Source organism: Tachypleus tridentatus, chromosome 8, assembly GCF_004210375.1.
Source record: "Tachypleus tridentatus isolate NWPU-2018 chromosome 8, ASM421037v1, whole genome shotgun sequence".
In the NCBI taxonomy this organism is placed as follows: domain Eukaryota; kingdom Metazoa; phylum Arthropoda; class Merostomata; order Xiphosura; family Limulidae; genus Tachypleus; species Tachypleus tridentatus.
In genome coordinates this window covers 151449646-151521734 of record NC_134832.1, presented here as the reverse complement: position 1 = coordinate 151521734, position 72089 = coordinate 151449646, and the positions used below count along the sequence as shown (strand labels likewise).

The 72089-nt window shown below is 34.6% G+C and overlaps 1 protein-coding gene across 7 annotated transcripts; it reads right to left on the bottom strand.

Moving 5' to 3' along the window:
* Positions 1 to 47431: 47431 nt before the first annotated feature.
* Positions 47432 to 71014, bottom strand: LOC143223748 (uncharacterized). Of its 7 annotated transcripts, none has more exons than XM_076452126.1 (5): positions 70950 to 71014; positions 70329 to 70402; positions 65429 to 65608; positions 55141 to 55357; positions 47432 to 53567 (listed from the first exon to the last, which is right to left on the bottom strand). In XM_076452126.1, the coding sequence occupies exons 2-5, from the start codon at positions 70395 to 70397 to the stop codon at positions 52240 to 52242; spliced, it is 1794 nt and encodes a 597-aa protein (XP_076308241.1). In that variant the 5' UTR covers positions 70398 to 70402; positions 70950 to 71014; the 3' UTR covers positions 47432 to 52239. The 7 variants fall into 7 exon arrangements, with proteins under 7 accessions (XP_076308241.1, XP_076308245.1, XP_076308243.1 ...); XM_076452130.1 differs by lacking the exon at positions 70950 to 71014 and adding an exon at positions 70907 to 70925; XM_076452128.1 differs by lacking the exon at positions 70950 to 71014 and adding an exon at positions 70508 to 70694.
* Positions 71015 to 72089: the final 1075 nt, after the last annotated feature.

Here is a 72089-nt window from a genome sequence, read left to right as displayed (position 1 = left end):
GGGGATGTGAACCCGCGACCCTCAGATTACGAGTCGCATGCCTTAACACGCTTGGCTTTGCCGTGCCTCTTTGTTCAGTGTCCTGTTTGAAAGGATGAAGACATAGCCAGTCATTGTCTTGATTATACATGATTTATTTTATAAACATGCACGAAACATTTCTCGAACGTTTTGCAAATATTGTCCCTAATTTTCAACACGATTCTTTAGAAAAATACTAATAAAAATTAATTTTAAAAATAATTGCTACTATTTTCTCGAAACATTCTTCACTAATTTATATGCATATTTCAATTAATAACAGCTTATATTATTAAATACCTAGAACACTGGCGATTCTTCTTTTAAATTACAAATAAAATATTTATATTTCAGTTCTCGATAAACTGGTGCACGTTGGACGCATTTTAAAATTAAATATAACACTCAACAGCGTCGTAATCCGAATGTCGCGGGTTCGAATCCCCGCCACACCAAACATGCTCGCCCTTTCAGCCGTGGAGGCGTTATAATGTCACCGTCAGTCCCACTATTCGTTCGCGAAAGAGTAGCTCAAGAGCTGGCTGTGGGTGGTGATGACTAGCTGCCTTCCCTCTAGTCTTACACTGCAAAATCAGGGACTACTAGGGCTGATAGCCCTCGTGTAGCTTTGCGCGAAATTCAAAACCAAAAACACTTTTGTCATTTCACGTATTATTTCAATAAGGAAGTCTGCATTAAGTTTGTTTGTAAGCAAAATAGGTTGACTACAGTGCATTGTCGACAACACTCAAGAATTGCCAGAGGGCACTGTTGGCTAGATGCCTACGGCACTTGTCTTGTAACCCAAAATTGGGGACAGCTACGTATAGATAATTCTTTGTGTGGTTTCGCGTCAAATAAATTATTAAGCAAACAGAAAAAAAAGTATTAAAACTAGGTAATAAATATAAATATAAACAGAGTAATAAAATAAAACAGCTCAGTATCAAATAGAAAATAAAAATTCTAGTTGTTTCTTTAATCACAGGACTTAGACACTGAGTAAACTTTGTACTGAAAGAGACAGAAAATAGAAACCACTTATGTTGGTTTTTGAATATCTACGTATGTGACGGTAAGTACAGAGAAGAACAGATTACTTTTATGAACCAACACAATTCACTGGTGTATTTTTCAGTGTTATCGCCGACACTATTCACGTATGGCGAAAAGAATTTTAATAGATATAAATAAATCTCGTACAAACGTATCCATTAACAACCAAACAGCCCGGCAGAGCCAAGTGGGTTAAGGCGTTCGACTCGTTAGCTGAGGGCCGCGGGTTCGCATCCCTGTCGCGCCAAATATGCTCGTCCTTTCAGCCGTGGGGGCGTTATATAATGTGGCGATCAATCCCACTATTCGTTGGTAAAAGAGTAGCCCAAGAGTTGGCGGTGGGTGGTGATGACTAGTTGCCTTCCCTCTTGTCTTACGCTGCTTAATTAGGGTCGGCTAACGCAGATAGCCCTCGTCTAGCTTTGCGCGAAATTCAAAACAACCAAACCAAACTACTCAACAGCGCTTTACTTCTACAATTTCGTACTGGTAGGATAAACTTTATGGCGCAGACCAAACATTCAACTAAAATCTACTCTGACTTGAGTTTTTTTTTTTTTAACGATGATTAATCTCTTTAAATCATTTTGTTTCTATTACAAAATTTAGGCCTATTAGTTTCCAATGTTTCGCCAGATTTCGGTGTTTTAACCTTAACTTTTACATTGTATCTACACATATAAAAAGCATTTTTATTGTCCGGTTCTGGTTTTTAACGAAAATTATCTTGTCCATCGAGCCGCTATGGCTAAATTAAGTGGAATATTTTTTTAAAAATCCATCCGCAATTAATTTGTTTTTATAACTGTTTTTAGGCCTATTTTAAAAGCTTGTAAATTTTAAAATACTACACTGCTTATACAAATACAGTTTTATGGAATATTTTACTGTAGTTCAGCAAACAAGTGGGGATTTGTTATTGTTTTTCTTAACCTCGCCAAAACACCCCCAGACCAGGTTATTATTGATTTTGGTGAAGAAAGTTGTGTACCTTCATAATCTCAAATGATGCTCAGCTGTCTTATAGATGCCGTTTCGTGACATTCGAAATAGTGCCTAAGATGACCGCCACAGACAAGAAACTGTATATATATAAAGTCGTCAGATTTAGCTTGATTGTTTATGCTATATCTCTCTTCCAATGTCTTTATGGTCTTAAAATCTATCTTGAGAGGTTAAAAAGCTCATTGATTGAACCTCAGATGATATATATATATTATAATAATAACTACAATAATATTTACTGCAGCTGGTTAGTGGGTAGAGACGAATTAATATAATATTTTGCTCTTTTTCAGATGTAATTATATACCAAGTAACCTAATAAACTGAAGCATACTGTAAGGGACGGCTGTTATTTGAAGCTTTTTAACACGTGAACCAAGAAAGTTGATGATGGTTTGTCACTGGTTCGAGCAAGTCGTATCTGTTCCATAATGAGATTAGTGATAAAGACGTAGCTACTGTATTTTAAGATTATATGGCCTCCAGTAACAGAGACTGTGTACCAACATACTGTTCTAAGTATAAAGTCAAGCAGTTCTTTCAGTCAAATATTCAGCCAGGGAACCACATTGAGTAGCAATGTAAGCCAGGGAACCAAATTGAGTAGCAATGTGAGCCAAGGAACCACATTGAGTAGCAATGTGAGTGAGGGAACCACATTGAGAAGCAATGTGTGCCAGGGAACCACATTGAGTAGCAATGTGAGTGAGGGAACCACATTGAGTAACAATGTGTGCCAGGGAACCACAGTGAGTAGCAATGTGAGCCAGGGAACCATATTGAGTATCAATGTGAGCCAGGGAACCACATTGAGTAGCATTGTGAGCCAGGGAACCACATTGAGTAGCAATGTGAGCCAGGGAACCACCTTAAGTAACAATGTATGTTAATTTTATTTTCCAACTCAAATATATATCTTATAGAAAAGAGTGAAATGTAACGAAGGGTCTTAAAATCCAAATTGTGGGCGTCACGTCACCCGTTGTCCCTTTGTAAATCCTAGGTTAAAGGTTCATAAAAGAAGCTATACTAACTATTCGTAACAAACTGAAAGATAAATAGGCACAATAAGTAGAACCACGTGTTTGTGAGACATTTATTCACCCTCATGCTCCGGATATCCGTCACCACGTGAATTGCAAGCCAACATTTATGGCCCTAGAGCAGCCGAGTGTGCACATACTTCCAAGGAAGCAGAAGATAACGATACAGCATGTAATGAAATCATTGGCATTATAGAATCAAACACAGACCACATGTGATCTTCAGTAGAAATAAATGGACTCCACACAGAGAAATATGATGTAAATTTACAAGTTTAATCAGTATTTAGATCAAGAACTTCCCAATTTGTCAGATTAGAGAAGGAAACTGAATTTCATTATGCCATTGCAAATTCAGTAGCCTAAGCAGATAGTCCACGAATGATTAGCAGTTGAGGAGAATACATCAAGTTATATCATCAAATTGACGAAATTGTTGCTAGTGGTCAGTGCAGTGAGACACTCTTACTGCTACATATTAGTCCAAAGCTAGACGATATTTTGCATATTTAATTGTAAACATGATTACCAGTTCAGTTATACAACGAAGGTACAACTATACAAACTACAAGACTTCTTAGTGGGTGTTCTTATGATGAAATGTTGCATCGCCCGACATGTTGAAAAAGATAGCGCTAGTTACGGACTTTTTGATGCCAATAATGGACTGATTCAAATTGCAATTGATGATTATAGTGCTAATATTTCATCACTGAATCGTTTACAATCCATATATACATTGGCCATGTTAGTGCGACAGTGTACTTCGAGTTTCAACATCAGCTTAACTCAGACTGTCTATCTTAAATCAGCAAAAGTGAATTGAGCTAATCTATTGACTTGTCAGTATCCATTAAACAATATAATGGTCCTAAGCATTCTGATATGCCTGAATTCCCTCCCCCCTACAAAAGTAAATAAACGTGGCAGCATATCCAGGCATCAGACTGTTAGGTCGTACGTTACTAGGGTGTTGGATGTGGAGTTTTTGAAGTCAGTTCTGAGCAATGATAATGTATGTGAATATGGTGGGTATCTTAAAAAGGTAACCCGTGGTCAAAATCACACGGTAAGACCAGCCACTACCACGAGATTTGAAGCCCCCAACCCAACAACAGTGAAAACCATAATAGCTGAGGCTCAGCAACTAAGTTCGACTTGTGGACGGCACTTTCTAGTTATAACAGCAGATCAGCAGGCTTACAGAGTCACAACTGATAACGTGTGGGCTTCACCAAAAATGTTCGACAACATCTACATTATGGTACAATGATCATTAGTGGATATGATTGCAAGCTCATGATAGACAGTGACCTCAAGTAAAATCTTTAAACCTGCCTTTTATGGTGCAGAGAAGTTGTTATCTGGGAAAAAGTACCCACAAAATATGAGGGCATTTACTACTCCGTAAATGAATCGCTGGTGTTAATACTTATAAGTAGCTGGACATAGTGCTGACAGATGTGCCCAATAGAAGTAACACAGCCATGTGGTTTGTTTGTTTGTTTGTTTGTTTTGAATTTCGCACAAAGCTACTCGAGGGCTATCTGTGCTAGCCGTCCCTAATTTAGCAGTGTAAGACTAGAGGGAAGGCAGCTAGTCATCACCACCCACCGCCAACTCTTGGGCTACTCTTTTACCAACGAATAGTGGGATTGACCGTCACATTATAACGCCCCCACGGCTGAAAGGGCGAGCATGTTTGGCGCGACCGGGATGCGAACCCGCGACCCTCAGATTACGAGTCACACGCCTTAACACGCTTGGTCATGCCGGACCCAGCCAAGTGGATACACTGCTTTGTGTGCCACACTCTCATGACGATAGCCTTCATTCGCGCAGAATGAGAATCTGGCTAGTTACTAGAGTTACTGGCTATGAGTCAAATGTTGCTGTCTTTCTTTGCTTTTGATCATGTAAATCACTCCCATCAGAAATACAGCCTCTTTTCTGAAGAGTGGGCATACAATGAGACGTGCTCCTGGTACATCCACTTGCACGTGGTCTGAAATGTTTATAGAACAAACATTCAGGTACTATGGATATAATCAAGATCATTTGACTGGCATTACTTTGAACGATATCTGCATATCTGCAGCCAAGTTATCCGTGACATAACATATATGTGATGATATGGCTTAGCACTCGACCGATAACAATAAGAAATCAAAGGCGTGTATCGATGCTGACTCCTTTGACAGGTTGTTTGGTTGATTTAGTGTTTTATGGCACAAAAAAGCTAGGCAATCTGACAGAAAGAAGTTACGAGAAAAGCTAGAGCAGGGCATTAATCCATTGGACCTAACAGGTCACAAACACGCACACACCCATTTTGTTGAACATTGTAAATAGAAAATTGGCTGATGCAATATTTAATGTCCAAAATGTTGCATACTTTGATACGGTCTGTATGGAAACTTTTAATAACCTCAGGGATTTCATTATATGGTAAACAATACTATTGTAACCATAACTACAAATAGCTACACTGAGAGTGGCTGCAATGTTTGACATCAAAATCATATTCAACAGAACTCTTGGGATAATGAGCTCAGGGGGTTTTGTCCTGTACGATTTGCTCTCACATCTCTGTTTTTAGATTATGACAACATACGACCAGCCTCTTTAAAATCAAAACTAAACAACTTTCATGAAATTAAACAGTTGTCTCAAACTTTGAGGGCTTGATGGTTGTGTAATACTCGGGGCTATCCATACTTCTTTGATTTGTTAAATGTGGTAGCAACATATGTACTTTCTAGACTGAGAAGCAGTGATGTGCATTTCGTCTACAACAGGTACTTTGATTACATCCCAAAATGATGTACTCGTGAATAAAGAACATTTATCACTGGTGACCGCCATTATCTTACTGTGCTAGCTGTGCCCTCACCACAATCTGTCTCTCTTACTACTAGTAACAACAAAGTGAAAATTATTTATGTCATCTGTACCAGGTTGCCAATACACTTTCAGGAGCATCACTTAATAATCGACTTGTCATCACTAGTTCTGATACCATTCTTGATAAATTGGACATGAGAGTACACATCAAAAGAACTGACATGGATATCAAGCATGAGGAGGCAGATTGCCAGCGAAAGCCGCAACACCATTTATGTTGTATGTGATGACGCAGATGTTTTTGTGCTGTTGTAGCATTTCTACCCAAACCTGAACATTGCCATTAAAATACTTATAGTACCAACAACTTATTGGAAGAACGTCACTAATACTGATGCCACACTAAAGAAGCATGAGGATATTGTGCAACAAGTACTCCCCAACATGTGCTAACTGACTGTGACAATGTAAACTCAGTTTATGATGTTGGTAAAGTAACGGTAGTGAAGACATTCCTGAAAAATGGTGTGTCAAGACCAATAGGAAATCAGTAGATAAATGTGGAGACTATGATAAAAGGACTACTGAGATCATCACAGCCTGAAACGAAAGTAAATGTGGTGGAACCATGTCTGTTGCAAGGTTCAGTATCTGGCAGTATAAGACAGGATGTAGATAGTCAAAGTGTTTAAAACTACCATCGCTTCCATCTACATCAGAAACTTTTGAGTTGCATGTGAGATCTGCACATTACCAAACACACTTATGGTGACCAGAATTACTGTCAGAACCACCTCCATAAAATCCAACAGAGTACGAATGGAAAGCAGATAATTCTACCAAAACCCTCGTGCCCGTTAGATTGCCTGCTAACCTCCTGTTTTTACCAGTTATAGTCTTGAGGCTATTGTGTTACTCGAGTTCGAGCCAAAGCTGCTGTTTTGTAAAAGCTGCAGAACAATTACAACACACTGTAAAAACATAATTAATAAACATACCACAGTGGCTGCTGTAACAGACAGCAACGATGAGAAAAACTTAGACAGAGATGATAATGAATAGGAAATAAGACCAGTCATTGAACATTGATAGATAATGATGATAAAAGATATGGTATTTTGTGCTACACTTGTCAGCATTCTAAACTTAGAGAATTTTTGTCTAAGTTAGACTAATGTGGTATGGTTTTATGATTAGACTGGTTAATAAAATAAAGCACGATGCACAAAAACATTGACTGCACTGTGTCAAGTGTGATGTAAGCACATTGTTATTTCAATAATATCATGTTGAATTGTAATATTATCCCTCTAAGTAGATTTCATGACAATTAAATAATTGAAAAATAATTATTCTGAAAGAAAATCGAGCTAAAACTAACTAGTATAGGTGGTTTCTTGTACATGGTGGCCATCTTGTATATCTCGAAATGATCAAAGATACTAACTGGGTTTCATTCGGATTCTACACTACTTCCATTCTCAAAATCAATAATATCTTGGTCTATGCGTTTTGGTTTGTTTTACAAAGTGCTCTGTCTTTGACATACAAATAAATTTCATTTTCAAATAATATCATCATCTACAAATCTGTTTTTGGGAATTTATTCACTTATAGGATGTCTATTATACTTTATCAGTTGTCAGTTCCATCACACTCTTGGCTGAAGAGAGGATGGAACTCTATGATAGCCTATCAGCTCCTAGGGCTGGGATAAAGATGTCTCTTAACTTCAAGTTTAACTGATGAGTTCTAGTGTTGAACGAAAAGCTGGAACAGAAGCAACTACTAGAAAACAAAAGATAAACCCCACATATTATTTAATAATATCTGATTTCAAGCCAGGTATGCAAGAGGAATGTGGAAAACAATATTTCTATATATTAAAATCTAATATGGCCTGATGGTTATAGAACCAGTCGAGCAACGTGAGTTCGCCGGATAAAAACCTGGGGCCGAATATACCGGTCCTTTCAGCCATGTAGGAATCATTATCTAAAGTCAATCCCGCTAATCTTTGCCAAAGAATAGTCTACGAATTAGCGGTGAATGTTGTTAGACGTAATTCCAAATCCAAGATGGATAGCCTCAACACGTTTGATATAAACTTTTCCTGCTTTTAGTGACTATAAGTTGCTGTTTTCTTATAAATATAAACGTTTTTGGCATTTTAAGTTATCTGTATATATAGCAAAGGTAATACGTGTTACACTATTTAATGAAATAAACATTTTGTATTTGTAAAACTAAAAACTGGGAAAAAGTTGCAAGGCGAAAAATCATTAAGTATTATTATATTTTGAAGGTAAAGATAGCTTCATTAATTTTTGTTTAATTTTGCAAAAAAAAATGTGTATTTCAACCTCTATTAAATATATCAGAATTATGTTGTTGAAATAATCATAAAGATATAAAATAGGAATTTAGCACAATAAACAATTGAAACAAATATATTTTCAAGAAATATTCGTAATGTTATGAATTGTATTTCCACTGTTTTAAATTAGATAATTGCTAAAAGGCGATTGATGTTAAGAGTACATACAAAGTTCACAATGATTTTAAGAATCTGGGAGTTTTGACTAATATATAGGCATGGTTTTAGAGTACAGTATTTATAACTACGAGTAAACAGCTAGTTGAGAAAAGTTGCCAGTGCATGAATTTGATGACGAAGAACACACTTTGAAATACTAAACTTTGAAAAGAGCTTTCATGGGTATTGAAAAACTTTATTACAACTTTAACGTAGTAACAAATACACAGTGTTTTCACAAAACCTTTTCAAATTGTCTTACATTTCTTGCTGTAATAAACTTGTAATAAATTTTTGTTACTCATTCAAACTGTATTCAAACTTTATTGTGGATGAATGGTTGCGTTCCTGATAAGCGATACATCCGGATGCAAGGTAATTAATTAGCAAATTACTGAACATTTGAAATTAAGCAAGGGAGTTTCCGTTAAATATTAACAGTGAATTTAGGCTTACAGTAGTTTCTGTTGAAAGATTTTTCATTCGAAGCTAGGCCTATAGGCGAAAATGATTGTGGAAGACGCTAAAGAGAAAATTAATTTGTTGTTGTTAAATAGAATTGTATTCATATAAAAATGTATTATTCTTGCTAAATATTCCAAAAGAACTACGCCATTTATACATATTTTTGAATGAATAATTGGGCTTCACATTTATTTTCAATACCATTGTTGGTTAACAACGTTTTTGTACAGATGTTTTCAAAAATAATGATGCAATTCGTCGATTGTTGACTTAAGTATGCCTGTTTGAAACATAAAATAAAAAAGAATAACATTGTGATTTATGTTTTTGTTTATTAAATTTCTTTCGGTATTTCTTTATAACTGTTACTACATTGTTCACTAATCAACTGATAATTTCATGTGATAAATTGTTACTACATTTTATCATATATTAACGCTGCTTTATGCTTACAAATTATTTTTGATAACTTTAATTATTGACGCTACTACAACCTCATAGAAACCAGTAAGTAAACTTCAAATATCCAGCTTTAAAGATGTTAACTTTTGAAACTATAGTTAAACCAATAAAATCCATAAAATGATACTAAATGAAGACAACTTCTATTTAGTTTTTGAGAGCCGAAGCCGAAAAGATGAATTGGGAATTCCCGACAAGGGTAGAGAAATACAATTTAATTTGTTTGAGATAAAGACGGTTACGCTATTCTGGTTTTGTTTGTTTTTGTTTTTGAATTTCGCACAAAGCTACTCGAGGGCTATCTGTGCTAGCCGTCCCTAATTTAGTAGTGTAAGACTATAAGGAAGGCAGCTAGTCATCACCACCTACCGCCAACTCTTGAGCTACTCTTTTACCAATGAATAGTGGGATTGACTGTACATTATAACGCCCCACGGCTGAAAGGACGAGCATATTTGGCGCGACGGGGATGCGAACCCGCGACCCTCAGATTACGAGTCGTATGTCTTAACACGCTTGGCCATGCCGGGCCCGCTTTTCTGGTATAGTAAAATTATTTAAAGAAAGGACAAAGTTAAGTTAATGATATAAATCAGTCAGAATCGTAACTATAGTTATAGGATAATAAATGTACAGGGGTGGATTACGTTTTCTGTGGGGCATCTTTTGTAGTCATACCACTGTATCTGTCATTCTTAAATTGCATACAAGCAATACTTGATGTCAGCAAACCTGAAGTCACGACTTGAGCTTGATTTGTATTTCAGAACGGCTGTTATGTTTATTTCAAGTGGATTTCTCGTCATTAAGAATTCAGCTTAATTTCTTACATTCGGGCAAAAAGCAACATCTATGATAGTTCCGTATTTTAAGATATATGTATTTTTGAAACAATGGTTTTACAATCGCCATCAATTTTGACTGTACCATATTCACAGGACCTGTTACATGAATAATACAGCGGCCTCTATTTCAGTACGATCGATTTGCGATTGAAAATGTGAAATCTAATGAGTAAGTTATTCGCGTTTAGAGGGTAATGACAAAGTAATGTTACTTAGGCCTAACTGAAATAATTTTGCACTTGTAGTTAGTTCCTTAGAGAAAAGCACAACATTAGATATTAAGTTATCAATGAATTCACCTTTAGAGGATTGTTTTCATCAGATTGTTTACTCCGAACAGTACGCTCAAGCCAGAAGACAATATTTGACACAATGTAAGGACGTCTTATACCAGAACTCAAGATAAGCCTTAGGCCTATATTGTGGTGTTATATTTACATAAGTAGCATAATTTGATAGATGCCATATATATAAATTGACAATAATGCTAGTTCTAATAAAAATAACTAAAACGTTTATACCGTTGCGTAAATCTAACGATTTAAACAGTTTATTTAGATTGCTTCAATGAAGATAACCACAGGTGGTCTGATATAGTGGGTAAACTTGTGTGTTGTCCGGGGTTTCACACATAGAAGGGCCTCCACTGATATGCCTATTAATCTGTTTCTGAGTTTTCTTATCATTATAGGCCCCATTTACTGAATTTTGCCCAGGGCTTCAGAATAACTAAGACCTACCCTGACGATAAGCATGGAATTTTAAAGAAAAATATAATTATAGTACATAAACAAATTTAGAAAAACAATTATACTCGTATGCTAGACACTTACCAAGATAACTTCAATTGAGTAATGTAAAATTAGGGCGATCTAGGCTATAATGGCCTAACTAGAAACCGCTTCTATTACCACTGAGGCCTAGTGGTAGCTTCTAACTACGTAAAGGTAAAAGGCTACTTTCCTAAAACATTTCTTACGCCTACCGTATCTCTTTCGTTTAATCTAGCGAAGTATATGTCTATCTAATTCATTTTAGTTAGTTAAGTTTACCTTGTATAAAATATACTTAACGTTATTAGGTCTTATAGCTTATCAATAGTACTACAAGTAATGTTTAACGTTCTTGCACGAGCTAAATTTAAATAAGTTTAGATTTATCTTTAGATTTACTATAAAATATGCTACTATTAATGTATGTAGCTAAAAACTGCCCTTCTGACTGTAAACCTGTCCTTTACGAACACTATATCAATGACACTTCCGTGCTGTTTCAACAGTTAAGTCACATATCCAAAGTACTTTATTATCTCAATTCTCAACATCCCAATATCAAGTTTACATTTGAACTTAAAATACATATCTCTGGGTTTTGCATTCGGGACTTCCCGTTATTTTGTTTTATAACAAAGTGTAATGACTTTTGCTTCTGGTGGTACTTAATTTTCACTAAATGTTTGGAAGCCAAGACACCATAGCGTTATAACCGATGGCTTTATAATAAGGTAGTACTCTAGTAGTTTCCAAGACCAATTAAAGTGTATAACGTTATGTCGGAATCCATTGTAAAATATGGTTTATTCATAAAGCTCAAACCTCGGTAGCTGTTCGCTTTGAATAAATTTCTTTTCCACACTCGCTTGTAAAACGCATTAGAAATAGAACATTTTTGTGTTTTTAGGCGTGTAGAAGCTTTGTTTACTTTTATCCCATAATTCAATGGTGGCAGTGTAGAGTTAATTATAGGACATTTCAGTTTAATTAGATATTTTTCTGTAACAGAAAAAAAATTAAAGCAGACTTATTCTTGTTCACATTTTTATGAGTATAATGGACAATCTACTAGATAGTATCCTTTGTTTAGGGATTAAATTGTCCTCTTCTAAGTAAGATACAATATAAACTTTATGATGCACACGTTTTAAATGAGTGTTAAAAGGTTAGATGTAAATGAAAATTCTTATATTGATTTATTATTAGTTTTCAACAAATAACTTGATACAGGAAACATGTTTCCCGCAGTAAGTTAGTTTGTTTTAAAACTCGTGTATTTATAGACAGGATATTTCAAAATAATTTGAAGAAAATAACCCAAGTTTCTTTCTTTGTTGTGCACCTTTAAATGTAGTAAAGAATGAAATAGGAATTATAGAAAATAGGATAAAATATGCCAAAGAAGAAAGGAAAACACTCAGTGGCCAAATATTTTTGAAGGTCAGTGCATTATTTTTTATTAAGCTTTCAAATTTTTGTCATAAAGTGGAACCCAGCATTTTGGGTATTTCTTGCCACGTCCTGGTGTAACTTCATAGTTTGTAACTCTGGAACTGAATCGATTTTCTCTCGGCTTTTATTTTTAGTTTTTGTCTAGAATTACGAGTTTATGTAGTTCAATCACTTTTTTGTTGAAAATTATGGTCGTGCATCACTAGTTTGTATATAAATGTCAAGACATCACATGACGATATACAGAGTTTACTTCAAGAATTTTGTTTCTTATACACTTTATATGCCTTTTGTATAGTCTCAAAAGTTGAGTGAAAAGGAAATTTTATTAAGATGGTTAAAGGATAAGGAAGCTATCCTGTCAGATCAACTGAAGAATCTTACAGAGACTAAAAAGCAGGCACTTGAAGATATGGTAAACATTTGTTATCAATGTATTATATACGGAATACTTCATATGTACTTAAAATATTTTTATTTATCAGGCAAGTAATTTTATTATTGGTTAACTAACAGAGGATCCTCGAACTATACTAATCACATTCATAAACTAACTGGAGTTATGTAAATTCATGATTAATCAAAGATTAATTTAAGACATGAAAAAATCGGCCATAAAAACTAAAAAAAAAACACAAAATGCGGAAATACAAATACAAAGGGGGCGAAGTAGTGAAGCACAACACAAAAAATGCTTATAAAAACCGAAAAGAAACCCTCAAAACCGAAAATTTGTATGTATCTTCCCACGGACACATTGAGGGACGGAGTAATGGGTAAAACATAAATAAAAACCGATAAATGAAAATTTGTATGTACCCCCAGTAGGGACCTAATGAACCTCCATACTGATTTTGGTGAAGATTTATCTATGCCTTGAGAAGTAGTTACATGGACATACAACAGATACTATTACCATATTTCTATAGATTAATCACAATTCTGCGTATTTAATAACATGAATATCAGATGTCAGTTATTGTTACGACTGTTGCCTAGATACCAATTTTGAAACGTAGTTATATATACAGTTAACGAATTTTTATCGCTCAAAACATTTTCACCCAATGAAGGACCAAAAGCAAGCGAATAAAGTTATTTTGAGTAGATGAAAGTCAATGTATAATTCTAAATTATTGTGGGTCTTAACATTTAGTAGGGGCTAGTTATTAAAGCATGATGGGTAATATCGCTTACTTTTTTATTTTCTCCTTAAAAAGACGTTTCGCTGATGGAACTGACAGTTGCAGTGATTGTTTAGAAACGATTGTAGTAGAATGAAATAATAAAGTTTTGCATCATTCGTATCTCCTTCAATTTTTAAAAATATTGTTTATAAACGTCATTATTACCCGAGCAACGGAAATAATTTACCATATTTAATATTTGTTTTTTCGCTACACAAGTACAAGACTATTATTATTATTATTAAATACTTATTCCCTAACAATGTGTTATACCAAGCGACAAATAACAACATATACTTCTCTGATGTTTTTTTGTTTTTTTTTATGACTTAAGGTCTAGAGAGAAAAATTATAGGCTAAAATGTTTTTGAAAAAATACCCAGGTTCACACCCTCGGGGATCTCTTAATACCCATGAAAAGTTTCAGATCTCCAGGTTCTTTCGGCTTGTAGCTATAATCCTGGCTGATTGCCTGAAACAAACACACAGGCTATTTTATTAGTATAGAAAACAAAAATGTACAACTTATTTGTGATTGACGTTATTCAGATGCGTTTTATCGTTGGTTAGAACCGTCTCATTGAGCAAGCGCACTTGGAAAGAAGAAATTTTTGTAAGGAAACAAAACAGTTTGCTACCGAATACGGTGCAAATGAACGTGGGAAGATGGCGCGAAAAGAAAAAGTAAAGATGCTAGAACAGGAGCAACTGGCTTTACAAAGTGGCAAGTTTCGTTCTATATATATTAAATTAATTGAATATCTCTCTCTTCAATATATATATTTTTTTAAATTTACAATTGTAGAAGACGTGATTCTCATTTATGCATCACATTAATTTGTTTACATATGTTTTTCTCTCTGTAACGTAAGAATTGGATGGATCCTACGACCGTTTACGTACTGTTCAGAGTCTACGTAAGGAAATCGCTACCTTGACCCAAGAACTATCAGATTTGAAAAAATGTCACGAAGGTTAGAGTATATGTATTATTAGAGAAATTGGTAAGAAAAAGGTCAGCAGTGTATTAAACATAACTGATGTATTTATTGCTCTGTGACCATGACTTAGTGTAGTTAATGTTGAAGACAGGGATCGTATACTAAATGAGGCGTTTTGTTTTATAAGACTGTAAACAGTCACCCATTTTTATGCCACTTTATTCTTAACTCTGCCCCCTTGTGGTACAGTAATACGTCTGTAAACATATGTCTTCTAGAAACAGGGTTTCGATACCCATGGTGGGCAGAGCATAAATCGCCCATTGTGAGGAAATTATTCACATAACTTTAATTATTACATACGAAGTAATACTTTTAGAGAGTACGAACTCATTCATATTGATGAGTTTTGAACGTCAGAAACTCGAGACTGTAATGGTTTACAAACCGTGGTGTAGGTTTCTACAATAACTATTTATGTATTTAAAAACTCATTAGTCTCCTGTTGGTACAGCGGTAAGTAAGTCCATGGATTTACAACGCTGAAATCAGGGGCTCGATTCCCGTCGGTGGACTCGGCAGATAGCCCGATGTGGCTTTGCTATAAGGGGAAAAATAAATTATTTAAAACTCAAAGCAAGTGTGTGTGTACATATTATAACCTTACGTTCACTTTTAAGCTGTGTTTTAAAGTAGATATAACGGTTTTCAAACGGGTAAGACATATAGAGGGAGTAAGAAATTATTGGCAGCCCCGAACTGTAAAACACGTATATACAAAACTCGCCATAGTTTAGGACTCACAGTTGAATTGAAGGGTCTCTAATGTTGTTTTTTTTTCACAAACTTGAAGTACTGTCCCCCGCTAGTACAGTGGCAAAGTTACGACAGAAAGTGTTCGTACTCCTGCGTCCCGAGTAGTTTTTTGCTCATAAATTAAAAAGTACCATGATTAGGCTAATAGACGTATGACGTATTATAAATATTATACTAACACACATCTACATAAATTTTTATGTAAATAAAACGACAAATAAACTGTTTATAAACAAATAACCAAAAATAGGAGGAGCAAAAAGTGTTCGTAAAGTTCAGAACGTGTGAAAAACTGATATTCCTGTAAAAATTTGTATAGTTTGGCGAATAAACTATATTATACCATTCTAGAACTAGACACTGGGTTCATAATTATTGGAATTTAGCCAGCAAAACATTTACTTCTGGCAGTTTAGTGCTGTCTCCATCATTATCTGTTTTAGTCATCATGGCGAACAGGAAACAACTGTCCAGTGATTTAAAAACCTGAATTATTGTAAAATATAAGTCTCGTGTGTCTCTTTCCGGTATTGCTACACATCTTAATGTGCCTAAATCTACTGTTCAAAGCATAATTGCCAAGTTTAAGCTTACAGGATCAACTGCTAACCTCCCTCGTTCCGGACGCCCCACCAAAATTCCAGAGAGAACCAAGAGGAAGGTTCTCACAGAAGCTAGTAGGAACTCTCGTTTAACACGTAATGACATACAGAAACTGGTAAGGGAAACTGGGGTTGAAGTAAGCACCTCTTCAGTTACGAACATGTTGCACTCTCCTGGGTTCAAAGCATGCCGTCCTCGTAGAACTCCATATTTAAAGCCTGTTCATTTAGAAGCACGATTGAGATATGCAAGAAAGCATGTAGATAAACTCTTTACCTATTGGAAGAGTGTTCTTTGATCAGACGAGACTAAAATCGAGCTTTTCGGCCACAATGATCTTCGCAATATTTTCCGTAAGAAGGGGGGAACGAAATTTTCCAAAAAACACCGTCCCTACAGTTAAACACGGAGGTAGCTCTATCATGCTATGGGGTTCCTTCAGCTCTTCTGGTGTAGGCAGCCTTCACCGCGTCAACGGAATCATGAAAAAAAGAAGAGAACATTGATATATTAGCCACTTATATCAAGAATGATGCTCGGAGCTTGCGGCTTGGGCGTAGTTGGATCTTCCAGCACGACAATGACCCTAAGCACACATCGAAATATGTGAAATCCTGGTTGCAGAGGAACCATATAAGCGTTCTAGAGTGGCCATTGCAGTCACCCGATCTCAACCCAATTGAAAACGTTTGGCATGAGTTGAAGACCAGGGTTCATCAGCGTCATCCAAAAAACTTGCAAGAGTTTGAGGCCTGTTAAGAAGAATGGAAGAAAATACCAGTTGAGTATTGTCAAACGATCATGGAGGGCTATGAGGAGAGTTTACACCAAGTAATTCACCTGAAAGACTGCACAACTGACCATTAAAGTAGACGCACGAACACTTTCTGTCCTTCCTATGTTTGGTTATTTGTTTATAAACAGTTTATTTGTTGTTTAATTTACATAAAAATTTACGTAGATATGTGTTAGTATAATATTTATAATATACTATACTTTCATTATCCTAATTGTGATACTTTTTAAGTTATAAGGAAACAACTACTCACGACGCAGGGGTACGAACACTTTCTGTCGTAACTGTATGTCTACGGATTTACAACGCCAAAATCAGGGGTTCGATTCCCCCTCGGTGAGCTCAGCAGATAGCCTGATGTGGCTTTGCTATAAGAAAATACACACACACATGAAGTACCAAAATATTTTTACAAGAAATATTTAAATATATTATGTTACATTTCAGAATAGTGTTAAACTATATATAAATTTGTCAAGTAGTCATTAAATAAATTACATATTTAAGGTAGATTCCTTATTTATGTACTGTGATTGTTGTGGCCCTCACGACGTGTCAAGATAAATTTGAGCGTCTGGCACAAGGGCGCGCTAGTTTGGTTTGACTGGTTTATGAATTTCACGCAAAGCTACAAGAGAGCTATCTGCGCTATCCGTTCCTAATTTAGCAGTGTGAGACTAGAACTAAGGTAGCTAGTCATCATCACCCACCCCAAACTCTTACGGTACTCTTTTACCAAAGAATAGTGGGATTGACTGTCACATTATAACGCCCACACGGCTGAAAGGGCGAGTATGTTTGGTGCGACGGGGGCGCGCTAGTTAACACGTCTGAAAGAAAGTGGTGGTATTTAAAGGATAATTGAAATATTAGTACTAATTTACCTAGACATCTTACCAGTCATTATAGTTTTATAGGTAAGTACCAATTATGTTGGCTTGATAAATAAGCTATCTATTTATCCTTCTTTGGTTTGTTTTAGTAACCGAATTTTAATTTTTCCTTTACGTGTTTGTTTCATTTACTTTCCGATAACAAATTGCACACATATCGGTTCCTAATTTATAAGTATAACTCTAGTTTGATTTCATGTGTAAGGTTTGTGAAGTTTAATTAATGATGCATCTTTCCTGCTCGGTGAACCACATTCTTTTTTCAGACAACTCTATCTCTTTAAAGTACATTTTTGTTCCAACGGTGTAGCTTTATGTGTTCTCTTATCAGCGTTTTTCTTACTTATTTGTAATTTAAAATAAAACTATCCAAAGTATATAAAAAAATGTAGTCTTAAATCTGTTTATTGAATGTCAAAATTTACGTATCTGTTGTACGATATTTATAACTACATGTATAATGCATGACATCACTTAAATTTCAAGTCAATACGTATTGCAACGTTAAGCGTCCCTTATGTGACGTCATTTTAGTGTCTACTGACTGACAGACAACACACTACTTGTGCGTGGGGTGAAAATAGGTGACCTCTCCAGGTGACGTTTGGCCCCCTTTCGTGGAAATAGTTGTTGTTTTGATTTAAGCACAAAGCTACACAATGGGCTATCTGTGTTCTGCCACCCGGTTTATAGCGTTATAAGACCACAGACATACTGCTGAGCTACTTCAAACCAACGCAGTTGAACCAGACTTTAAACTACGAAACCAAGAAATAAATTGTTAGTGTATGACTTACATGGAACGTATTACCTTTAAAACTTAGGAACATGTAAATGTGTAGAACAAATCTAGTGAATTTTGAAACTAATATTCTTTCAATAGTTGTGTGTGTATAATATAGTCTACTTTAGCATGTTTTCTATTATAGAAAGTTTAATATCTTAGAGACGTGAAGAATTTCATCAGTAAGCTTCTAGATTGTTATAGTTTAGTACTAGACGTTTAAAAAATCATTTTGTTTGCTATCCAATTCAGTAATAACGATTTCTATCAATAATATTTTATGTTCTCAAACTCGTGTTTCTGTGGTCGGTGAAGCGTCGTTGGTCTTACAGCGAGATACTTAAGCTTTGAATTTCGTGCAAAGCTACACAAGGGCTATCTGCGTTAGCAGTCCCTAATTTAGCTGTGTAAGACTTGATGAAAGGCAAGTAGTCATCAACAACCCACCAAAAATTATTTTTACCAAGAATAGTGGGACTGACGTCACATTATAATGCCCCAGCTGTTGAAAGGTCGAGCATGTTAGGTGACGGGTTTCTATCCCGCGACCCACAGATATGTAAGAATATAATATTAAATATACATATACGTATTCAGAGATCCCGATGTTTCATAGGTCCAATTTAAGACACTGATTGTCAGATCGTGGTCAGACTATAGATCTAATGCATCAACTCAGCCTTTCTGGTTTATAAACTGAGATATGCAGCAGTTTCCTATCCTGTTCAGGGCTCTGATTAAGCCCTATTACCATATATCCCTGTAAGTAAGCGATTGGTTGCTTTGACCATACATAAACATCGATGTTTCTAAGTTGCTATCCTCACACGCTTTAGTATATTCTTCATCAGTCAAACTTTGTTGTTTTATCTTGTACTCATTTATAGAGAAAAAGATAGAACTAAAAGCAATCGAGACGAAACTTGAAAGTGTTCTGCAAGAGAAAGAGAAAATTAATCATGTTCCAGAAACTGGAAGAGAATTTAAAAGGTAGAAACATTAAGTCATGTATAAATTATGTTTCGTCACCAAGTAACTATAAAAGTATTAAGGTCATAAAATTATGTTTTCTTACTTTCAATTTACCCCTATCCATTTTTCTATGAATCTTATTTTTTATTGTGATTCGCTTTTCGAAAGGCGAATTGAAATTAATAATGTATTTATTCCTGTAATTTTGTTTATATAATTAGATCATTTGGTCATTTCTTGGTACAAAATTATACTGTTGATTTCAGTTCAGTCAACCCGTGGTTTAGCCTTCATTAAATTACAATAGAACTGCGGTTTGTTGAAACTAAACTTCAAAACATTTCCGAAAACATATGTGTATATAAACTGTAGATGTGGCAAACTGTTAATCTTTATAAATCCAAGATGGCCGCTTAGTGCAATATTTTCTGTAAATATAGCTCTATATATATAGGGAAATATTGCTCAAATGATGGTAATAAGAACTAAAAAAACTTCAAATAGATGTTCATATTGCTGTTGTTAGAAATACTTTAGTCATGGATCTTCATATTGCTGCTGTTAGAAATACCTTAGCCACGGATGTTCATATTGCTGCTGTTAGAAATACCTTAGTCATGGATGTTCATATTGCTGCTGTTAGAAATACCTTAGTCATGGATGTTCATATTGCTGCTGTTAGAAATACCTTAGCCACGGGTGTTCATATTGCTGTTGTTAGAAATACCTTAGCCATGGATGTTCATATTGCTGCTGTTAGAAATACCTTAGTCATGGATGTTCATATTGCTGCTGTTAGAAATACCTTAGCCACGGATGTTCATATTGCTGTTGTTAGAAATACCTTAGCCATGGATGTTCATATTGCTGCTGTTAGAAATACCTTAGTCATGGATGTTCATATTGCTGCTGTTAGAAATACCTTAGCCACGGATGTTCATATTGCTGTTGTTAGAAATACCTTAGCCATGGATGTTCATATTGCTGTTGTTAGAAATACTTTAGTCATGGATGTTCATATTGCTGCTGTTAGAAATACCTTAGCCATGGATGTTCATATTGCTGCTGTTAGAAATACTTTAGTCATGGATGTTCATATTGCTGCTGTTAGAAATACTTTAGTCATGGATGTTCATATTGTTGCTGTTAGAAATACCTTAGCCACGGATGTTCATATTGCTGCTGTTAGAAATACTTTAGTCATGGATGTTCATATTGCTGTTGTTAGAAATACTTTAGTCATGGATGTTCATATTGCTGCTGTTAGAAATACCTAGCCATGGATGTTCATATTGCTGCTGTTAGAAATACCTTAGCCATGGATGTTCATATTGCTGCTGTTAGAAATACCTTAGCCATGGATGTTCATATTGCTGCTGTTAGAAATACCTTAGCCATGGATGTTCATATTGCTGCTGTTAGAAATACCTTAGCCACGGATGTTCATATTGCTGTTGTTAGAAATACCTTAGCCATGGATGTTCATATTGCTGCTGTTAGAAATACCTTAGCCACGGATGTTCATATTGCTGCTGTTAGAAATACCTTAGTCATGGATGTTCATATTGCTGCTGTTAGAAATACCTTAGCCATGGATGTTCATATTGCTGTTGTTAGAAATACTTTAGTCATGGATGTTCATATTGCTGCTGTTAGAAATAACTAGCCATGGATGTTCATATTGCTGCTGTTAGAAATACCTTAGCCATGGATGTTCATATTGCTGCTGTTAGAAATACCTTAGTCATGGATGTTCATATTGCTGCTGTTAGAAATACCTTAGTCATGGATGTTCATATTGCTGCTGTTAGAAATATCTTAGCCATGGATGTTCATATTGCTGTTGTTAGAAATACCTTAGCCACGGATGTTCATATTGCTGCTGTTAGAAATACCTTAGTCATGGATGTTCATATTGCTGCTGTTAGAAATACCTTAGCCATGGATGTTCATATTGCTGTTGTTAGAAATACCTTAGCCAATGAAATATCCAAGATTTTCTGTATTGCCACCAATTACCCCTCCAGTGTCTATTTCCAAAGCAATAATAAATGTAGGAGTCCGATTTAATTTGTTATATGTTTTTAACCATTATAATTACCGCAGGCTTACTTTCAACTTTGTGTTTACATAAATACCCTGACGGAATAACATTAATTAACATTGAATCCAGTCAGTTCTCACACAAAACACTATTCTTCCCTCTGCATTGTGTCCCGAAGCTCATCACTTATTTTGTCCGTTGGAACGAAGGGTGAATTTATGCAGCTGAAATTCCTGCAGTCGTCAAATGCAGCTGAGCATTCCAGTTCCTTCTTCTTTCACGTGTATTTTCGTGTGCCATAGTCTGTTTTATAGCTACAGATGATAACCCTCAAAAGAACCTATGGAACTAGTATCAGTATGGACAGATACACCATCAGAAATTGTCAAAACCTTACAAATACACAGATATATCGCTCAAATCAGACATTGTCAAATACATACCTAGTTCACTCAAATTTGGCATGGTAAAAATCATATAATTTTCCCCTAGATCCATTAAATCAGACACTATCAACACAACACAAATACACAGCTGAATCACTGAAATCAAACATAATTAAACCATGTTAATGTAAGCTAGATCATTCAAATCAGACATGGTCGAAGTCGTACAAACACACACCTGTATAACTAAACTCAGACATGGTCAAAACCATACAAATACATACCTAGATCAATCATATCAGTGATGGTCAGATTTATACAAATACCTAGATCACTCAAATTGGACGTGTACATCTGTTATAGTATCACAGTCATTTATTCATTTATTGGCGGGCATCGTGTAAAATGGCTGCCAACTTCTAAACTTGTAATGTTTACTGTTGTAGAGTGGGGTGTGGGGGCTCTTTACGACAAACGCCATATTTGTTATAGTTGTGTTTAGTTTTGTTCTGGATTGACTAGACTATTTTATCCAGGCCAATGAGCTTTAAAATAAACCAGTTTTCGAAACAACGTACTATTGTGACTTGAGCAAGCTAAGCAAATCAAAGTACATTGAGATAACTGATATCGTTAAAACTTTGTCTAATTTAAATGAACAGGTTGGAAGTTAGAGTGAATGGAGTGAGTTGACATATCTGTAAACAGGGATCTGACAGAAATCATGGCTTTTTAGAAACATCTATAGTGACCTGTCTGCAGTTTCTTATACATTATAACTGTCTTTCAGAGTACACTATTTCAACACATAGTTTTTAGATAGTAGATTAGGAGAAATAAAAACTATTTTAAAATATAACTTATGCAAGTCACTTGATCAGAAATTCAACATCCTATTAGGGTTAGTTTACCACATTCTTTCCCGTAGTTAAGCCTCCGAGTGGGACGTTACTTATTAGTGTTAGTTTACCACATTCTTTCCCGTAGTTAAGCCTCCGAGTGGGACGTTACTTATTAGTGTTAGTTTACCACATTCTTTCCCGTAGTTAAGCCTCCGAGTGGGACGTTACTTATTAGGGTTAGTTTACCACATTCTTTCCCGTAGTTAAGCCTCCGAGTGGGACGTTACTTATTAGGGTTAGTTTACCACATTCTTTCCCGTAGTTAAGCCTCCGAGTGGGACGTTACTTATTAGGGTTAGTTTACCACATTCTTTCCCGTAGTTAAGCCTCCGAGTGGGACGTTACTTATTAGGGTTAGTTTACCACATTCTTTCCCGTAGTTAAGCCTCCGAGTGGGACGTTACTTATTAGGGTTAGTTTACCACATTCTTTCCCTTAGTTAAGCCTCCGAGTGGGACGTTACTTATTAGGGTTAGTTTACCACATTCTTTCTCTTAGTTAAGCCTTAGTTATAATTTCTCATACCACTGAGGACTTTAACAACGAACCCCTGTAATCCTAAAGTATAATCAGTTTTTTGACAGTCATTTATGCCTGAATCATAAATATGTGGTAGAAACGTAGTAACCACGAGACAATTCAGTTTGCGATTTATATGTTCAATATTATCGTTTAAAAACAACATATATTTTTATTAGAATGGTCCGTGACCGAACTTTGAATGTATAGTTTACATGGTATTGTATAATACATCCATTTCATCTGTATTCGGAGTTTCACAATATGTCAGTCCCTACAAAGTAGAACAAACTCCTGCGTAAAGGGCCGTGTAAGTCGTAGCCACCTCTTACGTAGACGCGTATATAAAACGTTTCCTTGGTTACCTGTATATAAATAATTCTATAGGTGTAATTAAAAAGGATTGACGCGTTAGCTGACAGCGTTAGGTGTGGAACGTTGTCTTTAGGTAAAGCGCAATATACGAATACACGTGGTTGTGATATACACGTTCACTCGCGTTAGAGACTAGACGTGTGTTTTTTCTCCTACTTCAATACCAATAATAATAACGTAAGATGAATTGATAAGTTCAATGCTACTTTCTTCTTCTACATTGTTTCAACAGTTTGAGTGTATAAATAGAATTAGGACATGGGATTTATGTGTCTCAGTTACTTCTTTGTTTGTCAGGTATTGACACAATTAGTCACCTGTGGTACTGTTTGTAGATAGCGCCAGGTGTAATGGCTTGTTTTTTGCACGTGCAGTTACTTTTTTTTTTTTTTTGACATGCCGTACCTAGTACAGTATGTAAGGATAGCTTTCGACAAGAAAGGTGGTTGTAAGTTTACCTGGAGGCATTTAGGTAACATACCAAGAACCAGGTGGCACGTCTCTACCGTCTAACAACCCGAGGACTTTTATTATTCGTGGGTGAACGAACAGATGGACGTCTTTATTCTTGTCAGAAATATCTGTAAACCTCGCGAATATCAAACGTTAATTAAGAAACTCGTAGTTTAACGTGACGAAAACATTCCCATAAAATGCGAATTTCGTACAAGTTTGCCACATCCGGTCTTTATTTCTGCGTGTAGTTGTGTGCGTCGGTGTTCTTCTGATTTATTTAAATCTTAGGGGCCGTCCAAAGTTAAAATGTGTAACAAACGTTTAATTAACTTTTCTCTTTTATATATATATATACTGACCGTACTATGGGACCCATCGATTTTTCCATCTATTTAAGTTTCACCACTTTAAGTGAACTCCAAATATGAAGCCCAAAGACTCAGTTTGATTGTATCGCATCTTGACATAAGCCTCACCATAATGAATGAACTGTGGGGGGGAAGGAAGTTACAAAATCTGGAACACAACATAATAATTTTTATTAATAAAACACCAAAGCATCGTTTCGTAGAACAAACAGTTCTTCATCGTTAATAGAAAAGTTACCCTAACTATCGTATTAATAGTATTATTTTCACTGGAAACCTGACAAAAGAAATTTTGCACGAAGCGTTCATTTCACTTTCATCAATAAAGTGATTTTAATTTGTCCATTATTATTGATTATTCTACACAAGTCTAACTGTATCTCATTAAATGTATTGAACGATGCAGTTAACAGCACTTAATTATTGGCATAACAACAAGTGATGTTGAAATTATTTAGTTCAATTTACAAATGACTTTATGGGTTTATATATGTTTGCAGTAACAGTAAGTATTTTACATTTGTTAACTTGCCCAAATATTTTGACATCAGTCCTATTTCTAAATACTTCAGTATTCGTAATTTTCCTATAAACAGTGTGATATGAGTATTTCAATGGAACTAAGCCTACTTGTTTACAAATCGTTAAGACTGAGAAGAGAGATAGAGAGTTTTAAGGAAGATAGCCTGGAACCGGTGTGTGCTGCCCTTCATCAGGAACTCCGTCAGCTACAAGGTCATCATCTTCTACTGACGAATAAACTGAGCGAAGATATAACAGTGGCTGAGAAAGTGAGAAATGTTTCTTCCCTTTAAACATTTTGTACGAGTTTACACGCATCTCTTACCTATAGCAGTTTTGTCTCAGTTGTTTATCTTCGTAAATGTGTTCAGTCTTATGGATGGTGCAAATTTTATCAGGACAGTATTTTGTATAGTTAAACAAAACTCGTTCCCGTAGGTCAGTATGTCTTTCTTTTCTTTTCTCAGTTAAAAATACTTTGTTTTAAAATGAGCTAAAATAAAAACAGCCTCAAGAATGGATCTCATTTCATTTTTCTAACAGCAGTTGTGTTTTTTTAGTTATTGTCTGATATCAAATATGATTCTATTGGTCTTCATCTAACTGTAAGTATCCATCTTTCTATGAAAAGTATGAATCTCTTGGTCTTCATCTAACTGTAAGTATCCATCTTTCTATGAAAAGTATGAATCTCTTGGTCTTCATCTAACTGTAAGTATCCATCTTTCTATGAAAAGTATGAATCTCTTGGTCTTCATCTAACTGTAAGTATCCATCTTTCTATAAAAAGTATGAATCTCTTGGTCTTCATCTAACTGTAAGTATCCATATTTCTATGAAAAGTATGAATCTCTTGGTCTTCATCTAACTGTAAGTATCCATCTTTTTATGAAAAGTATGAATCTCTTGGTCTTCATCTAATTGTAAGTATACATCTTTCTATGACAAGAATGAATCTCTTTGTCTTTATCAACTATGAATATGGTTATCTTCATGTGTACATTCAAACATGTATCCATATGAACCACATAAAACTTCTTTCAAAACCCAAAGCTATTTGTAGTTGCTTGAGGTAATTCACAGATTGTTAACTACGTCTTTCTGAGGCCCGGCATGGCCAGGTGGTTTGGAGTGCTTGACTCGCAATCTGAGGGTTGCAGTTCGAATCCCCGTCCCACCAGACATGTTCATCCTTTTAGCCCTGGGTGCGTTATAATATGCAGTCAATCCCAATATTTGTCAGTAAAAGAGTAATCTGAGAGTTGGCGGTAAGTGATGATGACTAACTGCCTATCCTCTAAATTATGGACGGCTAGTGCAGATAGCCCTCGTGTAGCTTTTTGTAAAACAAACAAACATCTTTTTGTTGTTTTATATATTTTGATTACTCTTTTTACCTCTGTGTCTGTTGTATTTTCAAATTGACAGATTTTTAGAATTATTATTTGTAAAGGTCTTCCTTACAAATATTTTGTTTCCTTTTGACTGCATCACCAGCCATGTATGGTACAGCTGCTATCTTGCAGGGATATGTGTCTCCACAATCATGGTTATACCGTGCTTCAAGATCATACCTTCTTATTGCATACATGTCTGACACATCTGCAGATCCACTGGAAAGGACCTTTTTTTGACATTTAAAACTGATGTTTAGTCGCGGAAAATGCAGTTTTCTACTGATAAATATTTTATATAGATCTGTGAACTGTCTAACAAAAGGATTGTTATTACAACTGCAAGATGACCTAACAGAAGAAGAAAAAAGATTGTGACATGCTTTTGGCTTGACCCATGTGATATTTTGAAGGAGTGTGGAGGTAATAACCATCAGGTTTCATATAATTGCAGTTAGGAACCCAACAGATTGTGTATTACACACACACATTTTACAAAGAGGTGTCTGTTAAAGAAGAAATAAGGATGTTTCAAAAATGACCCATTGGATTTTAGCATTGTTTAGCAAGTAGATTTAGCTGTGGGCTCACATCCTTAAAGACAAGTTAAAACCTATTTTTTGTAAATTTCTATGTCACTTTATAAAATGTTCTTATAGGCAAAAGCGCTCTCGAATAGCTTTATCACTTGGTACCTGGAAGTGTCATAAGTTGTGAATCTTCCACTGATATGATATAAAAGACATTGGCATATCGATACTTAGTTCTTCATAATGGTGAAGTAGTAACGTCCAAAGTTGTAATATCAACGTTTAGAAGTTGCTATAGGGTTTTCTTGTTCTTGTAATGTCATTCCATTGATAAAGAAGTAGATAACAGGTACCTTCTAGATGCAGTTTATGAAAACAGCCATACACACCAATACGTCACTGGCAAGACGAGTTAAATCATCTTCTGTGTATGTACCAACATCAACACTCTCAAGGGATTTCTTCCCATACTTTTCATATAACATTCAAATTACAAATAACCTCACTAGTTCCTTCCTTCCCTTTTTTGTAACCACCTGTGGTAATGCAATTAGCACTTCTTATCTAAAGCTTGGCCCACCATTAATACTTTGATACCACTCTCGAATAACGGGAAGATGTGGTACAGCAACTTAATACCACTCTCGAATAACGGGTGGATGTGGTACAGCAACTTAATACCACTCTCGAATAACGGGTGGATGTGGTACAGCAACTTGATACCACTCTCGAATAACGGGTGGATGTGGTACAGCAACTTAATACCACTCTCGAATAACGGGTGGATGTGGTACAGCAACTTAATACCACTCTCGAATAACGGGTGGATGTGGTACAGCAACTTAATACCACTCTCGAATAACGGGTGGATGTGGTACAGCAACTTGATACCACTCTCGAATAACGGGTGGATGTGGTACAGCAACTTAATACCACTCTCGAATAACGGGTGGATGTGGTACAGCAACTTAATACCACTCTCGAATAACGGGTGGATGTGGTACAGCAACTTAATACCACTCTCGAACAACGGGTGGATGTGGTACAGCAACTTAATACCACTCTCGAATAACGGGTGGATGTGGGACAGCAACATTAGAAGTATGTTTTACAAGATTGTGGAGGGCCCGGCATGGCCTAGCGCGTAAGGCGTGCGACTCGTAATCCGAGGGTCGCGGGTTCGAGCCCGCGTCGCGCTAAACATGCTCGCCTTCCCAGCCGTGGGAGTGTATAATGCGACGGTCAATCCCACTATTCGTTGGTAAAAGAGTAGCCTAAGAGTTGGCGGTGGGTGGTGATGACTAGCTGCCTTCCCTCTAGTCTTACACTGCTAAATTAGGGACGGCTAGCACAGATAGCCCTCGAGTAGCTTTGTGCGAAATTCCCAAACAAAACAAGATTGTGGCCTTTTGATAAAGTGTCAGTGTCATAACAGAAGAGATTATTCTTTGTGAATTAACTTGTTTTTTGTTGTTGTTAATAAGTGTGTGGGTGGTTTCTTATAACAAAGCCACACCAGACTACTTGCTGTGTTCACTGGGGGAATCAAACCCCTTAATTTAGCGTTGTAAATCCGAATATTTACTGCTGTGCCAGTGGGGGACTATTACTAAGTAATACCTTTTTAAACATTTCTAAAGAGGTATCCGAAGTGGTTCTGTTCAGCATATCAGAAACATTGGTGGATATTAAATTTTAATTTTTTTTTAACTTGCTTATCTCGCTTTAGTTAAATAACAGCTTCTCTCACATATCTGTTATTTTGCTGTGAATATTTTAAATTTTCCTGTATTCAAATAATCAAAGTTTTACTTATTTTTCGTTTTGTTGTCACAGAAATATCATTTTCGTGAAAACCACGATACATGTTTTATTTTTGGTAAACTTCAAATGAACTATCAATTAATTAATTCAATCAGTTATTTTACTGAACCTACATATTTTAATAAGTTTGTTTCTCGTAGTTAAGCACAAAGCTACACGATGGTCTATCTATGCTCTGCCCACCACGGGTATCGAAACTCGATTTCTAGCATTGTAAGTCCGTAGATACACCGCTGGGCTACTGGGCTTTATAGTACTTCATAAAAAGGCCAAGCTCCCTTATTGTTTAACAACTGTAACTATTATATTTCTTCTTAACTTTTAACTTTCACAGAAATACTTGTTTGTTTGTTTTTTAATTTCGCGCAAAGCTACTCGAGGGCTATCTGCGCTAGCCGTCCCTAATTTAGCAGTGTAAGACTCGAGGGAAGGCAGTTAGTCATCACCACCCACCACCAACTCTTGGGCTACTCTTTTATAACAACGAATAGTGGGATTGACTCCATGGCTGAAAGGGCAAGCATGTTTGGTGTGATAGGGATTCGAACCCGCGACCCTCAGATTACGAGTCGAGTGCCTTAACCACCTGGTCATGCCGGGCCGAAATGCTATAGTGCCACTCAAGAAGAAAATTGTAGTCTATCTGCATAGACAGATTTTAAATTAACAATGATATCCTAACTGATCAGTAAATTTCAAATATATTTTCATTAATTTCATAGGTTCTTAGTCAAATAAACAATACATTATTATGAGTATTCTATATTTCAAATACATTAGCACTTACCTGTCATTATTAAATAATAGTACAGGTCTATGTGTGGTATCCGTGTATTGTATTTACGTATTTTATGACACACATTGTCTGTGAACAATATAAACGTTACACAATAACGAACTGAAATAAACCCAGGCATCTGATCAACAACAAAGTTTTCTTATACTCTAGTTTCTAAGTCTAAATAAATATTTGAATTATTAGAATACTATACACCGAAGTCACAGTAGTAATGTACTTTCTGTGGTGCTCAGAAAGTTGGAATGCAGGAGGCAAAGCATTGTTAAACATTCTACCATATTCTATCAAAGCACGATCGAAAGGCTTTTGTTGGAAACATGTCAGACATGGACAGGCGATAGAGGAAGCTCGACTGGTACTCTGAGGGTTGTGGGTTCGAAGCCCGTCACACGAAATATTCTCGCCCTTTCAATCATGGGGGCGTTATAAAGTGACGGCTAATCAAACAATTCGTTGGTAAAATAGTAGCCCAAGAATTGGCGGTGGATGCTTTTCCTCTAGTCTTACGCTGCTAAATTGGGAACGGGTAGCGCAGATAGCCCTCGTATGGTTTTTCCCGAAATTCAAAAACAAACATTGTTGGAAACCACTTGTCTCATCAAATATTTACAATCCATTTCTTTCAACAGTTCTCCATGGAAAGCTGGAAACTACCATATAATAATAAAACTATGAGAAAACTCCAGATTAAAAACGGAAGTTATATGTGCTTAAAATTCGAAGTTACCTTTAGTTAAGTATCACCACTGGCATTAGGACTTAAATTACTAATAAAGTAATATTCTAGTAGTGGCAGATCAGTTCTTATTAAACACGAACACAGGAGTGAAGCTGCATAGGATCAGCTGTTGATCTGTTGGTACAATTACACGCAACAGATGTTGACAATTTTACATTAGGCTATATCTTAAAAACTGTACGTTTTAACAAGTGAAATTATACAGCAAGGTACCAACAAGATGGGCACTTTGTAACTTCCGGTGATTTCGCGCGAACGAGTGAATACTCAATCCAGTTCAGTATATAGGTCAGTGAACTTATCTCGCGTGCGTAATAAATTGTTTATACCTATAAAAAATCGCTGTTTATGTTCTTTAGGAAGTTTTTCTTCTTGACCTCTGAAATATTAATTATTCATAAACGCTTGCCTCAGCAGACACCGGTGTATACTGTGATAGTTAAAAGTCCAGATATTTATAGCAAGCATTCTCGGGTAGGTTGGTGTTCTTTCTGTGTTGGTAAAACACAATCTACCTAATATCTAATTAACAGAATTGACGTCTGTCATCAACAGATAATATATAGAAGGGCACAAGATGTTTTAAAGCCTATGATAACAAATGATTAATTAAATAATAAAAACACATCGTTTCCATATTTGAAGTGAGTGTGGTACTGGTTATCCCAGTATATTTAACAGCAACATTCTGTTTCAGACAAATAAATGAAAAGATGGCTTCTGGTATTTATCTGTTAGACGCCGGGGTGTGACAATGAAAACACTGTTGCAGATATTTGTGAAAGCTATAAATAAAATTGTGTTGATTTAAATATCGTTTTAATTCACTAAGTACTTATCACTGTTAATAAAAATACTGGTTTATCTCTTTGTAACTCTCACACTTTTTGAAATTTCAATAACTCCACTTATTTATGTTTCTCATTTATGTGTAATATTACAAATATATTTAAAGGGTTTATTTTAACGAAATGAACAGTTAAGGACAGGGTGTTGTTATTTTTTTATACGCTCCAATAATCACCTAATTAGTAAATATCGGCTTGGCATAGCCATGGTAGGTTAAGGCGTTCGACTCGTAATCTGAGGGTCGCGGGTTCGAATTCCGGTCACGCCAAACATGCTCACCCTTTCAGCCGTGGGGGCGTTATAATGTGACAGTCAATTCCACTATTCGTTGGTAAAAGAGTAGCCCAAGAGTTGGCGGTGGGTGGTGATTACTAGTTGCCTTCCTTCTAGTCTTACACTGTTAAATTAGGGACGGCTAGCGGAGATAGCCCTCGAGTGGCACGAAATTCAAAACAAACGAGTAAGCATCTGGTAAATGAAATGCGACCTCTGTGTATGAAAAACGTAACTAAATTGTATTTTATATATTTTTTTATCTTTCTCGCATGACAGAACACAGAATATTATAACGTTCAAACAACCAATAGAGACCATCTTGTATGCAAGGCTGATCTTACTTAACGACATCTAGACATCAGTTATTATGAGGTTATACAATGTGCACATGTTTTCACATAAATATATTTTAATTGAATCAATTTGCTGATACGAATAAAAGACAGCAAACTCCAAATGCGGTCAAATCGTTTCTTATCTAAAATCTGATAAAAGTAAGGCGTGCCCAAAGCGTAGCATTAGTATTTTTAACTAAACGTATATGATTACGTGCAAAAACACTTTTAACCTTTAAACTGGAAAACCTGAAATACGTCTAAGAAACCGGTATAAAACGCGTGATTCCTGATACAAATGTGTTGTTTAAAAATGTCGTTGACAGTAAGGAGTCCCTTCAATCACAGAATTCTATCGTTTTTCTAGTAATTCTATTATTCGTCTTTAAATAGAAATGTGTTAATGACTGTCTCCAGTGCATGTATGGTACAGCAGCGATCCAGGTATGGGACAGATAGAAAGGGGTTGATTTGTAGAAGTGCGTGATTTACTTGTGACACAGATACCAGTTGAAAAAAAAATCTATTTTTGTAAATCATAAAAATGGAATACTGCAAAGAGTAACCTGTAAGCTATGTTATTGAGCTGCTTCTGAATGTCTTGGATGATTCTTTATCTTTTTAATTTTGTAGTTGTAATTTAACTTAAGAAAAAAGTGACTATTTATGCTTGTAACACGATGCTTTGACCAAATATGGAAAAGATCAAAGTGAAATCTGTTCCCGGTGGTACGTTTATGGACATAAAACAGTAAAATCCAAGCTTAGATTACCCGCGTTAGGAATAACATATAATCCAACATGGCTTTGGTCTTAAACAAAAAAATGTTGATGACTTTACACTTTGGCAACGTACCAATGTTTGGACGTTTGTGAGTAGTTTGCCAAGTACTTTAAACTCTATGATTCAGAGAAATGTTGTATTTGGTCTTTTGTTTTTCACACAACTGTTGGATAGAAGTTGTCCTAGCAGAAATGGGTTGATTGCTATATTGTGTTATTTTGCTATTTAAGTTTTTCTTTACGCTGTACGGATATTCTTATGGACCATAGTCACGTGACAACAATAATCAATGTAAAGTCGCGATGGAACGGCATGTATTAGAACTACAGTTTGTGAGTACCCACAGCCATCCAGTAAGAAATTTGTAGCAAGTCATACCTCAGCCGAGGTAAGCAAAGTGTCGTGTCTTGTAACAGGTGAGGGTTCACGAACACAAAGTTCACTGCCAGCTGCCCCAGACAACAATACGCAACGTAATCAAGAAGAAATTTCTTATGTGGAAAAAGAGACACAAGATATGTCTACACAAGTCGCTTTCATGAATTAAACGTTCAACCAAACGTTTAACATTAAGTAACTAAAGAATGAAACTGGTATTCATGTTATTCCATACGAATTTCTGTGCGATCGGGCTGTTTGGATGGGCGCTGAAAAATCGTCGTTCCCCAACATTAGATGGATTATGGAACATACAGGGAGGTGTGGTATGCTTTCAACGTGTCAGCCATTATGTAATAGAAACTGCACTGCAAGCTTCATTGTCGTCAGATAAGAACATGAACGGACATAGCAACGTGGACTATAACGATTTTATGCTAGCTGATTTGTGCCGTAAAACACCAACAGAATCGTGCCAATAAAATATACCCAGCCTCTATATAACTTGACCAGATAGCCAAATTCTATATTTATTACAGTGTAAAATTTAAAACAACAAAGCTAGGATAATATACATACACTATAAGAATTGTTAAGTACAAAATGAATTAAGTAATGTTTTATTAAAACGTTTTATGTGGTATGATACAAGATAATAAGAATAGTTACTATTTAAATTAACACGTACTAGAATTGGTTTGTTCAACTGAACCTTGAAATATACGCTTCTGTAGGATAAACCCAAATCAGAATCTCATGTCAAAGAAGGATGTGACTTAGCGAAAACTAACACAGATAAAATAAACGGTAAGTTTTCTGATATGTTCTAATACGTTTGACGAATAAGTTTAATAATCATGGTAGCAAAACGTTATGATTTGGGCAAAATTACTTGCAACAAATAATAAAAGTAAAATCGAATATGATATAAAAGTTAACTTCGTTTTTTTTTTACAATTTAACATTCGTTCGATTTTTCTGCTGCACTACAGTAAAATTTACCAACGATCTCGTGATGTTTCATATGTAACTTGAACACAACAATGCTAATATACCGTACGTGACGTATTAGTTAAAGCTCCACCCTTGATTGTGATTGGAAGAAAAGTTACACAATCGCTTTGTAGTTTTTAATAAAACAAATGTTACCTAAAATAATAAATAACTAATGTCTTAAAGACACGGAACAAGCAATGGTTTTACGAGTTCCTTTCAAATCATATATTATTTCATTTATGCTGTATCAAAAGGTTATTTTCCTTTTGGCTTACCCACTTTACTATCTTGATAACTTAAGATGTTATTTTATGACATAAGTTTCTAGTACCAACGGTGATATAAGGTATTATTTTATCAACTAAGTTCCCAATACCAACAGTGATATAAGTTATTACTTTATCAACTAAGTTCCCAATATGAACGGTAATATAAGATATAATTTTGTTACCTATGTTCCAAATTTCGAAGATGATATAAGATATTATTTTATTAACTATGTTCTCAATACCAACGGTGATATATTATGTTATTAACTATGTTCTCAATACCAACGGTGATATATTATGTTATTGACTAAATTCCCAATACAAACGGTGATGTAAGATATCATTTTGTTACCTAAATCCCCCATACTAACGGTGATGTAAGATATTATTTTGTTACCTACGTCTCCCATACAAACGGTGATGTAAGATATCATTTTGTTACCTAAGTCCCCCATACTAACGGTGATGTAAGATATCATTTTGTTATCTAAGTCCCCCATACTAACGGTGATGTAAGATATTATTTTGTTACCTAAGTCCCTTATACTAACGGTGATGTAAGATATCATTTTGTTATCTAAGTCCCCCATACTAACGGTGATGTAAGATATTATTTTGTTACCTAAGTCCCCCATACTAACGGTGACGTAAGATATTATTTTGTCACCTAAGTCCCACATACTAACGGTGATGTAAAATATCATTTTGTTACCTAAGTCCCCTATACTAACGGTGATGTAAGATATTATTTTGTTACATAAGTCCCTCATACTAACGGTGATGTAAGATATCATTTTGTCACCTAAGTCCCCCATACTAACGGTGATGTAAGATATTATTTTGTTACCTAAGTCCCCCATACTAACGGTGATGTAAGATATCATTTTGTTACCTAAGTCCCCCATACTAACGGTGATGTAAGATATCATTTTGTTACCTAAGTCCCCCATACTAACGGTGATGTAAGATATCATTTTGTTACCTAAGTCCCCCATACTAACGGTGATGTAAGATATTATTTTGTTACCTAAGTCCCTTATACTAACGGTGATGTAAGATATCATTTTGTTACCTAAGTCCCCCATACTAACGGTGATGTAAGATATTATTTTGTTACCTAAGTCCCTTATACTAACGGTGATGTAAGATATTATTTTGTTACCTAAGTCCCTTATACTAACGGTGATGTAAGATATTATTTTGTTACATAAGTCCCTCATACTAACGGTGATGTAAGATATCATTTTGTTACCTAAGTCCCCCATACTAACGGTGATGTAAGATATCATTTTGTCACCTAAGTCCCCCATACTAACGGTGATGTAAGGTATCATTTTGTCACCTAAGTCCCCCATACTAACGGTGATGTAAGATATTATTTTGTTACCTAAGTCCCCCATACTAACGGTGATGTAAGATATCATTTTGTTGCCTAAGTCCCCCATACTAACGGTGATGTAAGATATCATTTTGTTACCTAAGTCCCCCATACTAACGGTGATGTAAGATATCATTTTGTTACCTAAGTCCCCATACTAACGGTGATGTAAGATATCATTTTGTTACCTAAGTCCCTCATACTAATGGTGATGTAAAATATCATTTTGGTACCTAAGTCCCCCATACCAACAGTGATGTAAGATATCATTTTGTTACATAAGTCCCCCATACCAACAGTGATGTAAGATATCATTTTGTTACTTAAGTCCCCCATACTAACGGTGATATAAGATATCATTTTGTGACCTTAGTCCCCCATACCAACGGTGATGTAATATATTATTTTGTTACCTAAATTCCCAATATTAACAGTGATATAAAATATTATTTTTAGTACCTAAGTTCCCAATATTAATTGGGATATACGATATTATTTTATTAAAGTTCTCATTACCAACGATAATATAAGATATCATTTTCTCAAATAAGATATCAATATCGACGGTGATATAACATTATTTCATTAATCAAGTTCTCAGTACCAACTGTGATGTAAGATATTATTTTGTTACCTAAGTTTCCAATATCAACGGTGATATAAGATATTATTTTGTAATTATGTCGTCAATTCCAACGGTGATATGACATATTATTTTATTAAATATGTTCTCAATACAAACGGTGATATAAGATATTTTATTAACTAAGTTCTCAATACCAACGATGTTATATTATTTTTTAACTAAGTTCCCAATACAAACGGTGATATAATATATTATTATCTTACCTAAGTCCCAATAGCAACGGTAATATAAGATATCATTTATCAGCTAAGCTCTGAATAACAATGGTGATATATGATATTATTTCATAAAGTAAGTTCTCAGTACCAACGGTGATATAAGATATTATTTTATGAACCAAGTCCCCAATACAAATATTGATATAAGATACCATTTTGTCACGTAATTTCCCACTATCAACGGTGATGTAAGATATTACTTTATTAAGTGAGTTCACAATACCAACAGTGATATGACATATTATTTCATTTAGTAAGCTCTCAGTACCAGGGGTGAACCCGTTACACCAAACATGCTAGCTCTTTCAGCCGTGGGGGCGTTATAATGTGACGGTCAATCCCACTATTCGTTGGTAAAAGAGTAGCCCAAGAGTTGACGGTGGGTCGTGATGACTAGCTGCCTTCCCTCTAGTTTTACACTGCTAACTTAGGGACGGCTAGCACAGATAGCCCTTGAGTAGCTTTGCGCGAAATTCAAAACAAAAAACAAACCAACGGTGAAGTAAGTTATTATTTTATTAACAACGTTCTAAATACCTACTGTGATATAACATATTATTTAATGAACTAAGTTTTTAACACATACGGCAATATAAGATATTATTTTGTTATCTATGTTCCAAATTTCAACGGATATATGAGATATTATCTAATTTACTGAGATCCTTCCATCAGCGGTGATATGAGATGTTACTTTATTAACTTTGTTCTAAATACCAATGGTGATATATTATTTTATGAACTTAGTTCCCAAAATCAATGGTGATAAAATATATTATTTTATTGACGAAGTTCTCAATACCAACGGTGTTATATTATGTTATTAACTAAGTGCACAATAGAAACCGTTATATATCATATTATTCTGTTACCAAACTTCCCAATACCAACGGTGATATGAAATTTTATTTTATAAACTACGTTCCTAATATCAATGTTGATATAAGTTATTATTTTATTTACTACATTCTAAATACCAACGATGATATAACATTATTTTAGTAACTAGATTTTCAGTACCAACTGTGATATAACATTATTTTATAAATTATTTTCCCTATACAAATAGTGATATAAGATACTATTTTGTTACCTAAGTTCCCAATACAAATGGTGATATAAGCTATTATTTTATTAACTAAGTTCTCAATATCAACGGTGATATGTTATTAATTAAACACTCAAAACAAATGGCGATATAAGATATTATTTTGTTACCTACGTTCCGAATATAAACGATAATATAAGATATTATCTTATTACCTTAGTTTCGAACACCAACGGTGATATAAGATATTATTTTATGATCTAAGTTTCCAATATCAACGGTGATATAACATATTATTTCCTTAAGTAAGTTCTCAATACCAACGGTGGTATATTATTTTACTTACTAACTTTATAATACAAATGGAGATATATGAGATTATTTTGCTTCCGTGGTTCCCATAACGAACAGTGATATAAAATATTATTTTATAAACTAAGTTCCGAAAACAATCCGTGATATAAGATATTATTTTGTTACTTATGTTCCAAATTTCGACGGTGATATAAGCTATCATTTTATCAACTAAGTTCCCAATATCAACGGGGATATACAACATTATTTTATTAACTAAGTTCTCAACACCAACGATAATATAAGATATTATTTTATTAAATAAGTTCCAAGTATCAACGGTGATATAAGATTTTAGTATATCAACTAAGTTAACACGTATGGTGATATATTATATTATTAACTAAGTTCCCATTATGAACGGTGATGTAACATATTATTTCAATGAGTATGTTCTCTATACAAACGGTGATATAAGATATCATTTTATTAAATATGTTCTCAACACCAACGGTGGTATAAGATATTACTTTATTATCTTAGGTTTCAGTACGAACGGTAATACAAAATATTATTTTATTAACTAAGTTCTCAATACAAATAGTGATATAAGTTATCATTTTATCAACTAAGTTCTCAATGTGAACGGTGATGTAAGGTATTATTTTATTAACTAAGTTCTCAGTACTAACGGTGATGTAAGGTATTATTTCATTACCTGTGTTCCCAATATGAATAGTGAGGCACTGTATGGTCAGGTGGTTATGGCATTTGACCCGTAATCTGAATGTCGATAATTCGAATCCCCGTCACACTAAACATGCTTTTCCAGCCGTGAGGCCGTTATAATGTGACGGTCAATCCCAGTATTTGTTGGTAAAAATGTAGCCCAGAGTTGGCGGTGGGTGTGCCTTCCGTCTAGTCTTACATTGCTAAATTAGCATGGCTAGCGCAGATAACCCTCGAGTGGCTTTGCGGAAGATTCAAAAGAATTCAAACCAATCAACGGTGATGTAAGATATTGATTTATTAACTGAGTTTCTAATATCAATAGTGATGTAAGATATTATTTTATTACCTAAGTTTCTAATACCAACTAAGTTCTTGGTAATCATATTGTGATCCTAGCGCGTAAGGCGTGCGACTCATAATCCGAGGGTCGCGGGTTCGCGCCCGCATCGCGCCAAACATGCTCGCCCTCCCAGCCGTGGGGGCGTTATAATGTTACGGTCAATCCCACTATTCGTTGGTAAAAGAGTAGCCCAAGAGTTGGCGGTGGGTGGTGATGACTAGCTGCCTTCCCTCTAGTCTTACACTGCTAAATTAGGGACGGCTAGCACAGATAGCCCTCGAGTAACTTTGTGCGAAATTCCAAAAAAACAAACAAAACAAACAAACATATTGTGATTATCGATACATATATAAAAGTCAATTTTCGCACCAGAAAAATGTAAATATATTTTCCCAATAGATGGCGAAATTGTGAAATTGCTGTACATTTGAGTTTAGTTTTGTTGGTGTTTGGATTCATAATTCATAGAATATACCTATAACATACTGCTCAATGAAATTATCCCGACGTATATGTTCTAGTTCAATACTAAAGTTATAGAGAATATGGACAGTAATTGTCTGCCATCCTAGTGTGACTTTGACCTCAGTTCAATTTACAATGAACAAATAAATATCCCGAAATTTAATTACAGGATACTGAAAAAGGAACCAGGAAATTCTAATCTGCTAGAAACAACAGTCTATTAATAAATTATTCTATAGTCAGTAGTAACTGCTGCATATAATGACAGAGTTCCTTGTAAATTTAATATAAATGTTTATCCGAGAAACAATACAAATAAGAACCAAACATGGAAACTTCATGAACAACTCGTAAATCCAATAAAAGAAAGAAGAAAATATTTTAAAAATATACGAATACGCAAGATCCCTTAACTAAACCCAAACTAAATGTACTATGAAATACTGTAAGAAGCAAAGTAAAAATATTGAACACCCATAAATGGAATGAATATTGCTCAAAACTTAACACGCATGCACAGATTCAGAGATGTTCTGATATCAAATAAAAAAAGATTTACGGGAAGCAGTACAAATAATCACGTATATCTCACACTAAAATATAATAACATAAAAGTGATTGTGTGTTTTCTTATAACAAAGCCACATTGGGCTATCTGCTGTGTCCACCAAGGGGAATCGGACCCCTTATTTTAGGGTTACAAGTCCGAAGGCTTGTCTCTGTCCCAACAGGGAGCCACAAAAGAAAGTATAAATACTCAGAAATACATACAAAACACCAGATGAACAATCAATTAGCTCGCCCTTCTGTATGACCATGCTAATAAAAATAAAACCTTTACACACCTACCCTCCCTGTTGATCCCGAGAAATCCAACAAGGAAGTGGTAACACTAAAGATAACACAAGTCAACAAACCAATGACAATGAACATGACAAAATGCAATATTCACTTAAATTAAGAAAACACACCGTGACTGTACTTGAATCTAGAAGCTATATTCATTGTATCCTTAAAATCAGCGTACATAATAATTACTTAGAAGTTGGTGCCAGCAAGTAAACCAGAAGATATGTCTATCTACTTGTATTGAAAATTACTCTTGAAATTCGTCAGTTCAAAATTTTGGGTTTTTTTCGAACTGACATAAAAAAATACATGAGATACGAAATGGATTCCGGAAAAAATCAACAACAAACCATCTAGTAATACTCAAGAGAAACCATGGTAAGCAGGTTTGACTAAAACTAATACACTGACGGATGTTTTCTTGGTGTTGATAAAACATTCGACACTGTATGGCTCAATATTCTCTGGCTGTCCGAATTTCCAAGTGGACAGGAAAGGTGGAATTAATTTGTTGGTACCATCTTGGAATACTTTACTCCGGAGGCAGGTGCTCCACAAGGATGGGTGATTAGCCCTCTTGTATGGGGGTGAAATGTCTCTGTCACATCTAGTTTTGTGCATCTGTTCCTAGTGTGCAGACGGTGTCAGTATCTGGATGATCAATCAAAACACGACCAGCAGACGACATCTTCCAATCCCTTATCCAAAGTTCCGAAATTCGAAAAGCTTTGAAAACAGAAGTTTCTTCGTGGGGTGTGGTTTTGGGCTTCAGTGGAGCGTCAGTATAACAGCTGACCCAACTCCTCACCCATTTGACCCACGTCACTCAGGTGTGACGTGGCCCAGCCGCTCAGCAGTCTGACAGGCACGTCAATTGTGTCTCAGCTCTCCCATTGGTCACACGTGTCTGTTGTTCTCCGATATTTTTCTTGCTTTTTATTAGTGTTTAATTTCACCGTGAAAATGTCAAAAAGAGTTACGGATACCCCTATGTGAATCAGTGAGAAAATGAAACATCTGATGTTAACAATAACGTACAAAGTAGAGTTAGTGTAGAAGCTTGATCGTGGAGTGTCTGTGTGGCATCTTACTGAAGAATATGGTGTCGGAAATATCATTGTATATTAATAAAACAGAAAATTTGTTTTGAATTTCGCGCAAAGCTACACGAGGGCTATCTGCGCTAGCTGTCCCTAATTTAGCAGTGTAAAACTAGAGGGAAGGCAGTTAGTCATCACCACCCACCGCCAACTCTTGGGCTACTTTTTTTACCGACTTATATTGGGATTGACCGTAACATTATAGCGCCCCCACGGCTGAAAGTGCGAGCATGTTTGGTGCGACCGGGATTCAAACCCGCGACCCTCGGATTACGAGTCGAACCCCTTAACACGCTTGGCCAAAACAGAAAGACAACTTACTGAAGTTTTATATGTGATAGTGATGTTTTAAGTTTTACCGAATGTTTTTTGTTGGAAATACAAAATGTTTTAGAGAATTTATGTTCTATAATTATCCCACTATTTCATTTATCAGTATAGTACTTTATAAATAAACTGTAGTTGTAGTCTTTAATTAATCCACTTAGTGTTAGTATTCATACGTTTTTGTTGCAGTATTAATGTTTGATTGTAGGGTGCTGCCCTGGACCCTACTGGGGTGATAGATTTGTCCTAAAATCCGAAAAATTCCGAAAACAACTGGCCCCAATGGTTTCGGGAAAGGGATTGTAGATCTGTGTATGTATATATATGTGTGTGTACTGTTTTTCATTTTTCAGGGGACACCATCCCCTTTCCCAAAACAAACCCTATGACACTAAAATTTACAGATCTCAGCCGCCCTATGACCCCGATCACGGAAAGTTTATTATCACGTGGTTTGTTGAATGTTCTGAATTACGTCATCAGCCTTGGTGTTTCTTCTGTTCTAGAACCCTCTGAACATGACTCTCTTGTCTCAAAACTTTAAATTCGGCAGAAAACAACATATGACCAACTTCTCTAGCTGAAATTAAACAATTCACGAAAGTAACAGATTATTCTGAAGGGGATATTAATGTCCCTGAACGACCCAGTTTAGGAATGTTTCCTTCATTTAAAACTAAGTTTCTGTCGCGAAATTTGTTTTCCCGGCTGTTCTTAACTCAAATTAATCAGTTTGAGTAACTGATATCAGACCTGGTCAGCTTGAAGTAACCTCCTATCTGTTAATTGAAGTACAAAGGTAACGTGGTTACTCGACAGTTTGAAAGATTTTGAAAACAATAAACAAAGATTGGCAACCTTACGCACGCAGATTTAAAACGATACGTTATTTGTGACTACAAAAAAAAATATTTAACTTCAGAACTACCGAAGAGAGTTAAAAACAGCCAATCAACAGCACCCGCTGACTAATCGACTATGCAAACATTGAAACATCTATGTCACGCCGGACAATTCGATAAGAGAAACACATTCACGTGTGTTTCAGTTTTCTCGATACTATACTGGCTCTGACTTCTGAAATAACTTATATTTATTTGGATAGATATTTCTTTTTACGAAGTTTAAAATACTCTGCAGTTATTTGTCTTCACCACTTGATAGAGAGAATTCGTGAAGGAGTTATTGTTAAGCAACGCGTGTTTATGGAGCAGTGAGAAACGTGGTAACAAAATCGATAAGACAGGACTACAGGAGAAACCCAGTTGGTTCCCATATCGATATCTGTTTGATACACCTAATCACGCTACAAACATCACCTCACGGTAGACTTTGAACACAGTGTCGTCACACAAACATTGTGCACGTCAAAAAGTGTCATTCGAAGAATAAACGTCACTAAGTTCTGTTGCTATGACTCATAAAACAGTCAGTCACGCCTGTTGTTTTTTAAAAACATACATATATATGTAACACAAATGGTGTTATAGTATAACAAATACCATACATCCTTCAAGCATAAAAAAAACGTAACTTAAGCATGACTGTGTTATTTACACGGCTTATACAAAGAAATGGTACTCAATCTGTCGATTCTGTTTAGAGTACGTAGTCACAAAATAAACATTTTAAATCAAGATAGGCACGTGAAAAATATGTGGAATAAGACGAATATTCGTGATGACAAGAAACCCATTTGAAGTAAAAACGTATTCTCAAGACGGCTGGTATGGGTATTGGAACTTTAACTAAAACAAAATATTCGTAGCAAAGGCTTTGCAATTGAAATAAAGTACCTGATTATTGACTCCACTGGCTGAGTTCAAACAGTGTTAGAACTACTCTGAGGTCGTAGTTATTTGTTTGACGAGAAAAGCTCTTGTTAATTTTTTTTCATAGTACTTGGTGAGGGTTTGTACAAGAATGGTGGTTTCAAGTTGGGTGTTAACTTGCTATGGTTACTTATTGAAGTATCTGCATTTAGGCTTCTTTCATGGTGTTTATAGAGAACCTCAACGGGTTCTTCTATTTTTCTGTGTATTATTATTCCTGTTTCCCCAAATGTACGTATGATGGCCGATGTTACCTGTGAGCTGGTAAACAACATTGGAGACAAGACCAGAGATGCCAACCATTACGATTTAAAGGTAATCATTACGATTTGAGCGTAATCATTACGACTATACGCTCATACAGACAAATATTACGTTTTGTTGCAACTCCCAAATTATTATATATGATATAGACCTATACAATAAAGTGATAAATTGTTCCCCCAGGGCTTGAAAGGGGTGAAAAGAAAATTTCTCGTGAGATACAAATAAATTTTGATAATAAGTAAAAGACATAGTCCAAATGACTACTTGAGCTAATCATGTTTGTGCTTGAAATAATAAAAAAATATTTATATCTCCGACGTCTACCAATAGTTTTGAGTGCGGTGCTTCTCCATACTGGGTACGTGGAGGAATCCATAGTGCTTGTCAGCTAATCAGCGCTCGCGGAGATGGGTATTTCTCGTTTTCTAAGCGGCACAGAAACACCAATGCGATCGTTCATCAGATTGTTTTGTTTCTGGTAAATCTAAAAGAACTAAAACTGTGAATCAAAAATTTAGGAAAGAGTATAGTGCAAAATATTCGGTCATTGCATCAAAAGTCAGTGACAGTCATGCGTTTTGTACAGTTTGTCACATAGATGTTTCTGTGGCGCATGGCAGGATAAACGATTGTTCCAGACATATAAAATCGACATCTCACCAACAAAAGGCTGAGGCGAAGATAAACGATGCAGATAGCGACATTTATGAGTAAGAATTCAGAATATGAAACAATAAATGCAGAAGTGATGTTCACGCAATTCGTCATTTCTCATAATTTACCCGTAGCTGTAGGCGATCATGCAGGACATCTATTCAGAAAAATGTTCTCGGACTCTGATATAGCGAAACAATATGGCTGTGCTAGAACCAAAACTACAGACATTGTACAAATGTTGGTTTACGAAGATGACAAAATGATTTCAAGCATACTTATTAACAATGTTTACAGTTTAGCCACAGATGGATCCACAGACATGGATGACTCAAAACTGTATCCAGTGGTTCTACGATATCTGTACAGGCTCTGTCTACAATCGTTACGCTCAGTCATTTGAAATAGTTGGCTTCTCTGCACGACCCCTTCTTTAGATAGTAAACACGTTTTTATATGACACTTGTCTTTATTACATAGTAGGCCAGTATACTGAGATTTTGAGTTGCCTTTTGAGAGTTGAACCTGGCTGCTCTATAATTTTAATCGGTAGTTCAGATTTCCTGATAATAGTGTGTTTCATTGGTGATAATTTTGTCAACTGGAGGTACCCATAAAATCGTGTTTTTTTTATAGCAAAGCCACATTGGGCTATCTGCTGAGTCCACTGAAGGGCCCCCTAAAAGCAATCTTTTGTGTGTGTTAAAATTGTCTTTTCCCTCTTGGTTCATATTTTCTTTATATTGGAAGTACCATACTGACTTTTGCACGTCATACTCCTTAAAAGTTTGTTCGATGTAAAAAAGTTAGATATTCGTTGCTTGGAAGAAGTAATTTTGTGTTTAGTTCACTACAGGTGCGATCGATCATTCTTAATTCGTCAATAATTGTACCTTTCTTAGAAGCTTTGGGGTAGTTGGTGTTAAGGGAAACAGGTTTTGTTAAACAAGGTCAGTTGTATACTATTGTAATTATCGATACTTCAAGTAATGTCGAGACATTCGAACGATTCAATGTGAATTGGATGTTAGGGTTTACGGAACTTTTAAGGTCTAGAAATTTGTTTAAAGGAAGGTCATGGTACCACAGTCCATATAAGTCATCGATGTATCTAAATCAGAGATCAGCCCGGTGTTTGTATTTTAACAACTGCTGTTGTTACATAAACGAGTATCAATGACAGCGACTGTATTACCCATAACAACACCACTTAGATCTAATTTGTTACCAAAATGATGATGTCCATTGTGGAGGATGGAATGCAAGACTGTCCACTGTCGGCCTGGGCATCTCCAAATTCTTATGTGATTCTACACGACTTCACTCCATTCTTATGTCTGTACAGGTAGGTAGAGTTACACAGTCCAATGGAAACAGTATTGTTATGTATGTACCTATGGTGAAGTACATCTTCGTTTCAGCACAGCAGGTCTTTTGTGTTATTGAAGTTAAAGTAACAACTCTGGCACTACCATATGTTGAGTGTGGGTCTCGGCGTCATATCCAGTTTACGTTATTTTAGCAAACCGCATAATTCTATGGTGCGGTTAAGTTAATCTAGAAACTTCTTTGGTAGTTAACTTGTTTGTATATGATCTCTTAACTTTCGTCTCAGTTGTTTTGTTAGGATCACTGTAAAGTATTTGGAATTTAGTTTCGTCTTTACGAAGATCAAATGTTTTTGTTCATAACTACTAACCCTTTACATCTGTCCGATCTTATCTTTTAAAAATGATTTTTACGAGTTAACTGTTCTTGGGTACAAGTCAGGCTCGACTTCGTTACTTATGTCTCTGCAACACGTTCCCGACTCTTTTATTCGGAAGGGAATAGCTAAACAGGGGCCATAGCGCTATAATAAATCAGATATGAAGGGTTCCTGATGGAAATTTGGAGGGGGGGGGAAGCATATATACACACAGCTTTGAATCCATGAAAAACAAAGATATATTTTAAAAAGGGGGAAATTGGTGAAAACACCATCACAGTCATAATTAATATTTGCTTTCTTTTTGCCCACACCTAGGATTAAATCAGATCTACAACGACTAATGATGAATATTAAAGCTCTGATGATAACGTCAATGTTATTCAAACAAACCATTATTTGTTATTAAAAATACGTTTTTCAGATGTTCCATTTTTTTGTACATTAGTGTATGCGCGATGTGATCATACATTTGTGTTGTCAATGTGTAGAAGTCATGTATTGTCAGTTAATAACCGATTTAGAATATGTTTTATTACTTTATTTATGGTACTCCAATAAAATATGTTTTATTTCCCTTCACCATCTGACTACTCTAAAATAAAGATATTTCAGTTTTCGTTATATCTAGGTAAACTTTACAGCCCATCATCTTCACATGACTTTTATTCATCATTACAGAGAACAAGACAATGGCCTCCAAACTTGCTCATAGACAAAAACAGTGGAAGAAACATCAAAAAAGGATGAATGGTTACCTTTCCTGTAACCACAACAAAGATGGTATTTCATCTTCGTCACTTGATAATGAACATTAAACTCGTTTCTCACAAGGGAACCAAACTGTTTGAAGTTACAAACAAATTCGTCACGTAGCGTCAATGTTCATTTATTGTCACGTTACGAGGCCATTAATTTTGGCATCTTTTTATTATTATTAAAGTGCAGATGAAAAAATCCAAACTTATATTTTGATTTAGTACACAGAAAAATTTGCCTGCAGTAATATAACTATTTTGAAATACGTTATCGATAAATATACATACGTTCATTCCACCTATTTAATGTTGTGAAGTTTTGGTACTTTATGTATATCTGATGTATTGCGAAATATGTTATCGAATATTCTATGTATTATTGTATAATACCTACTTCATTTATAAAAAACTAATCCTGTAATAAGAGAAGGAGCTTCCTGATAAATGAAACTAAAAATATGATAACGTAATCCGAGGTGAAATCATTATTGAAAGTAAAAGAGTTGTTCACATTTTAGGCTCACACAAACATGTAAACAACTATTATCAACTTGTTTAAAATATTACACAAGAAAGTTTCCTGTGATAAACTTCAGTTTAATCAATGAGTAAGATTCTTTGTATATTGTACAATATAAAATAGAATAACATACATATTTGTAATGTGAAAGCTTAACATCAGTTTGCATTTCTGGATGATGTGTTGTTTCTCCCAGATTCAAACCCTAGTACTCTCTCCATCTACAAGCACATAGCTTAATCCACTATTTCTATTCTCTCACGTGTATTGTAGTTCAATTACTTTTCAACTATATAACTCACTTAAATACACAAACCTTTGACAAAACAGCAAAAAGTACACGTTTATTTAACAAAATATTTTCCTAAAATCAATTAATTTCTTGCACGTCTGTTTGAAACACCAACTGTGCTAGGTATTTTCACCATGGTTTGTTTATAATCACATATTTTAAATTTACTCATCAAAAGATTCAAGCAAGTCTCAAATACAATTATTTTTTGATATCTTTATACTGTGCATCTCTAATACAAAAACAAACATTGTTCTTTCACACTTACACCTTTCTACTCTTCCTGTGGAAAGTTTTGGAAAAGGAAGTGGCATCAACTAGGTTTATCATTTAGTGTTTGTTCCAATGATATACACCCAACTCTTGCACATCCTGGGCCAATGATATACACACAACTCTTGCACATCCTGGGCCGATAAAAATCAGTTTCTAATCGATCATGGTATCAAATATGTTATTCAATGAGTGGTGTTTTTATTTTATAGAAAAATATATAAAAATTACTCTATAAAGTTATTAATATTGCAAATAAAAAATATACAAGTAATGAAATACAATTTGTTTATAACAATAAACCCCTTTTAGTGTAGGATAATATATACTGAACATTGATCTCTGGGACTTTAATGGGCTACTTTCACCATGATTCTCGAGTTGGATAACTTATCAGCTTCTTTACAGAGAAGACAATATCATCCCATCAAGAAACAAGAGAGGAAGAGTCCAATACACATTTCAAACCTGTAATGTTTACACTGTGTATCAATATATCTCTGTTGTAAAATGAATTAAACATCACCAAAATACCCGATATATTATCTTGTAATATTATCAGTAGACATGCTGAAATACTAAAATGTGCAATATGTAGTTATCTTGTAAACTGCTATCCTACAAAAGTTTATATATTAAAAAATTTACCAGCCACAAATAAAACAGACAGAGAGAGAAAGTAAATAAATGTTAAACATCCAACTTTGGCAAAGGTCAGAAATTACTACAATATTTTACAAAAGGCATTATTTTACACTTTTTTTAGCACAGACAAAGTTTTTGCTCATCATTAAAGATGAAAACAGTCCTGCAACTTAAGACAGAATACTTACCAAACACCCAGAAGGTTGCCACCGACTGCAAACTTTTACCCAAAGTGAAGAGATATATAGTAAGAAATATAATTCATCAATTACCACTGATTGTCTTTATTAGTGGGAATATAAAATAACCACAAGTTGAAATGTATACTTAACTATACTGATTTCAATATGAAAAATGTAGGAGATTCACTACTACTATACAAACTAAGTTGTCAGCATAGTTGATGCCCAAATTCTGGTGTGTGAAAACCATCTCTGATAATCCAATTGCTACAGCTAGATGCCACAGTGTGACTGAACAACATGAAATACTGGTAGTGTTCAAACAAAATCTTATCTATCAGAATGAATATATTGCAGCAAGATTTGACACTTTGGTCTGTTTTAAATTTGAACTTCAATTATATACAAAACTTCCATACTCACTTGAGAAACTGAACAATAGTAGATATTACTGCTTCTACTTCAAATAATATATTAACATGCTCAGTACTGTGGTACTTTTATATGACTTCTTCATTACCTTAGAAAACTATGGAATTTAATGACAAATAGCAACTGAAGCTTGGAATGTCACAATATCACAGCAAAAGGAATACGAATAGATATTCAGCTGTTGTGATAATAAACTTATTGTAAATATCTATGACAGGCCTAACACAAAGTCTGGAAGTTGGAACTTTCTACTTGCATATTTCAATAATATCTACAATGTACCTTGCCAGTGTATCAATGGTAGGTAAAACCCAAGACCTAATTATAATAATATGATAAAGGTCTACATCTGATTGTGGATAGTCAGTATCTTATTACTGTTGTTATAAAGCTGTTTATAAATATGTATTTGTTTGTAGTTATGCAGAAAGCAATACAGTGGACTATTTGTGCTCCGTTAACCATGGGCTTCAAAACCCACTTTTGAGCAGCACAAGTCTTCAGACATACCATTGTGCCACTGGAGCAAGTCTATAATGATGATATTAAACTATAGCTTGTGTATCTTTTACATCTTCGGTAACAGAATATATATATATTTATCCCTTTGTAACTGTCTCACCATGCAATTTACCAGCATTTATTGTTATCAAACTGACAGGAGCTCTAGGGTTTGGTCCATACATAACTTTGGAGCACTTGAAATACAAATTGGATAATATGTTTAAAATACTTATATTAATAAGAAGGCACTGGCCAGTAGGAATGAATTAATAGATAAATACATGTCAATATTCAGTACACTTGAACATATATCCTCAATCACGTCAACCCCTGAAGCTAATAAAATAAACACTATATGTAATCCTCTAATAATTTTCATAATGGTTGTAATGTAGTTAATTGTAAATGGTTAGTAACTGTCTTCTAACATTATCTTTCCACACACAATAACAAGCTTCTTATAATATTATTTTTCATTGGCAAGTTAAAAACGTTACTTTATATGTTAATGGATACAATAAGAAAGTAATAAAAATGTGACTTTCCTATATTATCTTACATACAAGTTGGTCATCACTTTCCTATAATAATCATCTTAATACTAACTGACTGTAAACAATGATTTATAATACTGTTTCAATTCAACTTACATGCAGTATTTGTAACTTCCCTCTAGAAAGAAGACTTTCATGCGAGTAGAAAAGTGAAGTAATAATAATAAAAGTTATGCCACAATTTATCCATGCTGAAGTGTGAACAAGATATAAATAGCTCTACAGATGTTCAAGATATCAGTGTCTGAACAAACTGTCAAAACTGAATTTAAATTTACAAATGTTGCTAGGTACATGTTAAAGAATAATTTAAATAAAACCTACAACGAACTGTGATTTCTGTAACAAAAGTGATGATACAAACAGAATACACATTGTAGAAGTTGTTTCAAAATTTAACATCTATAAGAAAAACTAATGAAAAGGTCAGATTGCCTTACAAAACAGTACATGTCTAATCCTAAACCAGATCTGAATTTTTTTTGGCAAATCAGAGCTCTGTTTGTTATTGTTAAAACTCACATCAGATATGAAATCAAGTAGTAGCTCTCCAATAGTAAAGCAATGAAATATCGCAAGACCCTGTTTGTTTGTAACCTTTGATGCTTAAATAACATATTACCAGGTTTCACCAGTTTAGCCTTTCAGTCAGATGTTGACCACCATACACTGCTACAAACACCAAAGCACAAACAAGCTAAGTTGCAGCACATAAGGCTTAACATAATAAATCAAGGCAACACTTCTTCACTAGATTGGTTTATCATTAATATTATCACAAGTTTCAGCACTAACTCAGAATATTTCATATACAGTTCTAAATGTTGAAAAGAGTTAGACCATAAGTACATAACTTAAAATACATGAAATGACACAAAAATACTTCTTGTGACAAGAGATTTTGTCACACAGCCATTTTCACAAGCAAAATATTGCAACTTAAACTGAACCAATTATTAAAAATATTAACCCTTATTATTCACATTAAAAGACTTACTATTCAGTGACAAGTCTTCTATGCATAGCACAGTTTGCAAGGGGGGGTGAATATAGGTGGTCATACAGTCCACATTGTTTTAGACTAGTTATCACTAAATTATTTGTACATAATACATATAAACTGTTTTTGAGCATTCTAGAAAAAGTCAAGGAATACAAAAAGCTAACTGGTATATCATAGTACTTGTATATATGTGACATTCTTGCAACAGATAATCAAAATTAAATTAATTTTAAGCAAAACATGAACTGTTAGCTACAAGTTTATAGTAAATATTGAAGAACTGCAAAAAATTAAATGTCTTGGAATTATTTTGTGCTAGAAATTCCGAAACCACAAAGCTGCTTGCTTATATCAAAATACAAAATTATAATTTGTAGGTTTAGATAAATAGAAAATAAAGATTAAAAGAAAAGAAAATATCATTTCGAACTATAACTTGGGATACAGAAGTTAAGTCTTTGATATTTGTACGTCTAAATTCGACAACTGCAAAAAATTTCTAAAATTTTATAATTATTACAAATTTAAAAAAAAAATCAACAGCTATATATACAGGCTTTCAAAAATAAACACTATTTTGTATGAATAATTTTGGAGTTGTTTGGAGACAAAGTTCTGAGCACTCTGTTAACTACATGAGACAATATTTCAACTGAGCACAATAGTGAAAACTACACAATTTCTTGACATGCTGTAAGAATCCTTCCTTTGTATGTGGTAGCAGATACTATTTAATTTTGTTCAAACCTATCACTACTAAGGAGGGAAAGGTTGAATGGTTCAGGGTCACTAGTTCAAGTAACAATGAAATTCTGATGAGTAAATTACAGTCACTATGCATAATCGTTGTATTATTTTCAGACATTCCATACTTGTACAATAATTTGTCAGGATTGATGTGCTCATAACAGCACTAAGCAAAAACAAATAACATCCCATAACTGTTCAAGATATATTTATAACCTGGTTCTACAAATTTTCACTTAACTTTTCCAGTCTTTTTAAGCACCTGTGCATATTCTGAATCATTGTGCATGAAATGTGAAGGAACATTGTTATCTGAAGAGTCAAGGTTTGGACCTTCAAGAACCATCAGTTCTCTTGTTGGCCCTTGAGAGGCAATCATGTTTGCATACTCAACACCCACCAGTGGATTAATATCTTGTTTCTTGGTTGTCTCTTCATCTTGACTACACTGTTTAATGTCCACTTCTGAGTACCATACAGTAGACTGATTAACTGGACTGAACAATTCACTTCCAATCTTGGTTGCTTGGGATTTGTTAACAGGATTTATTTTTCCATAGATATGCCTGTTTGTAGGACTCAAACTAGAATATCTTCCACCAAAATCACTCTCTTTCTGTTGGGATATTGTAGTAGCTCCTTTGTCAGAAATTACTTTCCCACTTAGTGAAAAACTGCTAATGTCTTTAGACATATCTGTTACTAACAGTGTCCTTATGTCACCTTCACTACCATCTTTTGGTTCACTACGGATCTCTTGTCTACTTGCATTTTCTTCAAGAACAGCATAAACAGGTTCTTCACGACATTCATCTTCACACTCTCCTGTTGTGGGTTTTTGTCCATCTTCATCTGGTTCATCATACAAAGGTTCAGTGTTTTGCAATTCTTGGACATCAAACTGTATGTTTGAACTATCTGGTTTATCATATACATGTTCTACTTTAGGTACTGGTTTTGCTATATCTTTGGTTGGTGTCATTTTGCCGGTAAGTCCTTTACTTTTTCTTGGAGGTTTAGTTATAGGAGGGAGAGGTTTAAGATTCTTACTCTTTGGATCTTCATTTCTGAATTCAGGGGAACTCTTGTTAGTTTTATAATGCGGAGAGGTATCCCTGATCATTCCTGTGCAGGCTTTCCCCACTTGAGTAAGCATGTGGAGATTCTCATGGCTTGCAGCTGCCTGTTTCCCAAAGCAAGTGGGTCCTGAGCCACCACTAAAATTTTCCAAGAGGTTAACTTCGCTCTGAGACATTTTCAACAAATTAACATGTGCTGCAACACTCTGAAATACAACATTTCCATCTTTTGTTTCAAATATAAACAGTCCTTCACCAGAAGTACATTTTCGACCAGCTTCAATGGAAAATTTTGTTGAGCTACTTCCATAGCGACGGATGTGTCGAAATGGCCAAGTGAATAGTAGGCGACCTACCTGACCTTGTGGACCTTTTTCTCCCAAGGAGATATTTACAGAAGTGACAATTAAATAGTAATCACCCGATAATGCACACCGACTAGAAGCTTCTGTTTCTACAATGTGAACTTCATAAACTTCGGCTGTAAAGAACAAAATAACCCTAACTTCAACTCTACATTTATGAAGAAAATAATAAAAACAAGGTTACTATTACACTTGGTTGACACAAATAACTAAACTACAGCTAAAGCATAACAAAATTTAAAGCAACACACAGTAAAACACTAAAGAATAATGTTTTAACAATGTTCAGGGAGGACAAGACCTACTGGACCATCTAGGCTGCTCCATCCTTTAAATAAAAAAAATAAAGAAAAACTCACAGCAAGCCTTTATTATCCATGTAATTATCAAGCACATTTAAAAGCAACTAAAAAAACCAAACATTATCTTTGAAAACCAAAAAAACCATCTTAGCTGCAAATAACCCCTAGCCTGAACAAATTCATATTTATATGTCCCCTAGTCCTACTAGTCTCAGAGCTAATAATAAAATAAAAACTCTTTCAGACCCCTCTGAGTGTTATTTTAAAGAGAAACAGTTTCAGAGATCTCAAGACAGCTGGTATGGGTGTTAAAACTTATTAATAAAGCAGAGAACATTTGAGATACATTTTTTACTTCAAGTGGGTTCTTCATCATCAAGAATTTCAGAGATCTTAACCTTTCCTCATCTCAAAACCCTTCAACTGTAAACACAATTCTAGTAACCCTCTTCACAGCCAACAAGACCTTAATATCATAAGCAAATGTAAGTAATTTATTTACCATCCCTTCAATTATGTTATTAATGTAAATTAAAAAGAGCAAAGGTCCTAAGACTGAGCCCTGACATACACCACTTGTCACATTAATTTAGTTTGACTGAACTGCATCTATAACAACCCCCAGCTTTCTTCCTTCAAACCTTTCCTCTACCTAGTTAGTTAACTTATCCCTCATACCTAAAGATAATTTTGTTACAAGCCTGTTAGGTGGCACCTTGTCAAATGCTTTCTTCAAATCCAGTTAAACAAAATCTACACAGTTGTACCTTCACCATTATCCACACAAACCTTTTCAAGGAATGTTAAAATATTTATAAGACAAGAATTTTTCTCTTAGTGAAACCATGTTCACTATCCAATAATAATACATCTCAACTTTGTTAAATGAATTTGCAAAGTGTCTCCTACCAGAGTTCAAAACTTTTTCACAACTAACATTTGTTATCAAACCTTCAACTATTAAATATAATTATTTTTCTCTTACAGTAATTTTTTAAATAATACTATCTTATAATAGCATGGCATTGATACTAATTTACCAAATCTGATCAGATTACAGAAAGCAATGAACTGTTACCACATGTAAAATACAACAGACTAAAGAACCAACAGGTTCGTGGATTGTTACTGCTAGTAAAAAAAAATTACATACTGTATGTACATCACATCTTTACTGAACTATCCATAATACCTTTCACAGACTACAACTTCATTAAAAGTGCTGCATTTATGTTAAAGTAATAAATAAATAAAAAATGCTGTAAAATTTATTAAAACCTGTACTATACATAATAAACACTTGGTTTCTCCGTTTCCAACTTTCATATGTGCTATGTCACTAACACTTTTGTATTTTCAAAGAGATACAAGAGTTTTGTCCACTTACGAGCATTCATAGAACTATACAGTAGGTTTTCCTCTTGGTGTACACCAGAACTACTGGGTTGTGGGTTATGTTGGTTTGAACAAGCATCCTGTTGGTAACTGGAAGCACATGATGACAAAGGAATACCAAAAGCAACACTCTGAAGACAAGTGATCCACTTTGTCATCTCCTGAAAACTTTCTGCTGAAAACGTGTGTGTGTGACATTTTGTTCTAACCTGAAAGAAAAATTCTGGATGGATGAATTGCTTTCAGCAAAGACTAAAGGTTAAGTCATGTTTATAAAACAATAAGAGCTTGTAATAAAACACACATACAAAAAAATAGAACTGAAATACTTTCTTTCGTGATGGAACATTTCGACCTTCTTAAGTCATCTTCAGGTTAACAAAGAGTGTACAACTGGAATATTGACGAAAACAGAGTGAGAACTAATGCGATTCCATGGCCAGTAGAGAGCTAAGCGAGTTGGTATTAATAGTACATTTAATGTACTGTATAGGTTCTATGTGATCCAGAGCAAGAGAAATGGCGTACAATTTGGCAGGGAACACAGAAACTGCAGAGGGAATTCTGCATGCAACCACCAAACCACAACAAACTATGGCAGAACCCACAGAGTTGCCTGATTTTGAATTATCTGTATAAATGAAAATGGAAGGATGGTTTAAAAGTTTGGAAAATAGAAGGCAGTACTTCCAGTTGGGAATATCAGCCTTCTTCAAAGGACTCAAAGAAAGATCACATTTGGGGATGGTAATAAGCCATGGTGGGATAGGCTGACCAATGGATACAGCAATGTTATCCAAGGAAAGACCCAATTCATCCATATGTGTCTGGATACAAATTCCAAAAGGAACAATGGCAGACTGTCTATTCTGAAAAAGCATGGCCCACTGAGGAAGGAAAACACAACCCCAAGTGGGATGCTGCAGTATAGATAGAGATTTTGAAGCATACAGTAAAGACAATTGAAAATAGCAAAGGTGTAGAGCTGGTTCACGAGACTCGGTGTACAAACTCTGAACTGGAGAAGTGCTAAAGGTTCCTGTGCAGAGCCAAAGCCCCCAGTGGTGAACAGGATCCAACATCTTCAAAGCCGAGGACAACCTGTCAGAGCCAAAGACTAGAAACCTATTGTCCACTTTTGATCAAGTGAGGGCAAAACAAAATTTTAGCACAGAACATCAACTTGCTCCCCAAAAGGTGGAAGAGAGAACATGGAGGGTGTTCAGTGCCTTTGTATACTTGACACTTGGCAGCTTGATGTGTGGAATAAAGATCAGTTTATGGTCAAAGGGACCAAAGGAAGCACAACTTCTCTGAAACTGAGATTTGGATCAGAGTGAATATCCTGCTGGTAGCAGAAGTGCATGCAAACGATTTTAGAGAGAGAAAAAGTAAAACTGTTTGCTGTGGTCCATTTTAGTAAATGACTGAGGGTAGTCTATAGCTGCTGTTCAATAAACCTCATGCTTGGTGAATTGACCACTGATGGATTTAAATCTTTATATTGAAAAGTTTAACCCTCAAGACAAAGCCCTAAAGAACTCAAAGTTTCTGTGGGAAAAACTGGGAAAGCATTGAACCCACAGACACTTGGAATCATTAGTCCATTAAAAATGGGCAAATGGTCACACAACCCATATGAGTGAAGAACTAGCAGGATGACATACCTCCACGTGGCATCAAATTTTCTCAAGGTCAAAAAATACAGAAACAAGATGTCTTTTGAGAAAGACTTCCCTGATTGGCATTTCAAGTTGAATTAGATGGTCCATTGCATAGAGCTGTCATTGGAACCCACACCGAGTAAGAGAGATGAGGTTGTTTGATTCAAGGAACCAAACAAGATGCATATTAACTATCCTCTCTAAAGTCTTGCAGAGACAACTCAAAGCAACTGGACAACAGTTGAAAGAATCTTGGTATCCTTACCAGGCTTAAGAAAAGGGAGGACAACAGCATGGTACCAAGCATCAGAAAAACATTTTCCTGCCAGATCTGGTTAAAAAAGCCAGAAAAATTGCAAAAGAAGCAGGAGAGAGAGAGTTGGCATAGCATCTCAGAGTGAATATCAACAGATCTGACTGATGTACAGCCAGACTAATGAAGAGCAAGGTAAAGTTCCACCAGCATAAAAGAGGCTATTATAGTTATAGAGATGATCAGCATGAAAAGAAAGAGGTGATCGCTTTGCCAGTGTCTTGATAGCTAAGAAGGTGAGGGATGAAACAGAAGTGTTAAATGCATAAGAAAAGCTTTGGTGGAAGGTACTGGCATGCTCTGGACATCAGCAAATTCTTGGCCATTGGAGAACAAGATCAAAGTAGGGACGGAAGTAAACTGTCCACTGACCTATTGATCTTGTACCATATGACTTTGGAACTGGTGGTAGAAGAGATGCTAGATGCATACTTAATCCAGGATTCCTTTTGGGTTTGATGTCTGGCGTGTCCACCTTTAAGTTTTCTGTGCCATATGGCAAGCAGGATTCCGCCATGGACGAGGTTACTGTAAAAAAAAAAAAAAAAACGTATTGAGGAATACATTGAGCAGCTGCCTGGACAATGTAGTCAATCACTCACTGCTGCCATGCAATCACTTAGCAATGGCTTACAGGTGATGCCAGGATCAAGTTTTAAGAAAGCAGTAAAAGAGTGCCAGTTGGTTTGGTTCAACTTCAATTGATGCATGTGGGTTTGGTAGCATCAACCATGACAAGTGTCTCTCAAAATGATAGGAAAATTATCACTGCCCTATGGTTACTGTCAATCTTCCAAGAAAAGTAAGAGAAATATAAATGAGAGCAGAGAGAGGGAGCAATCAATAGCAGTAAAATAAGTACAAAAACCAGTATTGATGAAAGTTTGTGATCTGAAAACATACACTCTATGGAACAACCCCTCCTATCTGTATCAGAACCACCCCAAAGAGGACTATATCCATTAAAATCCTCCAGCATTGAAAAGGGAGACAGGAGGGCATCAAGGTTTAACTGATCATAGATCTCTTCAGGAGACAGGTAGATAGTACAACTTGTAATAATAAGACTCAAAGAAACATGGATGGCTACAGCCTCCAAGAGTGTATCATGTGGTAAAGACAGGATGGGCACACAATGATCGACCAGTAGTGCCAACCCTACATCACACACTGAAAGTTTTGTACAAAGAAAACTGCTGAAAAATGACTGCATCAGCAGGTTTCAGAAATGTTTCCTGTAAGAAGAGATGCACAGAATGGCAAGAAACAATTAAACCCTTGATGTCATCCACATTTGAATGAAAACCCAAACAATTACACTGTATCCAAATAGCCATTTTTATTTATGTGGAGGACAACAAAATGGGGATCCCTTTTGTTTTCTACCACACTTTTCCTTTATTGGACAGAGGTCCACTGACTTCCATGGATCCTTCCCTGGGTCGAGTGGGCAGGTCTCTGTCTGTGGACAAAGATTTCAGTGAGTGAGGGCATGAACAAATAATCATTTTGTATCCCAGGGCTGCAGAAGAGGATAGACCAGAGGAAACACCCATGCAGTCACTGGAAGGAGTGGTGGAGACAGACATGGAAGGAGATGTAGATTCGTCATTTACTAACAACGGAGGGCAAAAGACTTCAGATGTTTTGCAAATGACTATGCTGGTAGCACAGAGAGATCTGTCTGCATTCCTACTGTGGCAGTGAAACAGAATGCAGCAACATATGTTGCAATGGAGTGGTGAACAATAACTTCCAAATCTCTGGATAGGAGTTATTGTTTATAGTCTTCAAACATTGCACCTTTTTCTCCTCCACCCACTTAAGGCAAGAAATAGAGTAAAGGGTTGTGAACCACTACAGTTAATACAGTGTGGTTCCAGTTCTAACTTGTAGGTGTTGTGGTCTTTGCCACCACAATGAGCATGTTAAAGAAACACGATATGATGTCTTTGAGTGACTGAAGTACTAACACTGAAACACTTTAGAGGGTTTGGAATATACTGCTATATCTAACAGTTCAGATAATTTGCTCTGACTATGGCAGGTGACATGGTGATGTAAATGTCAATATCAGAACATTAGTAGGCATTGCAATTCCTTCTTTGCACATGGAGATTCAGCACACTGCAGAAATACCTTGGCTGGAAAAACTAGCAAGGGTCTAACTTAGAAATGTTTTTTAAATTTCTCTCAACTATAACACCTGTGAAAAAATTCAAAGTTTCACGTGGAGTAACCTCGATGGGTATATCCCCAATGGCCTTCAAAAGAAGTTTGAAATGTTGTGGTGAAGAGGTTTTAACCAAAATTTCTCCAGAGTGTAACTTCTTTACTGACTTTGGGGGAAAGGGCAGCAAGTCCCTCTAATCCCTTTGCAATAAAAAAAAGAAATGTCTGCCCTAATGCTTTTGTGAATAAGGAATGCATAATTGGAAATCAAAGTACAGAATCTAACTGTGATGGTAACTGTACAACAGTTGTACATGCATGATCATTTTCCAATAATCTGTTGTCTTGTTAAAATTTTATTTTTTCATGAATGGTGTATCCATAATAAAGGCATTGGCCCCACCCACTACAGAGTGCTACGAGTGGATGCACAACAATGCCAAACAAGGTCACTGCAGCAAAACCAAGGTTTAATGAGCACTATACCCAAACACCAGCATCATACAAAATGTCAACAATACCTGTTGCAAACATCCAACACTGATACTCAGTTGACCCTAGGCTAAGTGGACCAACTGAGCAACCTTGGATCCTCTCATCCTTTCCAAGGGTTGCCATGCATGGCAAACACAAAAATAGATGGATGGATGTTCAGATTCCAGAGGAGGTAAACTAAAAGTACAGATCCTTTTCTGGGAAGTCACCCCTCACCATGTACAGGAATCCACCCCAAGGGGGGGTTTGAAACCACAAAAACTGGACATCAAAAAAATAATGGTAACAAGTGGGTATTTTCTGAATACCTTAAAAATAGGTAGAAATTGGCATTATGCAATTCATGTCTTCAAAGAACTAATAGAATCAGTATAAATGGTACAATTAGTTGCCATTTAGCTTCCATATAGTCCAAGACAAGCATGATCAAATACAATTAGGTAGAGAACAAAATTTTTAGAGGGAATCCTGCTAACAACCAGAGTTCTTTGCAGAACTCCGAGTTTAGTGACTTTGAGAGTAAAAAGAAACACGTTTGTTAAAAAGAAGTCAATAATTCCAGGAAGTCTCTTTTCATCTTAACTCAGCAAAGGATCATTAAATTAAACAATATTAGATTCATCTGAATCAAATTTGATTGCATACAAACACCAAAAAGAACTGCAATAGATTATTTACAACAAAAAGCATAGCCCTCTCAAGTTTGAAGACATATTGTCAAGTAAGAAACTGTTATTGTGATTGGAGTTTGCAACATCTATCCTATTCAAGTTTGGTTAAAAAGAACCAGAAAACATTGAAAATGATAGGAAAGAGATGGTATTGTATTTCATACCATCTTCTTGATTGTCTGACATACACCAGACTGATGTATAGCAAGTTGAAATTCATCAGAATTAGAAAACTTTTGGCTGAAGCAATGAGTTCTTTTAGCCCATGAATTAATGGCCAAGAAGGCAGAGAAGCAAGTGGAGGTGCACCTGAATAACAGGAAATCACTGGAAACTAACTAAACAACTGAAATGTTTATCTTTGTTTTCTTTTCCCATGAAAGCCAAAATGTGTATGAAGTTTTTGCAATGGCTTTAGTACAACAGAAAAGCATTTTAAAATAAGAGTACTAGGGAACAAGCTATTGCTGTGCAAAGTTTAAAAAAAAATCATAATTCTATTGAAACTGATATTATTATTACCTCTTTGAATTACATTTCTTAGACAAATCAGGTGTTCCTTTAAAATGTTTAAATACCAGATGAAAAACGAATTACTAGCCAATGATAAAGACCTTCAAATTTACACTTCATAAACATAATTCTGCTGTGCAGATTTCAAAAATAATATTAACTTTTACTATCATGTAAGAATGTTTTACATTTTGGAAAGAAATTATTTCACTTACCACAGGTGATATTTTTTTTCTTATGTTTATTAACAGAAACACAAAGAAGGTGAAGAAGAGAAAACATTGATGTCAAACAAATATTCAACCTATTCATCCTTTTTTTTAAAGAGACATTTACACCTTTCAGTCTCAAAACTACATGTTTTGGTCCATTTTTTGTGTCTGGAAAATCTGATTTCAATGACCAGCAGTAATTAGCCATCATGCTTATGTTCCATCTCTGTGATACCTTATCTCCATTTTCCCAATGTCTTGATGGAACCCCTTCCCTTGTTCTTTACTGATGACACAAAGATTTTCAGCAAAATTGTCAATACACAAGAGCAAGAAATGAATTTCCAAGCTTATGTTACAATCCAGATCTTTGAATTTATGAAGCATGTTATTGAGAATATTTTAATAATTTGGGTTCTTGTTTACTAAACACATGTTAATGACATCTTTGAAGACAACTCATGCTTCTTTCCTTTCAACCCTCCTTGTTGTCCTTCAGAACCGTTAATTGAAAATCAGTTTCATAACCTGATGCCCAATAAAAAAGCAATGTTATGTTTTCCTTCTGAAAGACCTGTGAATTGGCCAAATAGATACTTGAAACAGTCAGAATCTTTATCTAAGGTTTAAAAAAAAATTGTTTCATCAAGCCTACTTTTACATGAAGTGGAGGCAAGAGGACTTTCTTTGTATTAGTCAAACTTGGTATTAGGTTGACTATGCGCAGACATTGCTTCTTTATCCATTGTTAATTTCGTCTTCTGCTGTCTCATTCATCCAAAAAACACTGAAACTTTGCATAACAGGGTTATTGATCCAACAACATACAAATGACTTTTAAGTTTCCATAAAATGTTCAATCATCTTTGCATTTCAAGAAGTTAGAATTTTCTCACATTTCCTTCAAGTGAACAAACTGGGCATTAGGAACAAATGCATATGTGTTACCATCATAAAGGAGAACACATTTTAAACTTCTTGAGAAGAATCAATGAATATTCTTCACTTGCTCGGTTCATATACTGTAGCTCTAAGCATTAGTAGTAATTCAGTAACACTGTTACAATAAACCAGTGAACCTTTTTAGGAAATGTACAGTATAAACTCTTTCTCACAATTTCTGTACCAGTAAAATGATGTCTTTGGAGAAAGTAAGTTCTTAGCCTGAAGTCTAGGCCCCAAAATTTCTTAAGAATCATTTAAAAGGCTCTAATGTCTTACCAGATTATTAAGTTCACTTTGTGTGGATAGTTATGGGTAACCAGGCTTTTCAGGTTTAAAAACAAACCCCATCATCTGATGTCAATAGAAAGCAACAGATTTTATAGCAGATTAAAGGTTCAGATAAGAAATTTCCTTATTATTTTGAGTGTTGCTGCCTCGCACATTACACGAGTAAAAACATAAGTCTTCTCCATGGTTTCTAAGCTCACACCAGACTATCGGAATTTCAAAAGGCAAAGACTTTTTGGTCAAAGCAGTGCACACTTTGTCAGAGGTCCCAATATTTGTTTTATTCCATAATGTGGAATTGAGAGACATCGTTCAACCAACAGGACCCTCTGCTCCCCTACACAGGTACAACAAACAAATGGATAAGTGTTTGATTCCAAGAGAAAGTTCACAGGCACCCATTCCCCAAGACCTTCTTATTATGCACAGGAATCCATATCAAAGAGAATAATAATAATAATAATAATAATAATAATACAGTTTAAAAGATAAGATATAAATCTGTATCAGTGTTTAATTTGTGTCAAATGAGAGCAGTTCAGTCAAGAAGAGTTTTTTGAGAAGAGGTGGGTATCTATCAGAAATACAATTTAGTTAAAGAAATATTAACTTACAATACAATATCTGACCTCCCCTCAAAAAAAGCTAGAATCCCACACTGAACAGGTGGAGAACTAATGAGATCCCCTTTAGGAGCACCCACAGGAAAACCATGGGGCATACAAATAAAGTAAAAACAACATACCCATGGAAGACCATGCCATCACTTCCAAATAAAGGTATACTCTTTGCCCTTTATGAAAGTCTTGCCAAGTGCACAGAAACAAAGAAAGGAGCCCATCAAAAGTTATATAGAAATTAAAGGGAACCCTCAGTAAAAACTGGATATGGTATGACAGATCATAAATGTGAGTTTTACCTTATCCACACCAGATGACATTTAGAATTGTATATCAAGTCCATGATAGGAAAAAAAAAAAAAAAAAAAAGAGTCTTCTATATTTCACCTTGGATATGGTTACTGGAAGAGAGAGAGCCTCTGCACCAAGGATCCACATCATCATGTAAGCACATCCAACCCAGCAATTACCATATCTGCTGGGAATCAACATCTTGAGAACGGTAGAAAAATATTATCCAGTTTTCTACTGCAAAACACAGTAATTATTTCCAACAATGCACAAATATTATCCAGTTTATTACTGAAAATCCAATAATTATTTTCAACAGTCCACAAAAACATATCTTCAAGAAACCAAACACATTTTTACCTTTCTTTCTCTATATTATTCTATAAATAGTTTTTTTTTTATGCACACTGTTGTCACTTAGTATTAATTTGTATTTCATTTAAATGATGCTCAAAACAATTAAAACAAAAAAAACTTACAAATTTCACACTCCACAAGAAATGAATACCTTATAAACTATTCATTTTGTGCATCTATATTCTTAAAATTATCCAACCAACCTACCGTTATCTTTAGTACATTAAAACAACAGACCACTCCAATATATTGTTTAAAAATATATAAAAGTATAATTAGGCTCTAATCTAGAACTTTGTGGATGTCACAGACTGACAATTTACGACACCATAAAACTTCTGAACGTCACAAATAGATTACATTATGTATATCATGTATACCATTAAAGATAATAAAGAAGCTGCTGATCCATCTAGACTAGCCATGTGCAATGAATGGTTCATAGGATGGCTTTACCTAGCCCAAGGAAAAAAAAAAAAAAATTGAATGTTACTTTAATTCACCTAAACATTTCCTGTTTTTATAAGAAATACAGATACTCATCCAAGTTTGTTTGGTTTGTTTTGCTGATGACACTCAAACCTACTGTTTATACTTATGGTAGTAGTGCACTATATTTTTCTGGATTTCTAACTACATGACAAGGGCCATTAAAAATAAGCTAAGCTAGTCCATATATTTCTCATGGAAATGAAGTTTGTACCAAAAGGGAAAATTAACATTTCTGTAGAAAAAACAATGTAATATAATACATCATTTGGCTTGCTATTAGTTATAAACTGTATAGGATTAAACATCAGACAGAATTACCAACAAATTCTGAAAAAGAGAGAATGTAACAAGTACGTTCTTATTTTCTACTTTATGGTTCTACAATCAATCAAAATTGAAGGTTTGAAAAATTATGATTTGTTTATGCAATGACAATATTATAGTGATTAACACAGATTTCATGTTGTACTTATTGAAGGGGTGGTCAATAAATTACAAAAGAGAAAATGTTAATTCTCACATAATTGTGATTTTTAAAAGATATTACTTATAAATTTAAAAAACTTAAAAACTTATACAATAATTTTGCTTTTTATGGTGTGATCTACAAGTGCACTTTAAAACTGCTACCTAGTTAATGCCCAATCTAGACTTTCATAACCAATAAAATAAAAAGGAAAAAAACAACAAAATAACTCAAAATTAGCCCTTATTCAAATGTTTACAAATTCTTTAAGATCTCTTACATTAACTACATCCACCACATACGAATACAACTAAATTCAAAAGCCAATTACTCTAATAGAAAAAAAAAAAACTTTCTTGATTGAAAATGACTTCTGTCAAAATGTATACGTCTTCCTAATCCAATCATTCTCACCATTAAATATGGAAAAAGATGACACATTAACAGTATCATTTCCTTTAACAACCTTGTACATCTCAAAAAGGTCCTCTCTCTTTCTCTTCCTGTGAGCATCAGACAGATAAGCTACAGATTAGCAACCTTATACAATGCTTGTATCACTAAAAGTTTCATATTCCTTTATCTTCCCATTTACTCATGTACCTACATGAAATTACTACCCAACAAAAAGTTTGTTATTACTAAAAATGAGAAACTACTAGCATAGCAAGTTATTTTGGGTGGCACTTTAAAACTTCTAAAGTTCTGACACTAAAAAAAGGTCTCAAAAACCACCCAGAAACAAGAATTACAATGAAAGCATTCATAGCATTAAAATTACCTCAAAAACATTAGCTTGTTGTTTCTGAGGTGCAGCAGTGATTTTCACACAGTCAGTAAGGATGAAAATTTTACTAGGGGCTTGTCGCAAGAAGTGCTCTTCTGTTTCAAAACTTTCCAGCCTCTGGATTCCATGTTTGCTTGCTGTGTAGAGACCATAGAATCCTTTCTTCCACGTTTTCTTTATTTTTAGAGAAAAAATATTCATTACCAAACTAAATAATATGTCTACCACCTAAACATCATCTTCATTTCTTATTATTTAACATAAGATGTTTTTCTTTGAAGTACAAAATGTTTTAACATCTCCAGAACTTGCATGCCCAAATATTTGTATTAAGTACTTTTTAAATAAAAATGTACTAAGACTGTGGTAAGGTTTAACATAACAGTTATTCACAAAAATAAAGAATCAACACCTCTATACCTAGATGTATCTGCAATAACACCTCTTTAATAAGACTTCCATCACATCTCAAAATATTTTAGTAGACAGTAAAGAAATATATAAAATATGGTAAAATGGCTATTATTTATATTGAAAGTTATTATTGAAATGGTGTTATGCTACAAAAATTAAGTTGCAAACTTCTCTAATGTTTATATTCACTGTAATGAATTTTTTTTTAATCTCAGATTACATACAGAAATTACTACAATGCATATACCTGCTCAATCTAGCTATGCACGGAAGTTTGTTAACACATTATTGTGTAGTTGTTAACATAAATCTGACTGTTATAACCCTACAACATCAAATGGAAATATATGTAAGTTAATATATAGAACTTATGGTTGCATCAGATATAGGTTTACAATGCCCAGAAAAATATCACTGTTCAGACTTAGCTAAGCCCATAGATGATACTGTTTCAAGTTAAGTAACAGTTGTCAAAAGTGTAAGTGAAAAACATATTTGGTATATGAATGTTCTGTACAGTTCTTCCATTCAAGAGTTTAATATTTGGTAAATACTAAGTGGGTAAACTGTGTACATGTAAGGCAAATTTTGGTAAAAGATCTGTTAAGAAATAACAATATTAAATAAAAACACAAATTTGAGACTTAATCACCTTGACAGTTACTCAAAACCATTCATTCCAAGCTAGTCTCAAGATAAACTCATACACTGCAGCATTTTGCCCAAATTTTACACTGTGTACTACTACCATTAAATAATGCAGGTATAGCCAGTAAGACATCTTGAACTTTGGTCTCCTTCTTCTAACACTGGATTGTGTGCAATAACCACCATACCACATACAAATTATAAACCAGTGAAGCCAGATTACAGGTAAAGGTTTTGTATGGATTTATAATAAATTATTTTCATGCTTCTAGGACTATCAAGCCAAATTATTAGTGATTATTGCAGTTTATGCAAATCCATTTTATTTTTTACATCTTGGTAGTAAAGTGCAAGCATGAAAATGTATAAAATATATAAATAGATGTGACTCGAGATTAATTTTATAATAACTGAAATCTTTGAGAAAAAGTGACACCTGTAGTCTAAAAAATTCAGAAACATAAGAATGAAATGAGATTAATACACCCAACAGTACCAACATACACAGAATTATTTTTAATTATAAAAACACATGTTTTGACCAACAAATTATAGTAATGCCACTATTTCTGAAAACTGGTACATCTTCCATTATCCCTGCTTTATTTAGACTTTCTGTGCTGAGAAATCATATTTTTTTTCTCTATCTGAACAGTTACTAGTGATTAATACTACAAAATACCATAAACATGTGAATGGGGGAGAAATAGGTATAACTTCAGATCAAGATATAACGGCAAAACATTAAAATCACAAGTTTATTTGACATCTTTAGATAAATATTTGTAGCATGACAAAACTCTGCAGTAATCTAAACTATGGTCATCAATTCTGTGTCATCATGTATGATAAGAAGAAACTTTTACCCAACAAGAAAACAATAACAGAGTACATTCTAAAGGTTCAACAAATAATTTTTACAAGTACTTAACAGCCCAACTAAACATGTTTTATTCACAGTAGCAATTTATGATCTCTAATATTTACTAATTTTGTATTAAGTTACCAACATTCAACATATATTTATTATCTCTAATATTTACTAATTTTGTATTAAGTTACCAACATTCAGCATACATTTAATGACCAATTAACTTCTTATAGTAATCCACTTCTTATGCTTCTATCAGCACTTGAATTTATTAATAAGTAAATTTCAAAAGACCCAGAAACTTAGCACTTTTGAATAGCAGTCTACTTTTTTAGGAGTAATTAGAAGAACAAACTGAGAGATCTTTAATTAGTCCTTTATTATTTTAAAATCAAATAATATTACTAATCGTGTATCATCATAAAGAAATTTATTACTGAAATTATACAAGTAAAATATTGCATATCCAGCATTGTTAGTAATAATTTTAAAAACTTCAGACAAACACTCGTACAACTTACAGACATAAAACCTAACAAATAATAGTGGGAACATATTGTTAGGTCAAGGAAAAACATATTCCTTAACTTATTAAACAGGTAGTGCTGGAGAATTATGGTTCTCAGCCAAGAAAAAGTGAATAGAAGATCACAGTTGCATTTTTATAAAATGTCCATAAACAAAATACAAAACTAATACAATCTGAGTTTGCATGATTTATTTCAAAGCATCTGTACTTTCTCTAGTTGTTCATTGACTTTAAAAAATATTACAATGATTGCTGAACCTTTCTTCTGGTTATGATACATCATGAATTAGTAAATTTTTTTAATGTCTACATTTGTTAGATGTCGCCACCATAGCATACAGCTGAAAATAACTTGAAATAGTTACTCTTTAAATGGTAATTTGTGAATCACAGACCAAAAGTGTTCCTTACAAACAGTTAACTGGGGATGACCATAAATTATTGTAGACATGTTAAATTATCTATATCTTCTGAAGCATTTACCATCTATCCCCCTTAACAAACTGAAATGACACATTCCTTATTTTAATATTGACTATATTAATTTATAAAATATTAAATTATTAATTCCAGTCTGATATAATTATTCAATCTTCTAACCTTTTAATTAATTAACAGAATTGTAGTGGAGAAAAATTAATTATTATTTCACTCTTTTTCATTATTTTGTAAATATTACTTTTGATTTAATAAATACTCTATTTGGTCTAATGATAATCTAATTATTTGTACAAACCAAAGCAACCACTGAACATATGTTAAAATAAACAGTTTCAGTTCAAACTGGATGGACTATTAAGGATTAGTTATACATCAAACAATAACTCTTACAGTAAAATTTGTGGTGCATATTACACAATGCATAAACTAATACATAGATATGTCTACCCAAACTTAACCAGTATCATAATCACAAAATTATCGGGTATTAAAAAAATACTATACATTGTCTTGGCAACAATTTCCTTCAAATAATAGCACTGGGCATAAACGGACAATATGTTGTCCTGACAACAGTGTGCTACACACATCGTTTGGTGTGACTAAAGCAAAAGAATGTGTGCTACAATAGTCTGTGATAAAAGTGGTAGGAAGGATTCAACAATTAGATCACACAGAACAGATGAAGGTTACTACTGGTACATACCTATCAATAATGATATTTCAAGTTTACAACCATTGTGATTACAATATCTTTCCTATACATTCACAGGTAGGCTTATACTTAATTTTTAAATTTGTTTGTTGAAAATTTTTTATTTCAATTATCAATATAAAATGAATCCATGTATACTAGTTTGATATTACTGGGATGAATTTCTATCTCACCTTGACATGGATTTCTTACAGTCTCAGATTACCAGGTAAAGTGATAATTTGATATAAATTACAGCCATTTTGAAGTATTGTTCCAATGGGAAGGTTCCAGGTTATAAAAGGGCAATATACAAATAACATATTTAATTGTTTTTCATTAATTATTAACTGCATATTTGAACTTGTGTAAACCTGCTAATTTTTAACTATAGAATTCAATGGTGTGTATATATGCATCTAAGCATAGTTTATTTAGTGTTTAGATTTAGGTCTAACCCAAATCTCTCATGTTAGCTGAACTTTATGATATAATAAGAGGTTTATAAGTTAGTAAAATATAATTAGCAGCAAGAGTGTCATACTGACAATTCAATGCCAACATTGTAGGTTTACATTTTCTTACACTGGTATAAAAGTCTGTTTTCATGTCCATTTGTTGAGCAGAACTACTAATATCATTAATTACATTTTATACTTTAATTTTATATAGTCTGCTTACTTTTGATCATAAACTCTTATTATTTAACCAGCTTAGTGGTCTTAGACTAAAGTTAACATTTTACTCTTCCACCTGCAAATTGTTATAAATGTAAGTCATGATATTTTAAGCTCCGTTTTTGACATTGTTCAACACTTTTGCAATTTTCTGAACAAACTTGTTTTTTTGTAATATAGGTTAAAGCTATGAAACAATTATATCAAAATAAAATAAAACTTCATACGTTAGTCTCCAGTGCCAAAAGATTCTTCTCACATTTTTAACTTTAGTACTGGATTCTATTAATATTTATAACTATCTCAACAATATTTTAAATATATTGCTCACAAATAATTATATATTAACTTCAACACTAATTCAAGTACATGCTACATATAACTGTAAATTATAATGAAAGTATTAATAGTAATAACAAATTATTATTATAATTTATATGTATTGTGTGTTTTTTACTAAAAGTTCCAGTGACGGATATGTTCATACAAATAATATTAACAGGCGTAGCGTCACCATGCCTTCCCTACGTGGATAATTTAATCTACACCTACTTCCGCAACATACCATTTCACTTTATTTTGGTTAAGTAAAATAGGCTTAGGGATCAATTCTTACAAACCTTCAACAGACTTATTCCTTGAGGTGGAGTCCAAAGGTATCCAGTTAGTATAGCTTCTTCTTTTTCCATAATTTCTACGATAATCCAAAAAGATGTAAATAAAGCATTAACACTGCCATTACTTTAGTATATATTTAAATAATAAAAATCGTACACGTCATAACTTTGCAATAACACACCATTTCTACACCTACTATTATGCTAGAGTTACTGGTAGTCGTACTACATATCATGCCATATCCTATTTATTCAAATGTTACAGTCAATTTATTGTCTCTGGTTTATTTCGCGTTCCAATTGATGAGAGAAGGGTGTTGCGCCACCTATTGAAATAGAACTCATAATTCATTATTTGTTCAGCTTAACTTCAGTATCTATAACAGTATAAAACCTATATGATGTAACGTGTTTACACGTACGCCATTAGTGCTCGTGACTGATTTTGAGTGTCTTATTTTTTTATTTTAGACTTTAGTATAGTGAATGGAACGGCCTTAATGATAAACAGATCCCTTGTTGTTTTTAAGTTGTATATACTAGACTAAAATAAAGTTTTACTTTCATTAAACTATATTTACAATCTATAATATGAAGACAAAAACTGTTCTTCTGTAACGCTACCTCAACTACTGCAGTAAACGAGCGACACGCAAGCTGTACGAAACGACAGCACTTTCTACCGTGACAAACAAGTTTTTCTTTTTAAAATTATTTCAGTCATTTATATATTTATATATAAAACGGAAGATACGCTAATTTGGGCATGTAACTAGATTTGAAGGTAGGCTCGTTGAGATGGTAATGAGTAATAATTATTATATTGAATAATGTGTATGCGCTTCGACCTAATGTTTGACCATTTTAAACATTTGTTCCTTTGTAATTAAGCTAAGACTTTGATAAACTTTTAATACAATGTAGTACAAAATGTCTACTAAAGAATATTTGTATTCGCTCTTGGTTTAAATCCTTTGAAATGAAGTGCGTACGCATTTCGATGTTGAGTTTCACGCATTTTCAGGATTGAGAAAAACTGATTATTATTATAATGTATTTTACTGAGGACATCAGGAGGGTTGAAAATCTCCTTGCTAATAATTGTCATTATCATTGGCATATGTTGCCTGTCTCATTTAATAAGCATATTACTGTCTGACTGTGAAGAAGATGGATGGGTGAAATACTCCTAAAATTTGCTGGTTAAAAGCGATAGTATCCAGAAACATTACATTTTAGAAGAAACCAATATCAGAAAGAAAGAATGTTGTGCAAGAAACACAGAAATGACAAAAAATACTTCCCAGTGATTTAATGTAACAAATCGCCTATTCTTCTTAATTATCTCAGGTTCTTTCATATAATAATGACACCAGATAGCACACAACTAATGACAGAAAAATATATTTAAAAAAGTAAAAGAAAGAGTTACATGACTTAATCGATACTGATGTGAAGTTGATAAACGTTTAACGAATTAACAAATTTTCTAACTCCCTTATAACTATATATTATTAATTTACTGTAATGCTTAGGAGATAAAAGTTTTAATTAAATATGATAAAATACCAAAATATTTAACCCAAAAGCATTTATGGGCTAGATACGAAAAGACATTTTCAAATTACAATACTCTATAAAACCAAGACTTCCTAGTGGCTTAGCAGCAAGCCTGAAAGCTCATAACGCTGAAAACAGAATTTCGATGCTTGTTGTGAACACAGCAGAGACAGCTTTGTGCGTGTCTTCTTATACAAAAGCCAC

Coding starts and splice junctions, on each gene's coding strand:
- LOC143223748 (XM_076452126.1), bottom strand. CDS start 70,397: ATGGAAAAAGAAGAAGCTATACTAACTGGATACCTTTGGACTCCACCT. Junction 65,609..70,328: donor AAGGAATAAGTCTGTTGAAG/GTTTGTAAGAAT, acceptor CTAAAAATAAAG/AAAACGTGGAAGAAAGGATT. Junction 53,568..55,140: donor GTATAGTTCTATGAATGCTC/GTAAGTGGACAA, acceptor TGTTCTTTACAG/CCGAAGTTTATGAAGTTCAC.